The sequence below is a fragment of the Paramormyrops kingsleyae genome, chromosome 9 (assembly GCF_048594095.1).
Source record: "Paramormyrops kingsleyae isolate MSU_618 chromosome 9, PKINGS_0.4, whole genome shotgun sequence".
NCBI classification, from domain to species: Eukaryota; Metazoa; Chordata; class Actinopteri; order Osteoglossiformes; family Mormyridae; genus Paramormyrops; species Paramormyrops kingsleyae.
The window spans coordinates 16,716,653-16,779,034 of NC_132805.1; the positions used below are offsets into that span (position 1 = coordinate 16,716,653).

General features: G+C 40.2%; 1 protein-coding gene and 1 long non-coding RNA gene across 9 annotated transcripts in view; both read left to right on the forward strand.

Moving 5' to 3' along the window:
• LOC111836276 (uncharacterized) overlaps positions 1 to 1,072 on the forward strand; it is a 10,322-nt gene extending 9,250 nt beyond the window's left edge. Inside the window, exons 4-5 of the long non-coding RNA XR_011992798.1 lie at positions 1 to 81; positions 958 to 1,072. The exon at positions 1 to 81 is cut by the window's left edge and continues 67 nt beyond it. This is a non-coding gene — a long non-coding RNA (uncharacterized lncRNA). The remainder of the gene's footprint in view (positions 82 to 957) is intronic.
• A 7,146-nt stretch (positions 1,073 to 8,218) lies between these two features.
• On the forward strand, positions 8,219 to 57,816 carry nphs1 (NPHS1 adhesion molecule, nephrin). 8 transcript variants are annotated; one of them, XM_072716460.1, is made up of 32 exons: positions 8,221 to 8,496; positions 9,779 to 9,921; positions 10,276 to 10,350; positions 11,220 to 11,414; positions 13,828 to 13,950; positions 32,477 to 32,599; positions 32,990 to 33,074; positions 35,780 to 35,883; positions 36,317 to 36,438; positions 37,474 to 37,645; positions 39,218 to 39,375; positions 39,864 to 40,005; positions 40,645 to 40,769; positions 41,282 to 41,450; positions 42,790 to 42,919; positions 43,183 to 43,355; positions 43,572 to 43,712; positions 47,961 to 48,101; positions 48,705 to 48,826; positions 49,143 to 49,302; positions 49,380 to 49,536; positions 49,833 to 49,984; positions 51,763 to 51,874; positions 51,980 to 52,161; positions 53,363 to 53,410; positions 53,528 to 53,650; positions 54,136 to 54,181; positions 54,900 to 55,023; positions 55,240 to 55,321; positions 55,401 to 55,561; positions 56,406 to 56,420; positions 56,539 to 57,816. In XM_072716460.1, exons 3-32 carry the CDS (start codon positions 10,302 to 10,304, stop codon positions 56,668 to 56,670), a joined length of 3,768 nt encoding a protein of 1,255 aa, XP_072572561.1. In that variant the 5' UTR covers positions 8,221 to 8,496; positions 9,779 to 9,921; positions 10,276 to 10,301; the 3' UTR covers positions 56,671 to 57,816. The 8 variants fall into 8 exon arrangements, 6 of the variants coding, with proteins under 6 accessions (XP_072572561.1, XP_072572560.1, XP_072572562.1 ...); XM_072716459.1 differs by lacking the exon at positions 9,779 to 9,921 and having other exon boundaries at positions 8,222 to 8,496; XM_072716461.1 differs by lacking the exon at positions 9,779 to 9,921 and having other exon boundaries at positions 8,222 to 8,496; positions 32,993 to 33,074.
• Positions 57,817 to 62,382: the final 4,566 nt, after the last annotated feature.

Below are 62,382 nucleotides of genomic sequence, written 5' to 3' on the forward strand. Positions count from 1 at the left end.
GAAAGCAACTGCTCTGAAGTCCTTAAGGCTCCCCGGAGCACCCCGTTTTTGGTCCCTGGAACATATAGGATGTCTTCCTGGGTAGGAGAACCGTCTGCAGGCTCAGGGATAGGGAGAACAGGTCCTGAAGCACCCTGGGGCTGATTCCATCAGACCCTGCAGCCAGTCAGGGAGGTGGGATGAGGATGAGACCTTGGGTATATATGGTCTTCATTGAACTACCCAGATTCAAGCTGCCTTGTATACAAAATTCAGAAAAGATTCCATTATTCCAATATCCATTATTTGAAAATATTTAGAAATTAAGTGGTTGTGTAACAGGTAATAGTCTTCACAGCAGGTAGCCCCCCCACTCCAGGCTTGCATAAACGCACCATTCATGATCATGCAAGCCACGTGTGAGCCTCTCAAGAATGTTGCCAGAAACTTCTCGCATTGATTTGCTCTCTGCATCCCTCCTGCTTGAAGGCATCCACTTCTCAATCTTATTATCCACTCAACCTGTTTTTTTTCCACTGTATTATTTGATTTTCCTTTCTTCTTTATATTTTTGGTCTCTCTTCTTCATTAATTAAATATTAGCCAACCTCTTTTAATAGCCCTTAAGGGCGTTCATTACTGTGCAAAATAGTTAAGCATGTGGAAAGTGTTTGATATCCCTCCCCATACCCCCGACCTGCTCTCTTTTTGCTTTTGGTTTTTCCACTAGATTTTTTTCTCTGCAGATTACTGCTACTAACTGTTATCTTCTCATAGCATCTACAGCCATGATACAAATATCCTAGATACATAATATTAAAAAAATAAAAGACTCTAGCAGCATAATGGGAAATATCTTTGAACTGATCCTGAAACCTATGGCAGGGACTTGTGGAATCTGCACTGTTTCTGAAATGCAGTTTTTGGTTACATGACAATTGCTTATTATTAATACTACTCATTTCATTTATTTGGCAGAAAGCAGCATCAGCCAGTCTCTGGAGCAAGTGGGGGTTGTGGACTGGTGATCCTATTACAGGCACACTGTCCCCCAAGAAAAGGTTATACTACTACTACAACTACTATTACTACTACTACTTCTAATAATAATAATAATAATAATAGTCTTCACTTTTGTACAACATGTACATTATGGATTCAAACACAGAATGTGGATTACAACAAAACCAGGATTAATTCTGTGTCTGTTTACTGTGGCGTAACAAGAGAGGGGCCTTACATTTCAGTCAGATTTAGATTGCATTGTTCTTTGGGAGGAAGCACAATTTAAGGGTTAGTCTTCCATTTCATTATATACTGAAACATACTGTATGTCATGCACTAGTATTATGGTGAAAAAAATCAGGGTTAGGGTTAGATTAAGATCCATGTCAGTATTATTTACATGTCAGGAATGGGAAGGACCTTTTGGATTATCAGTGCACATGACTGCGATATTAGAGGACTTAAATAAAAAGCCAGTGAGACTTGCATGATTTTCATATGACAGATTTTTTTCTATTAAATGCATTGCTCAGAAAAAGCTCCATCCTTCCGGTTATCTTCCATAAGAGCTTTTGGCCATAGTAAGCTTTTCCCAAGCAGCCCAGGACACCAAGGCAGAGAACCGTCTCGAATCACTTGCACCTACCCATACAAACATTATGGGCAACTTAGCAATGCCATATTACTGAATCGCGTGGTTTTAGACAGGGGGAAATAAACATAATATTCACCAAGAGACAACATGTACAGTCCACACTCACAGCTTGCTTGGAAACAGCATTTAGTAGGGAAGGTGTTCCCTTACAGGTTTACTGTGATTGTCATAATGGCACTCTTCACATTAACAGTGAATTGTCTTTATGTACAATTTTGCAGCTTAATCGGTTGGCCTTATTTGAAAACATTAGCATAAGACTTGATTCATGGCAGACATTTGCATGGCGTGCTTTATGACTTTTAGAAGTGCCACCATTAATTGCTCTGGTACTTACTGTATTACTTTTTTCTTTTTTGCATTAATGGTTGAATTAAAACATTGGAGAAAAGTACAGTTTCATGTCTAATATGAGAAAGCACCAAACAAGCATAAGGTAAACAGCCATATTGAAACAGGAATATTGTGTGGAAGGGGAATTTTGGGTGACAGTTTACTTGAAGTTGTCATCTATAATGTATTATAAATACCTTTATAATGCATTATAATGGTCATTATTAAGGATTATTCTCTCTCATTCATCTCATCGCTTATTAAGGATGTTTTGTACTGTATTAGGAAGGTGGATTACAGATGACAGCTTCATAAAACATTGATAATGCATAATAAATATGGATATAATATATTATAGCTTTTTCTAAATCATTATAGCCATGTTTATAATGCTTTATGAAGGCATTATAATGTGTTGTGAATGTGCACATAGACATGGCATTCATAGAAAGTGTTACAAAATTTTGTTGAATTTTATAAGAAAAATGTCAATTGAATTCTTTTGGGAGTCATTATTAGGGGACCATTAGAAATATTTGTGTACATTATTGCATTAAATCCTGTACTCAGCAGCATCATAACCATGACCCTAAGAATATTTGCCAGATTGTGAGACCGCTGCAGACAGAAGTACCCTGATTGAAATGCCAGTCCGGCACCCGTCTGACTTCTCTTAATATACAGTATGTGCTCACACACTGCTTATTTGCCCCCCTATCAATTAGCCCTCAAACTGAGCGTCTGCCATTGGCATCCCGCCTCCCCCTCTTCCACCTCTCAGGTTCTTGCTTGTTGCCAGTGTCTGTGAGCTCTCATTCAGCAGCACTAATGACCACAGCTGCCATTGCGAAAAGCCACGCTGCCCCCTTCCTCCATAGTGCAAATACACATGCACCACTGCTCTCCTGCAGCCCCCCCTCCCCGATCAGGGCCCTGCAGTTGCTCCAGCTCTGTGTTCTGCATAGCTTGTGCATGTGGCGCAGCCCACAGAGTCATTTAAATTACCATGATTGCTTTATTTCTTTTGGAGTATGCAGGCACTTAGAGGTGAGGCAAATGTTTGTTTCTTCAGTTTAAATTTTTGAAAATGATGGCTTTGTGTGCAGCCCTGTCTCTTTATTATAATAGCGCCCATAATGAATGGTGCCATTAGACCAGTGAGCTCATGACTGCACAATTCCAGAACAACACTGATTGTCTATTGAAGTTTTCCTCACTTGATTTTTGTCATACTTTTTATTATACAGTCTCCAGTTGTTATTTTTGTAATTCAAAGACACCAGTCACATAGGACTGGATTGCAGCTGTTGTATCTTGTTTACTCAGGGCTTCATAGAAGGGCCTTCCAATAATTTTACTAAAAACCACCTGAACATTACCCACAATTAGCCCAACATTGTTCAACATTGATCAAAAACCTCTTTATAGCTGGATTACATGGACAGTATATGTCAAAAATACTTAACTAGCGTGATTATTTCAATTCCCCTGTATGACTAAGAGAAAAATCATGTTTAGATGATTATTTCAAATCTGTCATGTTAGATATAAAGTCTCACTCACATCTGTGTCAGAAAAGATCATGTTATAAGACAAGGTGCATCATCAGTGTAGCTGAGATGTATTTATTCACAAAATCGCTTCCAGTTGGCAGTTACGCTGGAAGTCTTTTCAGCATAGGAGCCCCCACTCTTAACTCTTGTTGTTCTGATTTAAATACACTAATAGCATCCTTGCATTTAATTCCATATTGAGGTATCTGACTTTATTTTATACTACAGAATGCAAAGGCTGGTTAATTAGAAGCCTGGTGATTTATTAACTCACACATGCTTTGTCTGCATGGAGAGTAGTGTTATTTAATGATTAGGCCATGCTTACACAAAAGCCAGGAGGTGGGGTGTTAACGTGTGTCTGGGGTTGGATTAGTACTGGTTAACTAGACTGGTTTGTGCCAAAACACCAGGCTTCCTCAGCTACCCCCTTTTGTTTGAGACTTTTGGCATTTTTAGTTTTTTGATTGCAGTCCCAGATGTTTGTGGAGACCTGAAAAATAGTTCTCACAGTGTCAAAATAACTGGTTTTTATTACATTGTGGGGGACAATTCGGGATTCTGGAGAACTGGAGAATTCTTAAATCTCACTCTAATCTCTATGGATACAACACCCCCCCGCCCCCCACCACCTAATATTGTTTGCATTAGTGGAGTGCAGAGGTCAAAGAGTGGCACGTATTTTAGCAAAGGGAGCATGGTTCATTAAGCCTTTGGTGCAGGGTTCATTAAAAGTAAGGATTACACATTACAGGCGACTTTGTTGAGTAGCCCTTCCTTTTGCCACCCCCCACCTCTTCCATATGCATGCCAACATCTCCCTGAACCCAATCCCTTTATGAGAAGACAAAAGGACCCATCTGTTTGGCCTCTTAACTTTCCCTTGCTCTCCAGTCTGCAGTGAGGGGTTCTGCAGGTGTAAGACGCTGCTGCATTGCGGGGGGGGGGGCTTTAGGAAAATAGCTCCAGCACACCAGAAGCACAAATATATCCATTTTACATGGTTTCTAGTGGAAGTAATGGCACATATTTAAAAAAAACGATTAAGGCTGAAAAACAGGTAGAACTACTCATCGTTCCAGATGGATGTCATTGGAAACAGAACAGTCATATGAACGACACTTTGGACAAAACAAAATACACCATGCAGTGATTGTTTTGTTGATTTTAAAGTGTGATGCCTAGATTGCATTAGCATATTGATCCTCATGATGCGTTGTGCAATCTGCATGGCCTGCCTGAAGGATTTAGCCTGTGCCATCCCTGATATGTTAATTAAAATTGATTTCAGGCAATGGTCTTAAAGCAGGTTAGGTAAGGTTTAGTAATTATGTGTGTTATGATTGGTGGAGGTGAATGGGGTTCAGCGATGAGATGAATGAGAGAGAATAATCAAGTATGAATACTAGAAACAGATAACACCTCATTGGGATTGTTATTAAACTATTATTTCACAATTTTATCATTTGTTTTAGGCTTTGTTAGTTTCTTTAGTTATTGTTCAGGCTTGTTTCTTTAATATGTTCAGCATAGCCATACCTGCTTGTCCTATGCAGAATCGTTGGGGTCCGGAGCCTATCCAGGAAGCTACAGGTGCAAGGCTATAACCTAGGATAGGGTGCCAACTCATTACATGGCTGTGTTTAAACCTGTGCAACACAAAACACCCATCCATATTGCAATCAACTGTCCAAGAGAAGGTCACAGTAAAGTCTGGAGCCCATACCAGTCAGCATAAGGCACAAGGCTGGGGTACACCCTAGATGGGATGCCAGGCCATCACATGTGTCCTGAGGCCACATGGTCTGGGAGGAGCTGGAGGTAATCCTTGCAATGGTCGGAGAACATGCAAATGTCATACATGCAGAGTGGAGGTGGGATTCAAACCCACAACTACTGAGCTACCATGTTGCCTTGACATCAAATAAAACTGTTATACATAATAGAATTAACATTCAAGCTCTTGTCCAATTAATAGAATTGATATACAAACTTTAAAGGCTTAAAGGTAAAAAAACACAATGATCATTTACAATGCCATTTCATCTAACTAGCAGATTTAATGGAATGAACAGTATATCTCCAAGATATTAATTTTATATTATTCCAGTTCCTACATACTGTAGTAATATTTATACATAGTAACTCATTCAGCGTTAACTTTCACTCAATTATAGACATGGATATTTAGTTATACAACTGACAAATATTTTTTTCAAGGACACCACAAAAGGAAAATGACAACACTCTATTTCATAGCACTCCAAGCTTGATCTGTTTTGCAAAAGAATAAGCTATTTCAGCATCTCAATAGATTTTAATTACCTTAATAGAATAGAGATGCTTCACTCATTACCATGGGAAAATTGTTTTCACCTAACTTATCTTGCTCCCATGAGACATACAGACACATATATGGGTGGCAGCAAGTCTGGGGGTCCTAGCATAGGGTTAGCCAGCATTCAGCCCAACCCCTGGGGCAATTGGGGTTAAGGACCATATTCAAGGGCCTATTGGTGGCAGCAGTCTGCCTCCCATGGCATTTGAACTGCCTACCTACTAATTATGTGCTTCCTAACCCCCAGCACCACACACCGCCCCCAAAACACAGATCCAAATGTAATAAATAGCTGTTACTTAATGATGAATTAAATATAACAGATTTGGGATTAAACCTTGCAATCTGGTCTCCCCAGCTGACAGCCCCCTTATCCTAATAAGTTATCTGTGTCAGATGAGTTCTGGTGCCCAAACCTGTCTTATCTCAGATCAACCTTCTCGCTTCTGCTACACAATCCCTACATTATTGGGGGACATTATCTACCCTTAAGCATAGGAGAGTTCCTCGAGTCATCCAGGGGTTATAAACATTCTAGCAAGTTACTTTTTTCAGTTTTGTTCTCCTTTAAGTAATATCACTTATAATTTGCATGATCTAGATGTTGTTAATTAGCACTAGTGTTTGATATGAGTTTTGGGAAGAACGCATTGTGCTATTTTTATTTTGACTTTTTGTAGAACATTAGCTCAAAGCCTTGTACATAAGACAATATATAATATAATGTGACTCAAGAATGACAGATTAAAAGGTTTATATCAGGTGCCACACACAGTACCCTAAAATTCCACTGACTGCAATAGCTGCAGGCTTAATTGTTAGGATTGTTGGAGTTCTTTAAGGTCATTGGGGCTTTTTACATTAAACACAGTCCATTAAGTCACTTGGAATATAGGAATTAAATCCTCCATTGGAGCTCATCACAAAACGAATGAGTACACAGCTCATGTATTAAGCTACTAACCCAGGCAATCCATTTTAATTTCATCATTTTTTGCCTCAATATGCCCAACCTATACTGTCAAATTCCTGACACTAATCTAAACTCTGCAAAGCAAATCTCTCCTCCTACACATCCTTCCCAAGTCGACAGCTGGTTCTGACCTGCACTTCCCTTTCTGCTTCCTTCCTCCAAGACATAATGGTGTCTTTTACCAACTGAGTTCCCCTAGATCACGTTTCCATTTTCTTTTTTGTCCAGTTACAGTGGATGCTTGCCTGGCACTGCATTCATGTAGCCATTTTGTCCATTCAGACCATTGTTATTCTTTTTTCACTCTGCCTATGTGTATCATTATCTCATTTCTTTACTTCCCCTTCTCCTTCTTTCCATCTTGTATTATTGCTTTTCTACCTAAATTTCCCCTCCCTTTTGTATACTTCAGTTTTTCATTGAAATGTTAGTCTGGAAGCGGTGGTTCCTTTTTCCTTTTGCTCTGAGCTGCTGACAGTACTGCTGATGAACTCACTGATCCATCCGCATATCCACCCACACTGCCACCTCCCCTGGCCCCAAACAGCATAAATGAACCTCTTAGCCCTGCTGCTGTGCTTAATGATAGTCAGGAGTCCAGCTAGAACAACAATGTCCAGCTGTTAGCAGCTGTTCCTCCCACCTCTCACAGCCCCTCTCTATTATGTATCACTATCTCTGGGGGTCTAAAGTGTTAAACCAAAAAATTGTGCAATCGTTCCTTTGTAAAATAGTAACACGTATATCTTCTGTATTGGATTATTATTTATTGTGCACTATATCTTATTTTTGTGCTGTCTCAAATACAGTTAAGGCATTCATTCAGTCAGGATTTCTTGTTGAATAAAATGATTTGGTGGTCAGTAAAATCAGGCAATCAGAAACCGCACAGTGGCATTGCTAGTTAAACCCTGAAAGTATCCTACTGAGTGTGATTTGCAGAAAATGCGTGATACAAATAAGTCTACCTCCTACCTGTATTAAAAATGTTATTGAAATTCTGGCAACAATGTATCTGCAGCCTTGTCACAGCAGACGATGAGTCCAGGGTGGATTTCATGCACATTTCTGCAATTACTGTTCAGTTAGAGGCATAGAATAAGAAAAAAAGTTGAGTACTCTATGAAAATGAAGGAGTCCGCTGTGAAAATGAAGTCTGCCCTTTGAAGTGGTACAGATTCCCCTAGGAGTATTCAATACATAAAACAAAATGAAGAGAGCACTTCTTGTTCAATTTATTATTTATGAAAATAAATGTTAAGCTAAAGGCTGTAGCAGCAACTATGCTGCGTATGTTTTGAAGGGCAGTGGATCTCAGACTTCATATTCCCATCAAAAAAATTGACCTCACTGAACTACATACTGCGGTCTGACAAAGAAACAAGTCAGAGGATAAGAGTTGCATTTTCTGGGTTTTTCATTTTGGTTAGATTTGAATAATAACAAAGAAAAAAGTTAATAAAATAGCTTCTCCATTCCTGCACTGATGTGTTTTAAGGAGGAAGGGAGTTTTTTCATTGTCAGCTGTTTTCTGTTGTCATGTCCTCAATGTCCATTTGATATATTTTACTAGAGGGAGAGAGAGAGCAGGATTCCACTTACTTCCCCAAGAGAAGCAGCGCTGTGGAGAACAGGGGCTCCTCAACAGACCTGCACCCAGGTATGGCCTCCTTTCTGTTATACACATCAAAAAATGCTCTTTTTTCAAAGGTGGTATTGACAGTATGGATTGTGGGTTGGTGCAGTAGCTGTTCTCCTTCACGTACACATACACAGTTGAATTTCAGGGGCACAGTGATTTTAAATTACTTTGACCAAGTGTTGATGATTTAGCCCCTCTTGGATTTTGGGACATTCATGCTAGAAGTTAAGCTTAATGTTGTGCCATACCATTGCCATACCTGAGAAAATGCCAAATTTCATGGTGGCATGCCTTCAGGCTTATGGAGATTCCCAGAATAATATTTGGAATTCTCTTTTGTTTTAACTTTTTATTTGTGAAGAGCAAAAATTTTTGTACTAAGGTATGCAGATTCATCACGGATACCAATCAAGTGACATGAAACAAGTAGATAGTTGCATAATTAAACATCTGGGTGGAACAAGCCTCTGTGGGTGATTTTTCAACACTGTTTGGCAGAACCTGAAAACAAACTTTCCTTTTGTTAAGCAAAACAAGTGTACAGAAGATAATTATCTTATTTTTTATGGTTCTGAAGAGTTATAAGATGAAGATGTACACACTCTTTTCATAGTTGGGAGCAGTTAAAATCATTTTCTGCATGTTTTGTGATTTCGTGGTATTTCAATGCAAACTAAGCCTAGGACTTAGTGTATTTAGCCATTTGATGTTATACTAAGGGAATCTATTAAGATTCACCTAATATGGCATTTTTAAATGACTCCACTTTTAATTGTCCTAGTAAGGGCAAAGGGACCCTTTCAAATATTGAGCCCAGATTAATATTCAAAATATTTTGAAAGAGGACTGAGTAAAAATTTAGCTTAAGATAAAAGTTTTTATCTTATGCCTGAACTCACAATTTTAAATTATAACATAAGGAAAGACAAATATGGATCGTTCAGCAGTAAACAGATAAACCCCTGAGACAAGTGGAAGAGAAGGATGCTGTTCTACGTACATAGACATTTGTGTCATTTTTCTACTGCTATTCTGATTATTATGTTTCACATAATAGTTTTGTTTGAATGTGGGTTCATTTTTACTATCAAGCTACTTGGGTGTGTTTCTATGTGTTTATGGGCCTCTCACCACATATACAGTATGTTTGTATGTTCATGTTAAATCCTAGGGGTATGCTACCAGCAAAAACATCTTCTAACAGAAAAAATAAACAAAATAAAAATCTAATTAATTCTCTGCTCTGAAGTGATGATATTTTTCAAGTAATTAAGGATCCGATTTTTCTTTCGCTCTTTAGGTCACAGAGGTCAGAGAAGGCTCAGCTTTTCTCATTAAGAATAAAAAAGTGCTGAGTCATCCCACTTGTAGGCTTCTTTACACAGATTTCACCTACCACTTACACCATCAGAAGCTTGCAGCACGAGTCTTTAGATTTCAGAGGTGAGCGCTTTGCTATCATGCAGGCAAACTTCAGTCAGTATGTTCAAAGTGTCCATTCTGTAGAACAAATATTTGAGCATAGCAGCATACACATAAAAAAAAAGAAATCAAAGCCCATTATAAGCTGCATCTAATCAGTTGAAGGTCATTGCCAAAAGAATTGCCACATTTAATTTATTTAATGTACTGAGAAACAGCCTTAGTTTCAATTGAGAAAATCATATATTGATTCCAGTCCAGTAATCTTAAACCACCTAATCTTCTTTGTTTCTGACCTGTTAGAGATACTATAGAGCTGTGACTTGGATGTTCTTAATATCCATGCACTCTGTGACAGATTGTTTTACGTTCCAGGTCTGTGACTGATTAATCGTTCAGGCATGTTGCACGTTTGCTGGTCCTTCTTTCTCTCTTTCATTCACTTGTCAGGTAAGATAAAATAAATCAACCAATCAATACTGTGGTGAATGAAAAGTTAGCATCGGCAACAACACAAAGCAACTTAATATTTCATTGACCTAGCACATGTTGGTTGATTAATTTATATTGTACGTGTTGGTAGATTAAGTTTCTTAATCATGATTAATCACATATTCAGTCACGTTGCAATTTGTTGAAAATACATTTAGTTTTTATATACAGCATTATATTCAACAAATGTGCACTTATGGATCAAACACATGGCCAGAATAATTGTTAATGAGACACCATAATCTGCACATAGTTTTCAGACCAAAATTTATGTGCAATTTACATTTTTAAAAATGAAAAATGGAATAAGCGGCAGAATTGACAATAATGTTTCTATGTTTATGTTTTTTTTTAATCTACTCATGAATACCTTTAAGTTTTATGTGCTCTCTGTTCCCAATGGTGGAGTCAAATTCAGCATGAGCAATAAAAAGCAAAGGACTTCATTTTGTCATTAAAGGATCTTCATTGTTTTCTTGTTGTTTATAACTTTATAAACTGATGTAAATCAACAGCATATAATAAGTGTTCTCATGCATGCGCTGTGTAAATTGGGCTTCTAGTCTGAAATAAACTATGTGGTACAAAAAACTTGATAAATGCATTGTCCTGACCCCAATCAGGGCTCTGCTGTAGGCTGTACGTTAGCACAATTGAAAAATAATAACGTGTTATTCTTTTTAAAATTAATTGCACATGTTAACATGTTAACACTGACAGCCTGCTGCTGTGCGGATGTAATTTGCCTATTAAGATAATGTACCATTTCAGTGCTGTATACACTGATTGTTTACCTGCTGCCCTACACTGACACCATGCTCCCACAGCGGTGTGCTCTCAGCAAGCCTTCAGGACTCAGCCCAAGAATATAACCCTGAAAGTGGGGGCCGCAGTGGTGCTGAAGTGTGCCGTGTTGAGGCCCTCAGGTGTAGTGCAGTGGGTCAAGGACGGACTTCTTTTGGGGCCCCAGCGCAGTCTTCCTGGCTTCCCCAGATACAGCATGATTGGCAACAAGGAGAAAGGTGAGAAACTGGAGGAAAGGAAAGCTGGCAAATGAATGACACCGAGTTCCTGACACATTGCTGAACCCCTTAAAATCTCTGCTCATTATGTAGCATTTAATCTTGTGATTTTTATTTTATGCATATTCACCAGCCACATTATTAGGAATTATTTTCTAATACTGGGTAGGACCCCATTCAGAACAACCTGAATTCTTTGTGACATGCACTCAACACAGTTCTTAGAGCAGTGGTTGCCAACACTTCACCTGTGAGCTACTAGTACCTCACATGGAGCCAATGAGTAGCTCCCCATAACATTTCAGAAATAGGCTAAATTATGTTAAATTCATATTTTTCTCAATTTAGCTTATACATGTGGACACTGGTACATTACAAGGAATTCCACCTTGAATCTGGTTGATTTAGTTTCATCGTTTGCCACCTCCCTGGTTGATATAACCATGTAGCTAAGAAGGAATAGAAGTGGCTCTCACTGTAAATAAGGTTCAAGACCCCCACCTTTGAGATTCTGGTCCATTTGACATTGTGTCACATTATTCCTGCAGATTTATTCGCTGCACATTGATGCTGTAAAATCTCATGTTCCACCACATCCCAAAGATGCTTTATTCCATTCAGATCTGTTGACTTGGGAGACCACTGAAGTGCACTAAATTCATTGTCATGTTCATGGAAGCAGTTAGAGATGACTTTCTGATATGGCACATTATCCTTCTGGAAGCAGTTATTAGAAGAGGAGTAAATTGTGGCCATAAAGGGATGCACATGGTCAGCAACAATACTCAGATAACCTATGGCATTTAAGCAATGCTTGGTTGATATTAGAATGCCCAATATGTGCCAAGAAAACATTGCCTACATCATTACACCACCATTACCAGCCTGAAACAAGGAAAGCTGGGTCTATGGATTCATGTTTGTTTATGCCAGAGTACAACTCTTATATTTGCATGTTATAGCAGAAATCGAGATTAATTGGACAAGTTGATATTTTTTCCAGTCTTCAAGTTCCAGTGAGCGTGTACTTAACTGACAGGATGTAGTCTTCTACTATTGTAGCCCATTCACCTCATGGTCTGACATGATGTGTTTTCAGAGATTTTCTGCTCACAACTGTGGTAGAGGGTGGTTATTTCAGACAGTGTACCCTTCCTGTCAGCTTGAACTTGTGTGGCCATTCTCCTCTAACCTCTCTTCTCACAAACAAGGCATTTCCGCTAACAGAACTGCTGTTCTCTGGATGTTGTTTGTTTATTGCACCATTCTGTGTAATCCCTAGAGCACGAAAATCCCCGGAGATCAGCAGGTTCTGAAATACTCAGACCACCCTGTCTGGCACCAACAACCATGCCACAGTCAAATCACTTAGATCACATTTTCCCCCATTCTGATTTGTAATTTGGCCATTAACTGAAGCACTTAACTGATGTCTGCATGACTTTATGTGTTACACAGCTGCCACATGATCAGCTGATTAGATATTGGCATGAACATCCAGGTATACAGGTGTTCAAAATAAAGTGGCCACCACTATATTCCTGTATTCCAGATTTTGTGAGTAAGATACTAATGACATTTGATATGTAAAACTGAGAATAGTGCTGATAGTAGTGATGAGCTAATTATGTCATGAATTAAAGAATTGTAGAAAGGCATCTGTTCTGCTAATTGGTCATGTAAATTTCTGTGACAGAAGTTGGCTATGCTCCTGATTCTCAGACTGTTCTTTCATGATACCTCCTAGTGTACAGGTTCTGGGGAGCACAGGAATTAAAGGATATATAGTTAGGCAGGGTAAAAAAAAAGCTTGGATTGCATGATTACTGTACTTATTGCTTGTATCCAGGGAAGTTAATCTAGATATTACCATAATCCAGATTTACAGTACCATATATTCACTTCTATAGTAGAAGCAAGGGTTGAATGAACATTGAATAAATGAACATTACATTTATACAGTGCTTTAAAGACATCCAAAACACTTTACAGAACCAATGGGGAGCCACTTCAACCACCACCACTGTGTAGCACCCACCTGGATGATGCCACAGCAGCCATTCTGCACCAGTATGCTCACCACACAGTAGCTAAGATGGGGAAGGAGCAGGACAGAATTCACCAGTTAGACATAGGGGATGATTAGGTGGCCAGAATTGAAAAGGCCACAGTGGGCAAAGTAGTTAAGGCATTGGAGTACCAACCCCACTCTTTCAAAAGATGCTCAGGGATCTTTTATGACCTCAGAGAGGCAGAACCTCGGTTTAATGTCTCATCAGAAGGATGACACCATTTTAACAGCATAGCGTCCCCATTACTGCACTGGGACATTGAAAACTATATAGACCACAGAATGGGCTAACCTTTTGGCCACAACAACACCTCTTTCTGTCTTCCTCCCCATCTACTTTAGGAGAGTACCATCTTCAGATTGAAAAGGTTGCCTTGGAAGACGATTCCCCCTATGAATGCCAAGTAGGCCCGTCTGAAAGCAGCGGACCAATCATCTCTCATATTGTGTGCATCACTGTACTGAGTAAGCAAAACCAACTCTCCTGCATCTAATAAGTTAAAGGTGTGATCCATAATGTTGAGGTTAAAGTTTTAAATGTATATGAAGGCATTTCTTAAAACAATTCAATAATACAAATGTGGGGCAATATAATTTGAGTTTGACCAGCAAAATATTTCATTTTTGTAGGGTTGTGACATGAAATTAATATATTAAAATAGTGAACAAATGGCTACAGACTGAAGCCACTACCATGCTGTTGACTCGGAGATCTTCTGGTAAATGGCAAATGGCAAACGGCAGGTGTTTGACTCCTTTTTCCCAGTCAGTGATAGAGTCCTGTCCAGAGACCCTTCATAACCCCTGGCTGCACCATATGCCCTGTGGTCAGAATCACATAGACATAACCCTGTAGATTATATTGCTGGAAAAATGATTTGCTAGTACATATTTTGTTGTCAGACTGAATATAACATTGCCTTGGCCACTCCCTGCTGATCTGACCTAATAAGGAAAAAAATAATCAAAAGAGCAAGGGAGTAAATGGGAAGTCTTGCATAAAATTTTTGTAGCCGTGTGACTGGTTGTCACCTTTTGTTAAACATCATACTCCGATATTCTCTGCTTCTTTCCGCCTCATTCCTCACTTTCTTGTGGGAGAGAGTCCATATGCAGGAAGCCCTTTAAAAATGCCCTTTTAAAGATGCTGCACTTCGTTAACTTCTCTTTCTCTCGCCTGCATTTCCGTAGTCTGTGTACATATGAGGGGGGGTCAGTTGCCATAGCAACACGGATGGGTCTTTGTCTGCTTTCCCAAGGAGAACACAACGGTCTTTCCTGACATCACGAGAGACAGAGGAATAAAACCGAGGGAGAGTAACAGAAGCTCTTTCTCATCCTCCTCCTCGGCCCCTCCTCTCCTTGCTCTCCGCCTGGCTGCGTGCTAACCTATTATCCAGCCACTCGAACAGCAGGACTCAGTCCCACATCTATCACTGACAGGGCCGAGGGAGAGTCACTGTTCCACACAGTCAGGGACATTATGATAGATAAAGAGAGCCTGCGTATATAGCACTGTAGCACCTGTAGCTAGATCATGCTTATAAGTAGACATAAGGGCCAGAAAGACTGGCCCAACTGATTTCACGGTGCAAAGGAAGGGATTTCGGATGTGCAGAGTTACACGCATTGTTTGCATTTCCTGGCGTTGCAGTGAATATAAGGGGATTTCTCAGCAGTAAATATCTCGGAGGGTCATGGTTTTTGCCTAGTTGAACCACTATAAATTTTATTAACCATTATGGCTTTCCAAATAAGCCAGGGGTTTCAAACTCCTGTCCTGGGGTGGGGGGCAGCGTCCTGTGTGGCTTAGTTCTTGAATGATTCAGCTCAAGAGCTGTGTGGTAATTAGCAAGTTGAATCAGGTGTGTTAAACGAGGGTAAGCCAAAAACTGTGCAGGGTTCCTGCCCTCCAAGACTGGAGTTTGACACCCCTGCTATAAGCAGATAGGTTAAGTATTTGGAATGTAAATATTTACAGTTTATTTATTGCATTTATCCCTGTACTTTTTTTTTTTTGAGAAGACAGAGTTAGTTCCTGGAGCAATTGGGGTTAAGGGTCTTGCTCAGTATCCCAATGCTAACATTACACTGCAGACCATGGGATTTCAGAAGGCGCCCTTCTGCTCACAGACACAGCATCCTAGCCTGCCAAACTTCAAAAATCTTTGTCTTTCAAACTCTTAATACTGGGCCACAGAGAGTCTGGAGACTATCCCAGGAAGCATAGTGCACAAAGCAGGGAGACACCCTGAACAGGATGCCAGTCTGTTGTACATACTGTACATTGTCACACACTATGGACGGTTTACAGACACCTACTGACTGTATGCCTTGAGACAACAGAAGAAGAAAACTTACCCTTGGATGAAAATGCAAATTCCAGACAAACACATAGGATTCCCAAACTTGGAGGTTTGACCGTCACTTATTAGCTACATTCATCCTTCTGTACCTCTAATAATTGTTCTTCCTTAAAGCAGGAGCAGAATCAAGCAAAGGTTGGGCAAATATGGTTACTACTTGTCTCCTCTCTGAGGAGTCCACAGCCATTGGTTTTGAAGGCCTTCAGTGTGCCCAGATGGTTTTCAATGCTTTCCATTGTCATACCACTTACAGTGCCAAAAAATTACATTAAATTCACCTCTATTTTTTTCTGTATAAATGTAATGAAAAAATAATTCCTCCACATAGTCTGAAGAAAAAAAGTCAACATAAGCTCCAAACTGGATTCTTCCATCAATATGAGATGCATTATGCCCTGCTAATTCAAGATACATCACCTGAGGCATAAAGTAGCCACGAGGGAGGAAAAATGTCAATAACCTTACTCTGTAAGCCAACAAAGAGAAATGCGGAGAGATTCCTATAAGAGAGGCATTACTCCTACATTTTCTGTAATCCTGCAGAGCTTTAAACGAGGATTATTGCTCTAGCCAGATCAAGCGCGCCCTCACAGTCCATCAAAGCAATCATTTGATGGATACTCTCTTTTGGCTAGTTTCAACAAAAATTTGTACTAAGATCTGTTCAGAATTATTCTGGAATCATCAAAGTCATAGATTATTCTAGTTTTTTTCATGAATTAAACAATTTTCAACACTATGAGTTACATCCATAATGACAAGAGATTATATAAAGACAAAATGATCAGAATATATTTAATTCCAAATTTAAATTCATGAGAAATTTCTGAGTGTAGGCTTGTCTGAAATAAGGACCCATCTAATTAAACAACATTTTCACTTTTTTCAGCGTCACACCGCAATATGTAATCATTTAGCTTAAATAACATATATAATTAGAAATAATAAGTATTTTTGGGGACCTCATAAATATTTGATTAATATAAAAGCTATAGGAAGTTGTAGGAGTTACATCACATAAGGAAACTCTCTGAGAATCCTAACTGGAGAATCCTAGTGTGAAAGCAATAAAACCAAGCTGCAGCCCATTGGAAGGGAAACTCCTTATTGGCACGATAATCAAAATGAGATACCCTATAGCCACTGAGCTGTCGCTTCAGTCACGACTCTCTTTACTAAAGCAGAAACTGTCATCTAAGGTCGACAAAGAGTAGTTAAGCTATTGAGAGTTGATGATGTCCAAATGGGAGATGGGAGATGAGTACAGCTGTATTTCATTGGCAAACACCTGCCCCCTCCCCTGTTCTGCACTGGGGAAATACAGGAATCAGAGAAAGGTGCCTTATTCACTGGCTCTCTGCTTCCCACCTGAGCCCTCAGATGCTGACGCCAGAGTATAAGCGTGTGTGTCTTTGTTCATCCATATGCCAGTGTATTCTTGTCTGAGTGTTTCTTGGTTTTTTGCACTTTGTGTATCTGCATTTGTTTTTTTCCCCTCATACTCTCTGAAATGTGCTTAATTGTGGCCTTCTATGCATTAATATTATATATTCTTTTCAACAAATGTGTCCATTTGACGAGTGATGTGGCTGCATATATGTGGTGTATGTGTTGTTGCTGAAGTGTGTTGATTAAACAGCAGCTGCTCTGGCTATTTGCTTTTTAACTTCCATCTGTATTTACACATCACATCAGTTGTTTTTCATCGCTTATGGGCTGTTTGTGTTTACAAATATCCTCTCTCTCTCTCCTCAGCCCTACCCACCCACTCCTCTGTGTTTGTCTGATGAACCCACTGCTGCATTTCACTGTCTGTCTGTCACCTGAATGGCTGCTGTAGGGTTTGGGTGTCTAAGTCCATGAGGTGAGGGGCTCAGGTGGGATTATACGCCTCTCCCACGGCTCACCAGAACACCTCTTATTTGTGGGCCTCTGCTTGCCAACCTGAGTAGCTGTACAGCCCGCACTGTTATTCTGCAGAGCTCAACTACAATGAGTGTGTGTGTGTGTGGGGGGGGGGGGTGAGAAGAGAGAGGAGGCAGGATGGAAGGAGCCTGAGACAGACTGAGAAATGGAGAGGTTGGTACAAACGCAGGGTAACATTTTTAAGAAAATGGTTGGGGAGATAGGGGGTGGGGAGATGAATGAAAGGGGGCAAAGAGAGTAGGGTTATTTAAGTTAGTGGTACACCAAGACAAAAAGGAAAAAAAATTGAAAAGAAGCAGGATGCTTTTGAAAGGGGAGAAGTGCAACTGTATCATTATTTCTTATTTTGGTGAATTTTTGTGGTTTTGGCAGACTTCCTCTGTGCCAAGTGATGCAGTCCATAATATATAATATTGTCTGGAGACATGCAGCTGATGACTCCATTGAAAATGCACTGGCTGTCAATAACTGCATGACAAAGTTAATGGTTTAAGAAGAAATGCTTCCTATTATATCTGCCTTGGGTTCTGCAGTGACAATCCAGAGAGATCCAATTGCTTCCTCTAAATCAGTTTTAAGCCTGAGCTGCATCATTTTCATCTCTGTGAAGAAATAACTAACACTGCTGGCTGAGTATGACAACATCTCCCCCTAGTGGTACTCGTAGAGTATCGGGCTTAGTGAAAGCAATGTTTAAGACTTTATAGCACTGTTTCCAAGAACATTTGTGGAAACCCACCAAACAAAAGGAATTCACAAATGGTAATGAACCGAAAAACTCTGAAAGGTATAGAATAAACAAAGAAATTCCCAGGTTAGTCTTTTAGATACACTGAGTCTTTCAACAAAAGATCATCAGCCCACATCCTGTAAAGCCTAGCCAAGTCAGAGTTGAGTGTATGGTTCACTAGTGTCTGCTGAAGTCTGTAAATCTGAAAGCATTTTCCGGATTGGCAAAAGCAAATACATGCTTCAAGTTAAGTCAGCCCATCACCAAAGAAGTCCTTGAGTACTCCAGTCAAAGAAAAACTGCCAAGCCAAGTAGATGCAGGACAGTACTGTGTAGCCCCGACGTGCAGCACTCACAGAAGAATGGCTTTAATGACCGAACACAGACTGAGACTGAGGGAGCAAGATCACATACCTCTCTAACACACATGTGATTGTCTGTAGGTGTTTTTTTTGAGCGGGGGGGTGCAGACCTGGAAGTTTTCAGAAGGCTGTTGCCATCCCAAGTCAAGTCTACTCAAGTCCAAGTTAACTACAGTAGATGTAACAACACAGAGACAAATCTAATGAGTAAAATATGACTTTACTGCTTTTATTTTTATGTTTTGTACAATAAATTTTGATTTATTGTGATCAATTGTAGTGGAAGCAGTACTACATTATAGCTGGTATTCCACATTGCTATACAAACAACTTCTATAATTATTTTGGTTTGGTGACAGAAACACGAATGTGAAGTCTGCCACAATCTGCACAGGCATTAATGGTAGGGATTATCAAACCTTCCGATTCGATATTATATCTATCTTTGTTTATGGTTTTGATTAGTAGCGCTGGAAGTAGGGTGCTGAGGGTACTTCAGTACTCAGCCCACCTGGTTGTTGGTAGTAATGCAGTGTCAGATTACTGTTCAGCAACGTGCCCATGCCTATAATTTTCATAAAAGAAAAACATAGTTATGTTAATTATCTCACAATGGGTCAAAGATGACTTTATGATTATATCTTGAACAATTTGGATATCAGAGCATCGATGAAGGAGTTCATTAACACCACAAAGGAAATAAAGTCATTCTTTAGGTCACTGTGACCATCCATACAAACTATTCTTGTGATATTAGATGAGCTCTGTGGTTGTTTAAAAACAAACCTGCTGCCCCATAGCACAAGTAGTTTTGTAATTTCAAAATATGATGGTTTGCAGTTGTTAACTGTTATGTTGTAGCAATCAATAGCTTTCTGATTCTAAGCGTAGCGCCATTTTTGTTGTTTGTTCCCTTAGATGACACAAAACCATCAAGACAATTTTTTTAAATATTTTTTTAATGCGTTGTACTTTTTTAATGTGTTGTGTTTTCTTAGTGTGTTGCGGTTTTCACAATGGAAGTGCTCCACGCCACAGGGAGGGATATTCGACCAGATGATCAAGGTTGTGTACAAGATGGACCATTAGGGCTGGGTGGCATACCGATATATTTTTAAAATAAGATATAGGATGACACAATCCTGTTTATATCGATTTGTTGTGTAATAAAATTAGGGCTCTGTTAAAGATTCTCAGAGACAAAAATACTTCTTGGTTCTAAGCAACGTGAAAGGTTCGGTCATGATGTTGCACAGAACGCAAAAATCACAGCTACAATCAACCCAGGGTGCAATTCACAAAAGCTCTGTTTGGCACCTTACATAGTTGGAGCCATTCTGTTGCATGGTTCCAACTATGTAAGTTGCTAACGTAGTTAGTGTCACATCCATCCCACTCCGCCTGTCTGATTGCCACGTTTCCTCTCAGCCATGGCTCTAAACAAGCCAAGCATGGGGCTCTTTAGTCTTACCTCTTGCCCTCCTGTTAACCCGTCACAGCTGCCATGTGTTTGCCCCATTTTTAGTCAGGTATATTAGTGTCTCCCAGTCTTGGCCTCCCTGTTCAGCCATAGTAGCTTATGCGTACCCATCCTGTTTACCCAGTGCTTGAAGTGGGAAAAAATAAGTGCAGGAACTCTAATTTTCCAACATTTGACATTTGTGCGGTGAAAAAAAAAAAAAAGTCTTTAGGATGTGTTGGTTCAAAAACTATTTTAATTTAATCATTCTTCCAAGCAATAACCTATAGGCATAGGCTACTTTTTTCTGATTCACAAATGGAATACTGAAAAACCATTAAAACAACATGAACCAGACCAGTGTGATACTTGTAGGCCTAACAATAGACTAGGGCTAAAGCTGATGTGATTGGTTGACACTCAGTGGATGCATATGATAGGGCATTGTCGTGGCTCGTGGGTAATGTAGTCTTTTATCGGTCTTGTGATATTGTCTATTCTCGGGCCACTGTCGCTGCGTCAGATCAGTTTCAGTAAGTACCAGAATGCAGAAAAAAGTAGCGGAACCCAAAAGACGAAAATACAGAAGTTCCAGAACTGCGTTCCGCTGCGTTCCGGCCCACTTGAAGCACTGTGTTTACCTCAATAAACACCCCCTATGGGGGGGGGGGGGGAGTTTGAACGTTTTGATGCCATGACAAGTTAGTAGCTATGCTTTTGGGAGATGTACCTCCATTCAGTTTGCAACTCACTGGGATTTTCATGGAGGGAAAAGGCCAGGAATATTGTTGTCTCACATGTGGTGAGATCTATTTTTTAGATGTGTTTTACATGTTTTTACATGTGTGTTAACCCGTAGAACCCGATAAACGGAAAATGCGTTGATTTTTCACACCCATTAATCTCAGGCTTGTAACTTTGGATAGGTATAACGCACAGACACAAATCACATATATAAGAACATAAGAAATTTTGGGCCATTTGGCCCATCAAGCTCGTTTGGGGAGAACTTAACTAATAGCTCAGAGTTGTTAAAATCTTATCTAGCTCTGATTTAAAGGAACCCATGGTTTTAGCTTCCACTACACTAGCAGGAAGACTATTCCATACTCTAACTACACGCTGTGTAAAGAAGTGCTTCCTCAAATTTGTTTTAAAATGTTCTCCTGGTTGGAATCGAGAGAAATTACTCGATCCAGTAACATTGTGTGCTAAAGTATACCAGAGTAATCCTGCCGCAATGGCAGGATATACAGTATATATAAACATGTCTGTACATATAAACACACATGTCCTACTAAAACAGAACCAAGAAAAAAATTAAATAAAATCAATTTCCAAATACCATGTGGGTTATATCCTCCCCCCACTCAAAAAATATGACATCCCTGTCATATTATCCTGTCCAGAACTGCAATAATTCCAAAATTTGCTTATGCAAGGAGATTAAGCACTCATGAATTACCATGCTATTAACTGGCAAGTTAACAATCTGAGGTCTACAACCTATGTAGGAGCCCACTTGGTAGTCACTTAGGTAAGCTGGGGGGATCCGTCTCCTTTGAGGCCTACCTTGTGCTGGGGTAGAACTCCCATTAGTTTCTCCATCGAACTCATAACTAGATAAAAATTCAGGAGCTTCTGGATTTAAGGAAGTTTCGATAAATGGCTCACTACCTCCCAGTGATCTTGACTCGTTCTGCATCACAGACTGTTTTTCTGCATCTGACATGAGTGTACACTCTAGCCCAGACTCATCATTGCCTCGTGTGGAAATCTGAGTAATCGGAACATGCCCTGTGTCTGACAAGAACCCTATCGCCAACATCTAAGGGCATAGCCGTTACTTTAGAATCCCACCGTTTTTTGTTCAGATTCTGACGTTTTTCTGCATTCTTTGAGGCTAAGTTATACGCATACTTAAGTCTGCTTTTAAGGTCACGCACATAGTGCGAGTGTGTTTTAGAATCATGACCACGGGGACTAATCCCAAAACATAAGTCAATTGGAAGTCGGGGTTGTTGTCCGAACATTAGAAGGAACGGTGCCTCACCCGTAACATCATTCTTTGTGCAATTATAGGCATGCACCAACGGCCTTACATACTTCCTCCATTCTTAAGAACATAAGAACATAAGAAATTTACAAACGAGAGGAGGCCATTCGGCCCATCAAGCTCGTTTGGGGAGAACTTAGCTAATATCTCAGAGTTGTTAAAATCTTATCTAGCTCTGATTTAAAGGAACCCATGGTTTTAGCTTCCACTACAATAGCAGGAAGACTATTCCATACTCTGACTACACGCTGTGTAAAGAAGTGCTTCCTCAAATTTGTTTTAAAATGTTCTCCCGCTAATTTCCACTTATGGCCACGAGTTCTAGTATTTAGACTAATATTGAAATAGTCATTTGGCTGAACAGCATCCAGACCCGTTAGAATCTTATAGACCTGAATCATATCCCCCCTTAGTCTCCTTTGCTCAAGGCTGAACAGATTCAGTTCCGCTAACCTCTCCTCGTAAGACATTCCTCTAAGACCAGGAATCATTCTCGTAGCTCTTCGTTGCACCTTTTCTAAGGCAGCAATGTCCTTCTTGAGGTATGGTGACCAAACCTGCACACAGTATTCTAGGTGGGGTCTTACCAAGGAATTATATAAGTGTAACATCACCTCCCTTGACTTAAACTCCACACATCTAGAGATATAACCCAACATTCTGTTCGCCTTTTTTATTGCTTCCCCACATTGGCGAGAGTGGGACATGGAAGCATCAACATACATACCGAGATCTTTCTCGTAATCAGCTACCTTTATTTCAGTGGAACCCATAAAATATCTGTACTGTATATTTCTGCTCCCTGCATGGATTACCTTACATTTATCTGTGTTAAATTTCATCTGCCAAGTATCAGCCCATTCGCTAATTAAATCCAGATCCCGTTGAAGCCTCTCTGCTGCTTGATTAGTATCTGCTACCCCGCCCACCTTAGTGTCGTCTGCAAATTTAACCAGTTTACTGTATGTATTCGTGTCAATATCATTAATGTAAATTAGGAACAATAGTGGTCCTAAAATTGAACCCTGCGGTACCCCACTATAAACGGAGGCCCACTGTGACATAGTGCCTCTAATAACTACTCGCTGCTTCCTATCAGTTAGCCAGTTTTTGATCCAAGCTGCCACAGTTCCTAAAATTCCTGCAGCTTTAAGCTTTAACAAGAGCCGTTTGTGGGGGACAACATCAAAGGCTTTCTGGAAATCTAAGTAAATCACATCATAGGCCTTTTTGTGATCAATTTCACTTGTAGCTTCCTCAAAGAACTCAAGCAGATTCGTTAAGCAGGATCTACCTCTCCTAAATCCATGTTGGCTATCCTTTATAATGTTATTTGCATCTAGGTAATCTACCATTTTCACTTGAATTATAGCTTCCATTATTTTTCCAGTAATGCTAGTTAAACTGATTGGCCTATAGTTTGCTGGATTACTTCTATCCCCTTTTTTGAATATGGGTGTTATATTAGCATGCTTCCAATCTGATGGTACCACACCCGCAGATAACGATTTCTGGAATATTAAAGTCAAAGGTTGGCTAATAATATCCCTCATCTCTTTCAAGACTAAAGTCTTCTTTTTTCTTTTCCTCCAAAGTCCCTAACAAATCAAGTAGAGTCCGGTTAAACCTTTCTACTGGGTTGCCCCTGGGGTGGTAAGGTGTAGTGCGTGATTTAACAATGCCTGCTAACTTACACAATTCTGCTATCACCTCTGCCTCAAAGCACGCCCCCTGGTCACTATGTAAACGGCATGGAAATCCATAATGGCAAATGAAATTCTCCCACAGTACTGCAGCCACCGTTCTAGCCGTTTGATCTCGGGTTGGGTATGCTTGGGCGTACTTGGTGAAATGGTCAGTTATGACTAAGATATGCCTAGTGTCTTTTGTATCAGGTTCCAATGACAAGAAATCCATACACAGAAGTTCAAGAGGGCTTCTGACATTGATATTCACGAGTTTAGCTGCCTTTTGAACTTTGCTTTTGCGTCTTACACATCGCTCACACGCCCTACACTTTGCTTCTATATACCGCATCATTTTAGGCCAATAAAATCTGGCCCTTGCCAACTCCACTGTCCTCTCAATGCCCATATGCCCCACTTCATCATGCACACCCCTAAATGCTCTCTCTCTTTGACTCTGAGGCACAACCAGCTGATGAGAATCCTCACCTATATGATTGCGCACTCTGCGATATAACACCCCGTCTATGAGTTCTAACCTGGATCTCTCCCTCAGAAACAAAAGTACATCTGGTTGCTCACACGTTTTATCCAATACATGGGAATCCAGAGTCAAAAGCTGTACGAGTGCCAGACTAGCATCTTCTCCCTGCAACTTCTGCCAATCTTTGCTGGAAAACCCAAGCAATGTAGGCTGTCCAGGCCATAATACTGGCTCCTCCAGGTCCTCCGGAACCGCACTGTCATCACAGAGCAGTGTCTCTACAGCCGGGATGAAATTCTCTGCTATCGTCTCGTCTCCACCTTCAGACACCACAAGAGCCCTAACCATGTGACTCGCACATAAAGTGCTCACTGCATTGCTATCCAAAACGTTACACTCATCAGGGACTAGCTTAGCACGATCAAGCATGCTGGCTATTCTCTTATCTATCTCGTCCACCTCCTCCTCCAAAGGTGGTGTGTGCGGCCGCCGTGAGAGACCATCAGCATCCCCATTGCGCGTGCCCGATTTATAGTGGATGTCAAATTTATATGCAGATAGAGCAGCAAGCCATCTATGACTGGTGGCGTCCAATTTGGCGCTGGTCAATACATAAGTTAATGGATTATTATCCGTCAACACTTTGAAGATGGCACCATACAAGTAATCGTGGAATTTTTCGCAGACCGCCCACTTAAGCGCGAGAAATTCCAACTTGTGAGCCGGATAATTTCTTTCTGACTTAGAAAGTCCACGACTAGCATACGCCACTACTCTGGTCTGGCCATCTTGGATCTGATAAAGCACCGCACCCAAACCTGTGGTGCTGGCATCAGTGTGCAGAATATAAGGAAGCCGCCAATCTGTGAAACCCAGTATGGGGGCTGCTGTGAGCTTCTCAATAACAAGCTCAAAAGCCTTCTGACACTCCTCAGTCCAGCATTCACCTAAAAATTGTGACTTAGAGCGGGGAGCATACTTACTGCCACTACGACGGGTAGAGAACTCTCCTTTCAGCAGCTCATTCAAAGGACTGACAATGCGTGAGTAGTCATGTACAAATCTATGGTAATAACCTGAAAACCCCAGGAAAGACCTAAGGTCTCTGACCGTCCGTGGCTGAGGCCACTCCCTAATGGCAGATACTTTATCAGGATCAGGTTGAATACCGTGCTCTGAAATAACATGACCAAGGTATTTTACCGAGGTCTGGAAAAATTTACATTTGGATGGAGATAATTTGAGGCCAAAATCTGTGATACGTTTTAGAACTCTCATTAGCCTCTCCTCATGCTCCTCCAATGTACTCGAAAAAATTATCAAGTCATCCAGAAACGCAATTACCTCCTGGAGATTTATGCCTGCCATTACTTTCTCCATAGTCCTCTGAAAAGAAGCTGGAGAGTTTGTTAGCCCTTGAGGTAACTTACGAAACTGCCAGTTTCCAAAAGGGGTGGTGAACGCGGTTTTATGTCTATCTGAAGGTTCCACATCCAGTTGGTAGTACCCACTTTTGAGGTCCAAGACACTAAACCATTTAGACCCTGACAGCAAAGTAAACGTTTCCTCAATACGAGGTAGTGGGTATGCATCCTTCTTGGTGAAACCATTCAGCTTCCGGTAATCTACCACCATCCTAAGATCTCCATTCTTCTTTCGGACTAGCACTACAGGTGAGGCGTAAGGGCTAGTAGATTCTTCTATCACTCCTGCCGTTAATAGGTCATGCAAATGTTTCCGTAAGTCATTAAAATCAGCAGGGGAAACCCGTCTGGTTCGTTCCTTAAAGGGAAGGTGAGGTTCTAGCTCAATGTGATGAGTGACACCAGTCATGTGTCCGATATCTAGATCATGCCTAGCAAATGCGTTTGACACCTCTTTTCGAATCCTGTTCTCTATGTGGCCTCTCAATTCAACTGGTATAGGACTATCTCCAAAATCCAAATTCACCACATCAGTTTTAGAGCTGACATCCTCATGAGAGGAGACCAGATGCAAATGCGCACCTTGTAGCGCCGCAGTTCGTGATTCCGCATCAGTAATGGATGAGACAGGTACCACCCAGTCAAGCAGAGAACATTCCGCAATGACAGCCTTTGGCCGCAAAGTTATATCGTGCTGGGACACATTTTTAACCACTAGTTTAAGTGCATTACAAGACCTATCATTCATATCTACTATCTGATCATACACCACAAACCCACCTGGAATAGGGCTTTCCTCCAAACCACTCACAAGGGCCCGGCATGCAACTACTCCATGCTTCATATGACACATGCCTTTCAGGACCTTCGACTCCCCATTCTTTACACATACTGGAAGCTTTCCACTCAGTGTCACCCTCAAAACATTATTTTTCTTAGCCTGCTCTTTATACTTGGACTGTCTACTATACTCTGAATAGACCATGGCCCAGTTAGTATGAATGGGCAGAGACATTAAGAAGCGCTGGCCCCCCTTCTTTCTACAATCCTGAATCAACTGACGCAAAATATTTGTGCCTACAAGAAAGGGTACCTTCTCACTATACAGTAAGTCTGATCAGGACTCACTAACACTAAGGCACTAAACCGTCGGCCTGTTCCACATGTGGTTTGTGAGAAGTTCACTTCCACCTCAATATAACCTAAGTATGGCACACTTTGCCCAGCTGCTCCCTCAATGTGTAGTAAATCATCAATAGAGAACAGCTCTCTATGGGATAAATACTGGCAGTAGAAAGAATGGCACAAAATACTCACTTGTGATCCTGTGTCCATTAAACAAGGACACTGGATACTATCCAACCAAGATACTCCTTCACATGACTCCCCTACAAGGCCGTCGGGAATCCTTGCAATATCCCCTCTGCTGGGAGGATGATTGCTGGGGCAATGATCTGACAGAGTGGAACTGGCTAAGGTATGAGCTCCTGCCTGTTCCATGGCAGGAGCTCTCAATAGTTTAAAGGCGGCTTTGAGACTAAATTTGCCTGATCTTGAGTACCTTGGTGACGTTCACACAATCTCACCTGTACCAACTCCGCATTAGTTGAGTTAGAACAATTAGGCAGGATATGGGAATCCTCCCCACAATTGTAACAGAACCTCCTTGGTCTACTCTTAATTGTTTCAATCGCTGCTCTGACTGGGGTAGTTCCAATAACTCTAGTGGGCTTCAGCCCAACCTCCCTTTTCTTTTCATTCCGATGTTCTACTGCAGCAGTAGTTCTCCTAAGCTCTGCCTCTAAATACTGGATCTTTGCCTCCAATCTCTCTTTAAATGAATTTTCTGTATCAGCTAAGTCACTGTTGACCACTTCAGACTTAATCGCTGCCTGGGTTTTAACGTGTGCCCTAACCGAGCCATTACCTAAATGACGCCTCTTTCTCATCTCTTTCAAACGAACTTCCTCCTCATATGCCCTGATTCTATACAACAACTCTGAGAATGAGGGAGGCCCCTGAAAGGGATTGTCACAATTTTCTTTCAAGCGCAAGGCAGCCAATAACTGATCCTCCCAGCAACCTCGTATAAATTGCTTCATTAACTGCGTCTCAGCATCCTGCTTGGCTACTCCCCTTCTCTCCACAACCACCTGCAGAAGAGCTTGGAGGCGGCGCAAATAGTCTGATGCCTTTTCACCATGGTTCTGGTGAGTTTCAATAAACTGAATATATAATTCATCTCCTCGTGTAACACTACCATATGCTCTATCTAACTCCTGGATATAAGCACTAGGAGTCTCACTGGGTTCAATTCTGAAAGCTACCTCCAGTGCTGGGGAGAGCAGGCTGTCTAAGATTGTCCGACATTGTATTGCTTCAGAAATACTACGGTCGTTCAATACCTGATAAGCACGCAGTCTCCAGGTATTAAAATCTGCTTCAGACTGCGGTTTCGGATAGTTCCCAGAGAACAGACGCAGCTCACGCATCGTGGGAGCACATGCACGTGCTTCACTTTTCACTATATGGTCAACAACAACCCGATGGGCTTCTGCAGATATGGGTATGGTCAGTAAACCATCATTAGTGGTGGCCCCAATAGGGCCATCCACATTATCACCAATTCCACCTGGTAATTGGGGGCTGAGGGGCGATTTAGCTTTAACCCCAGGGGCTGGCGTGGATGCCATGGGAACCGGGTTACTAGGCCTTTCCCCATAGATACAACTTAAAGCTCCCTGCTCTACTGAGGTAGTGCTGATACCATATGCATTAGCTAACTCAGACATCTGTTCCTTAAAAGCGACTGTCATGTCATTGATAGCATGTGCAAGGGGCACTATTCCCTTACCAAGTGGGCTCCCACTTACCAATTCCTGTTGATATTTGTCTACCTGAAACACTTCCCAGCGAGATCCATCCTCCGCAAAATGCTCCTCATCTAGTAGCATTGGAGTCACCCCAAAACTAAACTGGCAAAGAGCAGTATTAGGTTCATTTTCAAGTAAAACAATTTTCTCAACGTCATCAAGCGATGCGAAAGCCTCCTGCACCTTTGCAAGGGTGATACATTCACTGGGTCCCTTAAGCACTACTGTCCGTTCAGGATCATACCCATACACCTTACAGACATCTATGGCTATCTACAGTAACAAAATAAATTATATGCTATAAAGTAAGACACATCGAGTCCCTGTTCGGGCGTCACTTTCTGTAACCCCTAATTCTATTGAACCAAAATATATATATAAAACAGGGGTAGGGTACCAGGTCCTTCAATCTTGTTATATAGTCTGAGTCCAATCACTGGGGTTTTGAAAGAAATGTGATGTGGACACGATATGCCTTACTTCAAAGCCATTTTATATAACATTTCAACTAGCCAGTCAATTTAACATAAAATCCCAGTATATAAACCAATAACAAAAGTGTATATTATTTCAATAGAGTCCAAAGAAAAAAAAATTATTTGATAAATCAAAAATATACATATATATTTATAATCTTCACTGGGCATCCAAGTGTGAAATATAAAGAAAAAAAATTCTGGCCAGCTCCTCATTGTCCCGTCCGAGAAAAAAATAAAAAAATGGAGACTGGCGCTCTTGGTGTCCTTCGGCAAGAAGGGAGAGGCGAAATGGCGACGTAGTTGTTTTTCCTCGGCCGCTTGTCCTGGCAAAGGAGACTGGCAAGAGAGGCAGATTTTGATAGCGAGATATTATAGGCGCCACAAATGTCAGCAGCAATGCTCAGCTCTGTCTATACCCCGCTCGCTCAAGGCGACTTGTAAAACAGTTTGCCAACCTACGCAGAGCGTAATGATGCAGAGCATACGTTACATAAGAACATAAGAAATTTACAAACGAGAGGAGGCCATTCGGCCCATCAAGCTCGTTTGGGGAGAACTTAGCTAATAGCTCAGAGTTGTTAAAATCTTATCTAGCTCTGATTTAAAGGAACCCATGGTTTTAGCTTCCACTACAATAGCAGGAAGACTATTCCATACTCTGACTACACGCTGTGTAAAGAAATGCTTCCTCAAATTTGTTTTAAAATGTTCTCCCGCTAATTTCCACTTATGGCCACGAGTTCTAGTATTTAGACTAATATTGAAATAGTCATTTGGCTGAACAGCATCCAGACCCGTTAGAATCTTATAGACCTGAATCATATCCCCCCTTAGTCTCCTTTGCTCAAGGCTGAACAGATTCAGTTCCGCTAACCTCTCCTCATAAGACATTCCTCTAAGACCAGGAATCATTCTCGTAGCTCTTTGTTGCACCTTTTCCAAGGCAGCAATGTCCTTCTTGAGGTATGGTGACCAAACCTGCACACAGTATTCTAGGTGGGGTCTTACCAAGGAATTATATAAGTGTAACATCACCTCCCTTGACTTAAACTCCACACATCTAGAGATATAACCCAACATTCTGTTCGCCTTTTTTATTGCTTCCCCACATTGGCGAGAGTGGGACATGGAAGCATCAACATACATACCGAGATCTTTCTCGTAATCAGCTACCTTTATTTCAGTGGAACCCATAAAATATCTGTACTGTATATTTCTGCTCCCTGCATGGATTACCTTACATTTATCTGTGTTAAATTTCATCTGCCAAGTATCAGCCCATTCGCTAATTAAATCCAGATCCCGTTGAAGCCTCTCTGCTGCTAGATTAGTATCTGCTACCCCGCCCACCTTAGTGTCGTCTGCAAATTTAACCAGTTTACTGTATGTATTCGTGTCAATATCATTAATGTAAATTAGGAACAATAGTGGTCCTAAAATTGAACCCTGCGGTACCCCACTATAAACGGATGCCCACTGTGACATAGTGCCTCTAATAACTACTCGCTGCTTCCTATCAGTTAGCCAGTTTTTGATCCAAGCTGCCACAGTTCCTAAAATTCCTGCAGCTTTAAGCTTTAACAAGAGCCATTTGTGGGGGACAACATCAAAGGCTTTCTGGAAATCTAATCTGAGTTGTTGCGATAGTACCAAAAATATGCCTCCTTCACTTAAAACAAGTGCAATTGCCAGGTAAGCTAAAAAAAAAATAACTAGACAAAAAAAAAATGGGCAAAATTTGTTTAAAGAATATAAAAGTACACACATAGTTACATATATAAAAAAAAATGTCTGTACATATAAACACACATGTCCTACTAAAACAGAACCAAGAAAAAAATAAAATAAAATCAATTTCCAAATACCATGTGGGTTACATGTAGGTATGTCACAAAAAATAGCACCAGAAGAAAGGGCTTGATAAGACCTTTCCAATGAGACCAAGAACTTCTTTCTGTGATGAATGGCAAGAAAGTTATAGGATATTTTGTAACGCCAATTAAGGCTTATTAACGTCCACTTATTAACAGATCCAAAAAAGTGAACTGCTGATCGATAAATTTTGCTCAAAATATGCCTAAATACAATAAACTAACTAAGAAATATAATTATCATAGTTTGAAGAATAATTCTGCTTACCTTTATTGTCCCAACGAAGGTTTTAATGAGTGAAATTTTCGGTAAGATCGGGAGGAAATTTCGAAGTTATCAGAAAGTCAGATGACCGTGTTTTGAATGGAAATCCCCGGCTGAAGGTGTGTTTTACGTTATCAGAACGGGTTACCCTAATAGACACAAAAATAACACAACAAAAAGGCAAAAACTATTGGGATACCCTGGTGCTCTGGGGAATGGCGACCAAATTGAAAACGAGGCTGCCTGCCAAAGCCCCTATGGCGCAGAACTGGTGATAGTGACATACCTACATATAGACGCTTTATTTATTCCAAATACAAATCTCAAAATAAAGACAAAAATCAATCTAAGCCTATATCTCTGGAATAGGTTAAATAAAGCAGCCATGATATGAAACGATTCGTTCAACTATATGTTCACCAACATACTCATTTTTTGTCCGTTTATGACAATGCTCTCAGAATATAACGTTTAGGTTTTTTTCTGTTCATAAACAACCTAAATGTAAAACCATTTAACAAGCAGGTCCGGTAACTGTTCTCTGAATTTGTAGCATGTTGACACTAACCAGCTGTCGTAGAGATTGAAGCACGAAATCGAGAGTTGAATGCTGCCCCCTCTGGCACGGAGTACTTCCATCTTGAAAACCGCAATACATTAAGAAAGCACTAAACATTAAAAATGAAATTTGTTAATGCTTTTGTCTTGACGTTTGTGTTTTGTTAATGTTGATGTGCTTCGCCTCGCTCACCAAGGGGAACAAAACATTTTTAGAAGTTTTTCCAGATAGCCTGCACCCCTAATCCCCACGACGTGTTAGAATTAACTGTATGTAGTACTCTGGAACACACGCGAATACTTCATTCGATTATTACAACGGTGCTTACGGGCCCCCTCTGGTGGCCATCGCTGCACCTTACTAGGGATCTTGCCTTTGGCCATGCAATAAGAGGCCTTGTTTACAGAAATTTGAGAGATCTATCTTAAGCTGAGTTTTGTACCTTACTACAGTTCCCCCATCCAAGCTCATCATTGAGGTTAACACAGAGGAACCTTGGATAGCAGGACAGGAGTATATTGTTACCTGCACTGCCAAGGATGCCAAGCCAGCTGCTGATGTCACCCTGTTCAAGGGTACGTGCCTGTCCCACTCAACCGTAATCCCATATATTCCACTGTTTTATATTCTTACACTGTTTCTGTCATGGATGTAACGACATCATGGTTTCAGATTAGCGAAAGTGAGCTAATTTTAATGGCATTGCTGAACGTTTACAAAATAGTCTTTTCCAAACATTACACACTGTTCTAGTCTCTGATGTCTTCCAGTGCCATTTGTTTTCATTTTCATTTAATTTTCAAAGATTAAAGCAACATTACTTTGCTTAAGCAGGTATCCAAATTTCAAATAAATGAATGATCCATTCAAAGTAAGAGGTTAACGCAATATTATTAATTCTTGGAAAAATTAGCATAGAGGAGTATATGTAGTACATGTCATTTTTCTTTCTGTGTCTCTCCAAGCAGATGGAGTGGAGATGACTGGAGCAGATTCTGTCACCATGTCTGGCTCAGAGAATAAGTTGGAGAATACAGAGGCCATGGTGAAGTGTGTGGGCGTTTCATTGCTTCATGCTACAGCTTCCTAACTGCATATTTTTGTGGAAATTTAGCAGGGTATATTCAAGATGCTTTTCCCTTAAGTCATGCACAGTTAGCAGTTTGTAACACCAAGGCAAAGTGCATTAAAGTGCAGGAGGAAATTTTTCAGAGCTTGCATAAGCTAGAATAAAATAACTGACTTAGAGTGAATCTACAAGGGAAAATTAAAGCTGAATTCCATGTATTTTATGATGTCTGACTTGTCTTCGTAAGTGGAGCTTATGAAATAGGTCGATAATTAATTTAATCAATTTATTATTAAAGAGGCCTTATTATCCTCATTTTCTCTGTTCATATTTTTATTTTTAGGGTCTACTACAATAGATTTACATGCTTTGATGTTCCAAAAACACATCATTTTTCTTATACTGTACATCTCTATTCACTCTGTCTATAACTCTGTCTGAAACACTCTGGTAGAGCTTTAAGCCCCACCCCTAATGAGCCCATTGTGCTCTGATTGATCAGCTTGTTTGATTGGTTAGCTTGCCCTAAATGTTCCGCCCTTGTTGGGAAAAGTTGCTTAGCAGACTGTAGGTTTCTGAGAGTGTGCCAAGCTTACAGATAGGCAGCCAATAAGGATTATGATATGATTTTTCCTCACCGTGTCACGTAAGTAAGGGCTGGAATTCTAACGAGGCGTTTCAAGCAGATTAGAGAAGAGTGGTTTCTGTGGTGAGAGGTACACCCTTTGGTGATTACTTTGGGCTTTAAGACTTTGTAGATCATGTACATGCACATAAGGCTATATAGGTTATATAACACACTAAAGGAAAGGGAAAAAACAGAAAAGCATAATAGGGCCCCCTTAAATGTCAATTAAAATTACCCATTTAATTGATTAATTGCTAATTTTTTTATTCAAATAATTTAATTAATTCAATTTTACTGAAGATCACATTTCAGTAGGTGACATAATGGATTGAAGTATCGAGTAGTTATTAGAGGCACAATGTCACAGTGGGCCTCCGTTCATAGTGGGGTACCGCAGGGTTCAATTTTAGGACCTCTGTTGTTCCTAATTTACATTAATGATATTGACACAAATACATACAGTAAACTGGTTAAATTTGCAGACGACACCAAGGTGGGCGGTGTAGCAGATACTGATCTAGCAGCAGAGAGGCTTCAACGGGATCTGGATTTAATTAGCGAATGGGCTGATACATGGCAGATGAAATTTAACACAGATAAATGCAAGGTAATCCATGCAGGGAGCAGAAATATAAAGTACAGATATTTTATGGGTTCCACTGAAATAAAGGTAGCTGATTACGAGAAAGATCTCGGTATGTATGTTGATGCTTCCATGTCCCCCTCTCGCCAGTGTGGGGAAGCAATAAAAAAGGCGAACAGAATGTTGGGTTATATCTCTAGATGTGTGGAGTTTAAGTCAAGGGAGGTGATGTTACACTTATATAATTCCTTGGTAAGACCCCACCTAGAATACTGTGTGCAGGTTTGGTCACCATACCTCAAGAAGGACATTGCTGCCTTGGAAAAGGTGCAACGAAGAGCTACGAGAATGATTCCTGGTCTTAGAGGAATGTCTTATGAGGAGAGGTTAGCGGAACTGAATCTGTTTAGCCTTGAGCAAAGGAGACTAAGGGGGGATATGATTCAGGTCTATAAGATTCTAACGGGTCTGGATGCTGTTCAGCCAAATGACTATTTCAATATTAGTCTAAATACTAGAACTCGTGGCCATAAGTGGAAATTAGCGGGAGAACATTTTAAAACAAATTTGAGGAAGCACTTCTTTACACAGCGTGTAGTTAGAGTATGGAATAGTCTTCCTGCTAGTGTAGTGGAAGCTAAAACCCTGGGTTCCTTTAAATCAGAGCTAGATAAGATTTTAACAACTCTGAGCTATTAGTTAAGTTCTCCCCAAACAAGCTTGATGGGCCGAATGGCTTCCTCTCGTTTGTAAATTTCTTATGTTCTTATTGGGGTTTGAATCATACCGCTGTGGTTTTCCTGCCCCAGTCTCACTTGTTCATAGTGTTGTGGTGTGTGTAACTGTGTGCCCTGTGATGGATGGGCATCCAGGAAGTCCCACACCCAGTGCTCTGACCTTGCTGGGATAGGCCCTACACTCACCATGACTCTGCATTTAATTGGTTATGGAAGAAGGGTGGATAGTGATATAATAACCAAATCTAAGATGTACTTTCTTATCAGACCTTTATTGATATATGCTTGGGAACAGGGCCGGCCCTGGGTGTTCTGGCGCCCTAGGCGAGATTCTGCTAATTTATATTTAAAATATTTCAGTAGCACAGGGTATCTAGCTCCTAGCTAGCTAGCTAGCATCTGTTTCACAAGAAAAGCAGTGAAAAATTAAAACTAGTGTAAATAACCGCAATGTCATGGAATGTAACTACCGGCAATTTTTCTGATTTTTTTCACTCACTCTTTTGCTCCCTTTAATCACATGGCACCCCTAAGCGATTGCCCCTGTCACCGATTGAGCAGGCTGGCCCTGCTTAGGATATAACCTTTCACCATGAGGGATAGCAAAATATCCTCATGGTAAAATATCTAGCCTTTATCAACTTTATAGTGAAATGTTGTGAGCAATGGAGATGACCTGTGGCAAGGCTCTTTAAGGCTATTAAATGAGGCTGGTTTGACTAAGGATCCTGCTTCCAGGTTTGTTGCCCAGAGCTCAGACAACGGACGGCAGGTGGTGTGTCGAGTGAAGCATCCCGTCTTATCACATTCCCTGGAGACCTCCATCATCATGAATGTATACTGTAAGGATTTTCTCTCACTCCACCTCTTCTTGCATGCCTAGAGCAGGACTGGGGCACTTAGCAATCCTCTTAATCTGGCATGCTGAGTATAACATCTGATGCCTTTCTAGTCTGTTACACTGGCCTCAGTATTGTGATGCCTCCTTGACTGATTGCAGCAATAAAATAGCCACCACACTGTAAAGTGTTTTATTGTACATATTTTATTCATTGGCTGGGATTTGTCTTGCATTATTCTTCAGATATTTGTCATTTGTTCATATGGGGCTTCAGGCAGGGGGCGAGTCTCTTGGTGTTTCAATTAAAAGCTTGCCAAGAGTCATATTAAATGTATGCAATTTAGTGATGGCATCCTGACATATTAAGTTATGTTCAGGACTATTCATGTTGGTTTTTCATTCTGTTTTTCCTGTAATTTTCATCTGCCTCTCAGTCCCCCCTCAGCCTCCAGTGTTAGAGGGACTGGACACAGAAACAGTGCCAGCTGGGACCAGTCTTAAACTGGTGTGCATTTCCCATGGAGGAAACCCACTAGCCATGCTGCACTGGACGAAGGTCAGCAAGAAGGAGCGTGCCATGACTTGTCGAATTGTCTGAGGGCATGAATTGTCATGCGGTGAAGCATCTCTTTCATGGTTCACAGGCGTTAGGCTGCTGGTAATGTTTCAATAACAATGATAGTATTTGAGCAGGATTAGGATTTTGAAGACATTTAGTTACCTCTGGAGATTAGTTCAGTATATCAAGATTCAGAAAGGCATAGGTTATTAACTCTTTGGAGTGACCCATTGCAGGGGGCATTCCTTCCCTCTTTGGAATAATTACCTTATAACTTCAGATGTAAAAGTCACAGACACATGCCTGATACCTAAAATCAAAGCTGACCCCTTTACAATCGATTATTGGAAGCTCAATAACCAAAATGAATAACTGTGTATAATTTATGGAGATTCGAATATAACAAAAACAGCTGGAAAAATACAAAAATCTGTCTTTGTGTCTTGGATTTTTGCAAATATTTTAAAGAAGTACATGATGGATTAAGTCCAATTTTCAATATGTGGTTCCCTAACTTGTTTTCTACATGTGTGCCCAATTTCATGTCATTTGATGTAGCCGAACAGGTTTTACAGAGGAAAGAACAAATGGTGCGACTGGGAGCCTTTCATATCCAAAACCTATCTGAAGCCAATCCAAAATGGCCACAGTGTAACAAGCAGTGTTTTTTGGGATAGCGTCTTTCTTTCTAAATGCATTACCACTTATGGGTCATAAGAAACATTTTGTCACACAACATCACCACACATCTGGAGGAAAATCTATATTTTATTCACATGACTTGTGCCAAATATATCCAAAACCTATCCAAGACCTATCCAAAACCTATCCAAACTGGCCACAGTGTAACTAGCAGTGTTTTTTGGGATAGCGTCTTTCTTTCTAAATGCACTACCACTTACGGGTCAGATTAAATGAACTGAGATGAGATTTGCAGTTTTGTCTGAAGTTACAGTCGTGAACTTTGCTCCTCACTCTTTCTCTCTGGCTTTGTGTTCCTCCCAATACTGACCCTCAATCATCCCCACCCAGAATGGGGAAGTATTATCCACCAGCTGGGAAGTCGACACGTTCTCTCGCAAGGCTAGCAGCATCCTAACGCTGCAGGTGAAACCGGAGGATAACCACGCCGAGCTCAGCTGTGAGAGTGTCAACCAGGTGTCCCCACAGCCTTTTGTGCTGCTCCGCAGACTTATTGTCCTGTGTGAGTCCACTGCCTACCTTCTCCTATTGGAACCATACATGGTTGCATGGTTAATGCATTGCATGGCCACTTTTTTCCTAGGGTCTACACATATGTCTATATATATATATATATTCACACACACACACACACACACACACACGCACACACACACACACACACACACACACAGAGTGGTACCTCGGTTCTCAAACTAAAAAGTTTGAGTTTTGATCGAATTTTTCCCATAAGAAACAATGGAAAACCAATTAATTGGTTCCCGGTCCCCCAAAATTACACCTAAATATGTTTTTTTTTTTTTTTTTTTTTTAGCATTTAAACACAAAATGAACAGGATAAAACAAGAAGAGCATTTTTTTCTTAATGGCTTCCAAAACGATAAAGATCTTATCCCAACATTACCCCTGTCCTGCCCCGATCGTCTGTTCTTTCCGTGTGCCACGCCCCCTCGTTAACCTCGTGTGGAATCCCCGTGTGATGTTTCTGGTTGTTGTCATTAGTCCTCTGTATTAAGTCCGCGTTTCAGTTTGCCCAGTCCGGTCATTGGGTGTGTTCGACTTGCTTACAGCGCTGACTTAAAGCAACGCATTCTGATCCTGACGCAATGCATTACGGTTCGAGGCATTGCGACCTCTCACCCGGCTGCACAAACTGGAACTGCCTCCGTGACGACACACCTTTGCCCTTATTGGCTGAAGAGTTTACTTTGTATCCCAGGCATTTCCAATGCGTAATCTGCTATTTCTCCCGAATATCACGTAAAGCAGTGAGAACTGGTTTTCAGTTAATTTACCTGGTAAAATAAAGTTTAAATAAATGACATAAATGCTCTAATAGTACACGTAAGTTAGTGGTTTATTTATTGTTAGTTACTGTAATGTTGCGCTGCTTTATTCGGTTAATCGCCCAGTCTGTGAAGAAGGCATTCAAGTAAGAATTGCATTGTAGTATGACTTATTTCCTTGCGCGTACAATTTATATTAGGTCAGCATTCACAGTTCGACTTCTGATATTCAGACCGAGTTCTAGGTCAAACTGGTTTGTTCGACTTTCAAGAAATTCGAGTTCTAGTAAGTTCGAGAACCGAGGTACCACTGTGTGTGTGTATATATATATATATATATGTGTGTGTGTGTGTGTACAGACGCTCCTCCACTTACGAATGAGATACGTTCCAAACGGCCGTTCGTAATTTGAAATGTTCGTAAGTCGTTTTAAAGGTATATGCAAGTACAAATAACTAGGATGCTGCGTGGCGGGAGTATCGGCCAGAAGTTGTACTAAGTGGAATTGGCACACAGAAAAAAAAAATTGATGTTGCGGACAGGAAACGAGAGCTCAATGAACATAATTTGGACTTACAGTCATCTTCGTTTGTATGTCTGAAAGTTCGTAAGTCGAAAGTTCGTAAGTGGAGGAGCATCTGAATTTGGTTTTGTGTACAACAGATACTCTGCTTGTGCCATTGTGATATAGTGTGTTTGGGGAACACTAAGTTACCCAATGTGCATGTCTTTACCTCTAAGGCACTCTAACCGCACACTTTGGCTTCTCCTCTCCTTCTGCTCACAGTTGAGCCAGCAGAGGTGAAGGTACTGGGATCTTCCAAGGCAATAGCTGGCAAAACAGTGACCTTGTCCTGCTACACAACGTCCAGTAACCCGGCAGTTAATATCCGCTGGTGGCTGGGCTTTCGCGAGCTCAATCAGACTGTGGTCACGTACACTGAGGTGAGCTGTTTTTGTCTACACTATACAACGATCCTTAACAAGATCAAAACACTCTTTCTACTCAGATAGCTGCATGTACAGTCCATAGAGGGACAGGGAGTGGGGTGTGGTAAAAAAATAAAATAAAATAAAAATATATATATCTTTTAGTGCCCATGATGTAAACTAATTTGCACAAACAATTTAACTGTATGTCATTTATTTTTACACAAAAAGGAAAGTTATTTTAGAATACCTGCAAATACTTTCATAGAACAACACAATGTCAGTCTCTGAGATATGAGGCAACATTCTGTGTCCCACACCTTAATGTACTCTAAAAATAAGATGATTACAGTTTAAAAAGATATAGATATCTTCCATAAAGCTTTATTTGTTCGATTACTGTGGCAGGTGCTTTTCCACACCAGTAGGTGGTGCTGTGTTTAGGTAACATGCTAACCCAGTAGTCAGGCCTAAAGCTTCCTTACCTGGTGTCCCAATTCAAGGGAAGTAATGGGGGCATGGTGACCATGTCCAACCTGACCCACACGGTCTCCCAAGAGGAAAACGGGCTGCCGCTTACCTGTGAAGCCTTCAACAGAGGGACCCGCTACTCCAAAATACTTTCCACCCCCCTGCAAGTGTTCTGTAAGCCTGGGACTCTCATCTTCCCATAGGCAAACAAGTGCATGCAATGAATGTACCAGCAGTCCATGATAAATGGGAAACTATGATTCATCACATTATAAAAGTCAAATATGTTACATTGAGAAGAGTCGATAGCTCCTACATGGAACCCTGTGCTTCCTGAGAGGAGGTCCAGGCTCACACTGATGCTGAATTGGATAAGCAGTTACAGTAGATGGGCAGATGGATTTATTATACATACAAAACAATGGAAGTAATTCCACATGTGTATTCTCATCTTTGTGATCTGAAATTTACACATTTTCTTAAATTCGTGTTTATTCAATGCTTAGCTATGAATAACAGAAATCTGTAGGCACATCCTATAGCCAATAATCATAGCTCAACAGAATTTTCCAGTTGAACTGTTCAATATTCAGATGTGTATTATAAGTTTTTTGCATTTGTCTCTGTTAATCTCATTTTATACCTGTTTTCTGTTTTTTAGTTCCTGCTTTAGTTCTTAAAATTTTCCTTTCACTTCCCTCTCCACCACCCCTAGTCCCTAATTCTCTTTTTATCTTTTTACATCCTCTTTCATGTTCCATTTTGTCTGTGTTGGTGACCTTTTGCTCTGAGTCTTTGCTATGTATCTCTCAGACCCTCCTCAGAAGGTTTGGATTGAAGGTCCTCCTGATGGAGTCCCTCTGCACTCAAGGACTACAGTCAGATTCATGTGTTTTTCCACTGGTGGAAACCCCCCTGGCCGCTTGACTTGGCTCAAGGTTCGAGAGTAAACATTGAACATTGCCAAACTGCCTGTTGTGAATTGAGGATTTTGCATCTGTGAATTTATTTCAACATTCATGCTTGAGTGTTTGGATTGCATTTTGAAAGAGACTTAGCACTGGTAAAAATTTGCATGGATTATGCTACCTTTAGTTTGGAATGCTATTTCTGATTTATTTGAATAACCTCCTGAGACCCCAGCCATTCATTTATGTCCATTGCAGTGGACATTTTGTTTTTGCATATATCTTTTCACTAATGTAAGGAAACAAATTTATTCCTTTTGTATACTAAAGAGGACATGCTGTGAAATTAAAAATAAAAATAAATTTGAAAAAGATGTCTTATTTCCTCCAAAGACATAGAAAATCACAATTAACCTAAAACTGAAGGACACTTTTTTCCTTGGGTCTCAGGAGGATAAACTCTAGTCTTAGTTTACAAATGCTGGAAGTCTTACACCAGATCTTATAGAGGTACCATAATAATCTCATTGTCAATCTGTCAGGATGGTAAAGCCATCCGGGACCCCGAGAAGCCAGTGATGTCAGAGAAGGGCGTGTCCCGCGAGCTGATTCTTGTTCTTCAGCCCAGTGACAACATGGCCACCTACCGCTGTGACGCCACCAATGACGCAACAAAAGTTCTTTCAGTCGAGACAAAGCTGCACATACTTTGTAAGAACATGTCAAAGATTGTTTAAATTTCTGTATGCAAATATGAGTTGGGATTCAAAGTACTAGCACGACATTTACTGTTGGCATTTACTATGTCACGTTTTTCAGCTGCATGGTTTTTGTGTTCTATGAGGTATGTACAGTATGTGAAATATTAATGGAAAGACTAAAAAAACGGCATAATAAACAATGAGGTGTGTTTTCTAATGAAAATAATCAACTGCAATTTGGTGTAATGTGCTAAGTTGGATATTTTATTTTCAATTTAATAATTTTTGTATAACCACTAACCACATACGTTGAAGTGGTTTATCACGCTTATGCCATGGTTAATGAGCAAAAAAACAAATAATAAAATAAACTTGTCATGGGTAATTCTTCAGAAAAATATATATATATTTCAGTTTATAGCATTTAATCTTCCAATGTGCTCTTGAAAGTCTAGTCCCTATAAGTACAGAACGTATGGTATGGCAACTGACTGGAAGCTGAAAATAAGAACATGAGAAATTTACAAACGAGAGGAAGCCATTCGGCCCATCAAGCTCGTTTGGGGAGAACTTAACTAATAGCTCAGAGTTGTTAAAATCTTATCTAGCTCTGATTTAAAGGAACCCAGGGTTTTAGCTTCCACTACTCTAGCAGGAAGACTATTCCATACTCTAACTACACGCTGTGTAAAGAAGTGCTTCCTCAAATTTGTTTTAAAATGTTCTCCCGCTAATTTCCATCTGTTAAATCTGTTAAGTTACCATAGAAATATCAACAGACAGACACTGAAAACCAATGAAAATTATGCTGAAAGAATAACTGCTTATTTATGAGTAAAAATCATGTAGGTTTTTATATTAACATATCTAATACATCATGAAAACGCATTAATATAGAACTGCTACTAGGCTACCGGAACTACCTGTGTAAAATCAGCACCGCGTGACATCTCTGGATCAATAAGAAAAAAATATTTACCAAAGCCGTGGTATAAATCTCAATATTTTACTAGTTACCGGAAGGTTCAGAAAGAACTTTTTTGTGCACTGTTTTGTGCCCCTAATGAACTGTATTAATTAGCATTCTATCATCTTACCTCCAGAGCTCTGGGTGCTTGTAACAATGTGTGCGAAGCTTGTATGTTTTCCCTGTGGGTTTTCTTCCACAGACAGTTTAGGTGAACTGGTGTTTCTACAATGACCTGGCATCCCATCTAGAGCAGTCTGTGCATTGTGCCTTGAGCTTCCATAACTCTGCACTGGATAAGTAGTTATGAAAAAATGCTGGAAGGATTATTTGTCTGAAGAAATTGACTTTTTGCCTATAACCGCTGTGTCTGTGCTTCCAGTCCCAGCCATCAGTGTGAAGATTGTATCCAAACAGAAAGAGGTGCGCAGTGGGCAGGAGCTGACCTTGGAATGCATCACAGGCAGCAGCAACCCCAAGGCAAACATCTCTTGGAACCTTGGACCTCAGAAGTAAGAAATATTTTTGGGCAGGAAATCACAATTGTTTTTATTTAAAGAACTGCTGAAGAACAGTAATTGGATTAGTTCTAATGTACTCTGTATCAGATTCCATTATAAAACAAGGTGTACCTAGTGTAATTTGGTATCTGTTACCATATGCTAATACTAATAGTTTGAAAACTGTTCGGGTGCTGCTGACATTATAATGAAGTCTGCAGTAGTGCTGAAGTTTGGAGGAGCAATTTGATTATAATATCTATTTGTCTCACAAGGCTGAATGGGGTGGACCAGGCCCTCACCAAGGCTGAATATGGGGGTGTATCTGTACGCAGTGTACTGTCGCTTCTACTCTACTCCCACCATAACGGCTTAAGGGTCACCTGTCAGGCCTTCAGCGTCCTTTTGTCTGAAGAGGTTAACACGTTCTACAAGCTCACTGTGCTTTGTGAGTGCCTTGTAACTGTGACTGTGTGGTTTTGAGTTGCTGCATATATGTGCACCGATCTATGACTGAACAATTCTGTGTGAGTTTGTGGCAGTACATAGCTTTGTTACTTTGTGCATTGACTTGTATTTTATTGTAATGTCACTGTATGATTAGTTGCGCAAGTTGGTCTTTAGTTTATTGTAAAATAATTTCTTGTGTCTTTGTGTTTTTCAGACCCCCCTGAATTTGACCCAAACCAGCCTATACTATTCCAAGCAAAGGAGGATGATGCAATACACCTGCCACTGATGGTCTCTGCCAATCCACATGATATTGACTGTGTCTGGACCTTTCTGAGCAAGGAGCTGCTGAAAGGTAGGAAGTAGGGGTGTAACAAGATCTTATGTCATGAGATCTCGCGATATTACAACATGACGAGATTTCTCGTCGGAGTGAAAAGCGGTCTCGAGAAGGCGCTGCAAATCAGGTGCTGTAGGCATGCCGGCGTCTGAAGAAATTACCATAGTAGATTCCCCAGACACCTTTAATCCTTTTGTGTGGCAGCATTTTGGGTATCCGGTGGAAAAAATAAACGGCGAAAGGGTGACAGACAAAATATGAACCATCTGTAAGCACTGTAGGAAAATAATGCCGTACACAGCGGCTAACACTACTACTATGCAAAGCCATTTTCAGCACCATCATAGCTCTTTACTTAAATCCACTGCACCAGTGAAGAAAACATTAAAAAAGTTTTATGTATTTTATTTATGTTGTTTTATTTATATTCTATTTTATGTTCAATTGAGAAGTCAAATAAGAGAGAAGCCTGTCATTTGAGTTTGTTGTGATATACACTCACCTAAAGGATTATTAGGAACACCTGTTCAATTTCTCATTAATGCAATTATCTAATCAACCAATCACATGGCAGTTGCTTCAATGCATTTAGGGGTGTGGTCCTGGTCAAGACAATCTCCTGAACTCCAAACTGAATGTCAGAATGGGAAAGAAAGGTGATTTAAGCAATTTTGAGCGTGGCATGGTTGTTGGTGCCAGACGGGCCGGTCTGAGTATTTCACAATCTGCTCAGTTACTGGGATTTTCACACACAACCATTTCTAGGGTTTACAAAGAATGGTGTGCAAAGGGAAAAACATCCAGTATGCGGCAGTCCTGTGGGCAAAAATGCCTTGTTGATGCTAGAGGTCAGAGGAGAATGGGCTGACTGATTCAAGCTGATAGAAGAGCAACTTTGACTGAAATAAAAACTCGTTACAACCGAGGTATGCAGCAAAGCATTTGTGAAGCCTCAACACGCACAACCTTGAGGCGGATGGGCTACAACAGCAGAAGACCCCACCGGGTACCACTCATCTCCACTACAAACAGGAAAAAGAGGCTACAATTTGCACGAGCTCACCAAAATTGGACAGTTGAAGACTGGAAAAATGTTGCCTGGTTTGATGAGTCTCGATTTCTCTTGAGACATTCAAATGGTAGAGTCAGAATTTGGCGTAAACAGAATGAGAACATGGATCCATCATGCCTTGTTACCACTGTGCAGGCTGGTGGTGGTGGTGTAATGGTGTGGGGGATGTTTTCTTGGCACACTTTAGGCCCCTTAGTGCCAATTGGGCATCGTTTAAATGCCACGGCCTACCTGAGCATTGTTTCTGACCATGTCCATCCCTTTATGACCACCATGTACCCATCCTCTGATGGCTACTTCCAGCAGGATAATGCACCATGTCACAAAGCTCGAATCATTTCAAATTGGTTTCTTGAACATGACAATGAGTTCACTGTACTAAAATGGCCCCCACAGTCACCTGAGCTCAACCCAATAGAGCATCTTTGGGATGTGGTGGAACGGGAGCTTCGTGCCCTGGATGTGCATCCCACAAATCTCCATCAACTGCAAGATGCTATCCTATCAATATGGGCCAACATTTCTAAAGAATGCTTTCAGCACCTTGTTGAATCAATGCCACGTACTGTAGAATTAAGGCAGTTCTGAAGGCGAAAGGGGGTCAAACACCATATTAGTATGGTGTTTGTTCTGTTCTTTACTGCATATGACGATGGTGATTATTTAACACATTTCACCATACAGCTGCATTATTTAGCATTTTTTTTCTTTACAATTAATCAAATAAAAGGCTGCTTTCCAGTAATATATTTCCTCTTTGAAGTTTTCCTTAAAATGTTGTTAAAATATCGTCTCCTCTCGTTCTTGTCAACCCAATATTGTGTCTCGTCTCCTCTCGTGGGCTGAGTATATCATTACACTCCTAGTAGGAAACATCTCTGATCTATCAACAGAACATATCAAAAGACAACCATCTGCCAGATGGAGTCCTCATTTCATTTTAATGTATGCAGCCTAAATGAAAATTCCAGTCCTTTCAATATAACACAATGGATCCATGATTCCATTATTGTACTAACAATCATTTTAACTTGGCAAGAAACAAATTCAGGTATTCATTAAATACAGGAGGCAGTTGTACAAAGAAACCGCGATATAAACTTTCATGATCTCATGCTGCATTTCTGGCACAGCGATATGCCAACCCCAACTCGCTGGCACTGCTGCAGGTGCATCCTGTTGAGTTCTCATTATAAATGAAATCTTACAAAACTCATCTTACATTTCACAATTAAGATGATAACTCATGTAAATCATAAAATTATTATTCTATTTAACTCAAACTCAATCACAGAGGAGGCTGAATTTAAGAACTGGGTTGAATTTGACAGCCAAACCAGCTCAAAATTTATTGAAATGCAGTCTTAAATTGACCATGTGTAGCCAGATTTATTATAATGAATTATCCATCCATTTCTCAACCCACTTATCCTTCTTGGTTATGGGGGGTCTGGCACACTCACACACCATTCACACCTATGGGCAATTTAGTAATTCCAATCAGCCTCAGCATGTCTTTGGGGGGAAACCAGAGTACCTGGAAAAAACCCCATGACGAAACAGGGAGAACATACAAACTCCACACACGTAAGCCAGACGGAGACTTGAACTCAGGTCCCAGAGGCATAAGGCAACAGTGCTAACCATTGCACCACCATGGTGCCCCGTTATGATAAAATATTCATACAAAAATATGAACTTAACTTCTCCCAAGACACCTTTTCCTAGCGCACACCAGGTACTGCACCAGGGGTGCTTTCCCTTTCCATTTACTTCTGGTCGAGTGCCAGTACCAAACGTTCCAGTATCTAAAGTGCCTAACCAAGTAGGGTACTTTTCTAGTATTTCAGTACTTTGGGGTGGGACTTGAAATGCTGGGCAAATGATGAGACCCAAGCTGGTCGGAAGAACAAATACATCAAGATCAGGATAGCATGACAAGAAATAAGGTATTTTGTATATTACAGCTACCAGGACAGCATTGTATTAAAAAAATTTCAAATATTGAAATGTGAGTTTGTTGTAATAAATACTGGTGTATTTATAAAGCAGAAAATGATTTCAACATAAATTTCTCACAAACTCATCTAGGAATGATTTAAGCAACAATATGAAAATGATTATGATTATGATTGTCTCGGAGAATGCATGTAGCACTTTTGCAAAAGCAGCGGGGATAAACTTTAGACTGATTTTAAAAGAGATACTACATAATCCAGAAAAGGAATAATCATTAAAATGACAAAACTTGCTAAGTTTTTTTACCTATGACAGAGTAAAATGTTTTGGCCAAACTCCCAGTGCTATAATGTCCATACAGTATGAAAGTAAGAAAAAGTCTGATCTTAATCTAGCTGACTAGTAATGTAAGAATTGCAGGTGCATTTGATGTTGGTATAAATATCACCCATCACCCAACCCTATAATATACTACAGATATTTTTCAAATTCAGTACAGTACTCCAGCTCGTTTTGTGATGTCATTCAGTGCCCCCAGTTTTTATGCCAGTAGAAAAACCACATGTTGAAGTACCGTCCTTTTGGTACTTTCTTGGAAGTACCAAAAGTACGGTAGCCGGTGAGGTGGAAAAGCACCCTAAGAGGCAGGAGGGGGAGCTAGCTTGTGGCCTTGATTGACGTGCTAACACGCCACCTATTGCTGTGCAGTCTGGGATTTGTAGTACCAGTGATGGGTGTTTTGGTCCAGTCATGATTGAGTGATCACACCTAGGCTAGTGTCAGTAGAGAAACCCACTTTAGTGTTTCAAATTGTTGGTGATTAAAACCAAGAAACTGTCTTAACCGTCTTTTCTTACTTACCCCCCCAAAAAAATGAATGAATAGATAGATAGATAGATAGATAGATAGATAGATAGATAGATAGATAGATAGATAGATAGATAGATAGATAGATAGATAGATAGATAGATAGATAGATAGATAGATAGATAGATAGATAGATAGATAGATAGATAGAAAAAACTGAAGCATACTGAACCATGGTTCAAGAATTTAGGTCTGAACTGAACCACAGATTGTGAGAATCGTTAGACCCCTACTTACTGTATTGCCCATACTCCCACCTACACCTGTTGTTAAAGGAGTGTCTGGTCTCTCAGTCATTTATGGGGCCAGTTCCTGATGCACATTAACAAGGATGTTGCTGGAATTGTCACTATCCTTATATCCAGGGAAAGACAAAAATCATCGCTATCACTGGAGAGAGGGCCTGGAGATCTGGAATGTGACTAGGAAGGATGCTGGACAGTACAATATCAACTGTAACAATACAGAGGGACAGAGCAACATCACCCTCACCTTGGATGTCCAGTGTAAGGCATGCATAAAAAGATGGAGTGGGCATGCTGTGTGGCTCTGGGAGTTAATGGCTGAGATTCGAAGGTCATTGGTTCAAATCAAATGACCGATGGAGTTATTCCAGCTTTGGGCCCTTGATCAAGGCCCTTAACCCCAGTGCTGCATGCTTGCTGACCCAGTACTCTGACCCCAAAACTTGCACTCACCTGTATATGTTTGTGTGTCTAATGGAGGGAAAGATGGGGACATGCATAAACTACCCAATTTCCACATGGGAATGAATAATGTGCCACTATGAATTTCCTCTTTGCCATGTGCCATGTGCCCCATAAAATACCCTCATGATGAGTGCTGCACATTCATTTCAGAATGTTCCGAATACCATGCAGGGTAAATTTTGCGTGTGTTTATAATGTAGAACATTTTATGAAGCACATATGAGGTTATTTAGATTGTTGAAGCTTGTCAAATGTTTAAGACAAATATTTGGGGACCTAGGTAGCTTTAGATCCTCCAATGCACCACTGTGTGCAGCACCCTTTCCCAAATGTATACCTGTATTTCAACACTCTAGGCAGATAGTTATTCTTTATATTTGTAATTGACTTTGTTCCTAGATGCCCCCAGTGTGAGGATAGTGACTGATCCAGTCTATGTGGATTTGGGCCAGACAGCTAACCTGGTGTGCAAGGCTGATGCCAACCCCCTGATCTTGGGCATGTTCTCCTGGGAGTGGCTGGTGAGATTTTCTGTCATTCCAAGCATCCCATCTTTTTCACTGATGGTATTTTAAACTCCCTCCTGTTTATCACCCATTCTTCTACCAACAGAAGCATGCGACCTTTCATTGCCCTGACAATTCCTCATTCTCCCATTTTCTTTCTTCTTTGCTCAAAGGAAGAAGAATAGTTTTCATTAAAACAGTGTTACTAAAGGGAGTGTTTGTCAATGCCGTCTTGGATTATGTAATTCTCTCACTTTTAAGCACAAAGTTCATTGGAGCTGTGTTCTCCAGCTGACTCAGTATTATCAGAATCTTGCTCTGTGTATTTCAGGGAGAGGAAGAAGAAGAACTTGGTTTGCAGGATGAAGATGAAGACACTGGTTGGCTCACCATTGCCGAGGTTACCCGTTCCCATAGCGGACGCTATAAGTGCACAGTAGACAATGGCATTGGACCCTCTGCAAGTGCAGAGGTCCAGCTTGTTGTGCGCTGTGAGTAATTTAACATCCAGAGGTAATTAATACATTACCATGATGTGGTGCTCTACAGCTTTTTCCTATTCCTGTAGTTAAGCCTGAGATCCAGAAGGGGGTGCAGTGGAGCAAAGTAGCAAGTCGGGGCGATGGCAGCAGCAATGCTGAGGTCATCTGCCAGGCTGAGGGGATACCGAAAGTCCATTTATCTTGGGCCAAAAATAATGTGGCTATGGATTTTGCTGACCCAAGGTATGGTGACAACTATTTGTAATCCACCCACTTATTTAGTATATCCCATTTAAGAATTTGGTTTAATGTCAATGCAAATCGATATTTTTCTGCAAATCAGTAATGGATCCACTGCTTTCACATTTTGCATGTCAAATACACATTTTGGCATCATTGGGTTTTATTATAATGAGTTATAATGGCTAAGAAAAAGTAGTGGATATTTAAAATGAATTTAGGTGAATGGCAAGGATCAGTGGTTGAGTTGTGGGCACAGGTGAGATGTCACCCCAAACTGTGCTACCCTTATGTGGCAGGTATGAAGAGCGTACTGTTAGGGAAGGCTGGGTTTACACCAGCACGGTCACCATAATCAATGTCAGCACAGCACTGGACTACGCTGTATTCACCTGCACTGCCCGCAATGCCCTGGGAGAGGACCAGCTGGCCGTCCAGCTCCTCAGCACCAGTAAGTGGGGAGAAGAGAATCTAGTCAGTCATTATTCTCCAGAAATTCTTTACTACTTTTTATAATGTTCTAATGTGTGTGATGAAGTTTTATGACAATAATGCATCATATTTGAAGTTAATAGTGAGGGAGACAAGGGGATATTGATAAAGGGTGACTGGAGAGGAGACAGGACAGGAATATACTCAGATAAACAAAAGGACAAAGGAGGGGTGTAAATGAATTAAAGAAGTGTATATGGGAATGGAGATGATGGTAGGAAAGGGGAAATAGGATCAAATTTAAAAAACACAGAAGAAATATTGGGCATAAACATGTAAAGCAAGGCATATAGTGGTAAGAATGAAGCAAACATAATCATTCTAATGTTATTTTTGTCCTCACTTAGCCACAGTGTTGTGAGATTACAATTAAGGGAGAGGCCAAAGCTCAATGTGGAAAAAAGTCCATTTCCATGACAACACCTGAAATGTTCCTTGTTTGGCATTCACAGCTGCAATAGTCTGCCTGTAAATTAAACCATGGAAAGAGCATGTGAAAAGAAGATGACATGATTATGGAAGCCTATTTCTCCTGATATTGTTGCTCTCTAACCCAAAGAAGCATACAAAAATAAAACATGGAATTCAGCATTAGTTGTGAACTACTGATACGTAAAACAAAGTGACCTAGATATCATAGCAGATAAGTGAGATGGAGTGGAGACCAGGTGTCCATCACTGGGAACCTTTCTACATTCGACATTCTAGAATATTTCTTGTTCTAACATTTCCAGACAGCAAGGTTGTGAAGAACTTCCCTGTTCACTGGCCTGGCCGCTCTGCCTTCTGGCTGTGAAATTAATATCCGTCCACATCCACAATGGCCTCCCAGACACATTTAATCTTTACCTTAGAAACTATGAGGTGCAATTCAGTATCCTCACTATTTTTTATTGCTACAAATATTCATAATTAATTGGTTACATTTATATATAATTATATATGCTCCATATCGTTATAGGGTTGAAATAAAAATTCTTATTTGCCATCATGGTGGTAATGAATGATTTGAAGGTGCAGGCCCATGAAGTAATACAATTAATTCTGAACTGTGTAGCTTTTTATTTTTGTTGTATTTTTTCTGCCTACCTCACAAATTGACCTTGAAATGATGAGGTGTACGCTCTGATGCAAATGTTGATATTTTTTATTCGGCTAGCTTCTTTTTACAGAGTTTGGTATTTGTTTACACAGATGGATTGTTACAGTTGGAACTCAGTGAGTTCCCACAATACTAATGTAAAGGAATTGCCAAACATATAAGTATAACTCATAACTAAGTGATGGTCCTTAATAGACTTGGGCTCTGTATGTCTATGTCTATGTCTACAGGGCTGACCCAACCATTTTGGGGGCCTTAAGCAAAATTTAATTAACCTACTTGTCATGTGTCATCTTATTTCTTAGGGGGGCACCCAGTGCACCACTGGGCCCTAAGCAGCTGCTTAACTATCTCATGCCTTGGGACGGCCCTGAATATCTATGTATATGTCTATGTGTTTACATCAATGTCTCCTTTTGTATTGTAAATTTTCACTCATTATTTCTGATCATTTTAGAAAAGTTGAATTTTTGCTATTTTGTTGCCATATTTTGCTACATGTTGCCAATCATGTATGCAAATGAAAAATGTACTACTATTATTGTAAGACTGTGACAGATAATTGATACAATTTGATTTCTGTCTTTTATGTTTACACTTTTATTCCAAAATGTTTTTCTATTTTTCTCTCACAGGTCACCCTGACCCTCCATCAGAATTAAAATTAGTCAGCGTCACCCACAGCACAGTTACGCTGGAATGGAACAAAAGCTTTGACGGTGGATTAGAGCAGAAATTCCGTGTCAGGTGGATCCATTAAGTTTATTAAGGCTGTAATCAAAATGAATTATCTATGATTTGCAATTTTACAGAATGATGCTCTTTCTCAAAACATTGGGTTATCCATGGCAGGTATCGCTGGCCCGGTTCTGTCAGCTTCCTGTATGTGGACGTCTTTCCACCATGGGCTACCACATTCACAGTCAGTGGCCTGTCTCCTCAGACAGCATACAGCTTCTCAGTCAATGCCCTCAATGCCATGGGGGAGAGTGGATATGCTGATAATGATGCAGTTCTCACAGTCATCACTAGGGGTCAGTGATTTATGGAACACAGTGGTTCCTCAGTTCTCGAACTCATTAGAACTCAAATTTCTTAAAAGTCGAACCAACCATTTTGGAAAAAAATTACCTAGTACTCGATCTGAATCTCAGAAGTCAAACCATGAACGGCAACCTAAGATAACTTGTACGCGCGGGGAAATGAGTCACGCGGCACATCTCTCAGCGGAAACAAAGGGTAAAGCGTCAGTCTCAGCCTTGCGTTCGCTGTGATAGCATCGTGCATGTTTACACAAGCTGAATACTTATATTTAGACAGTAAAAATACATTTAGACAATGACAGACAGTAACAGTAATTATTATTATATAATAAAATACATTTTAAAATACATATTTCTTATAAATTACTTTAATATGAATAATAAACCATTAATACATTTAATTATAATAATATTGTCGTGCCAAGCGGGGACGGAATGGAGACAAAGGCGCAGGCGTCAGGGTATCGGGGAATACGGGGTTTAATTACAGGTAAGGCAGGCAAAACGCAGACGGACAATACAATGACCGGACTGGGGAAACAAACTGAAACGCGGACTAAATACAGAGGACTCATGACAACAACCAGAAACAGCTGATCACATGGGGATTCCACACGGGGTTAACAAGGGGGCGTGGCACACGGAAGGAGCGGACGATCGGAGCAGGATACATTGTTTTTTTTAACTTTACACATTGGATACATTTATTTTCTTACTTTACAAATTACCGTTTTGATAAATGTCCTTAGATGTGTTTAGTACAGTATGTGCTCTTCTTGTTTTATCCGGTTCATTTTGTGTTTAAATGCTAAAAAAAGCATATTTAGGTATAATTTTTTGGAGCCGGGAACCAATTAATTTGTTTTCCATTATTTCTTATGGGGAAAATTCGATCAGAACCCAAACTTTTTAGGATTCGATCCGGAGTTCTGAACGGATTAAGTTCAAGTTCTGAGGTACCACTGTATTTTATTCTTGAGCCGTCCTTTAATACTCTGTACAATACGATATTTTGTATAAAACAATAAAACCAAAAAAGTGATAAATTAAAAAAAAACTAATAATAAATGAATGCAGTGTCTTTATTCTAGAATTCCTGAAAGTGTATACAGCTGAAAACTGCAGCTGTTGTGAATACTGTTCTGGTTCAGTTTCCAATGTTCAATTGTCTGTGCTCTCTTCATCTCAACAGAACAGCAGCCTTCAGATGAACTGTCCAACATAGAAGAAGGAACTGTAGGTAATATTTGGAAAAAGAAAACAAATGTCCTTCAGTGTTTTTGCAGAATTTCAATGACAGCTTTCCAGCCTGTAAATAGCAGTATATCTTGCTAATAGGAATCTTTGTTAACCTCAGAGTCCCAGAGAATGCCGCTCCATTGGGTGATAATACTGACAGTACTGGGTGGAGTCTTGTTGGTCTTCAACTCATTGGGCTGCTATGTAGGTCTGAGGAAGAGAAGGGGGCATTCCCTCGCAGGTACTGTCTGTGACATGACATTTATTCCTGATCTGGTGCCAGATACAGTTTCAGAAGCTGTCTGTGAAGCTCAGCTTTAAAGGGAGGGGAGATATGTCTTAACCCTAAGGAGTCTGTTATTTGCACTCCCGTTTTTCCCCCTCTGATCTTCTTGCTCTTCTCACTGCTCCAGTAACTCCACTTGCATGGCCTTGCATGCCCCCTTGTTTTTTGTGCAATTGTCTTTTCTGGCTCTCTGTAATTTCAGTCATTTTTGCTTGTCTTACACCCACCCCATCTATCTTCCCCCAGTTTCCTCTCCTTAAAACCGTCATGTCTTCATTCCCTCCATGTACTTCTCATCTTGCTTCTTTTTGTCTCTGTTGCTCTCCTTTCTGGATTGCTGCATTGCTCTGTTTCCTGCTTTGTCTCCCATGTCCTTTTTAGTTTGCACTTCTTCCTCCTGTCCTTCTATTGTCTTATTCCTCTTTTTCTCTTCTTCCCAGAGGACAAAAGTAATTGCTCTGAAGGATATATGAGAACAGGAGTGGGGTGAGTTAACCTAGCTTACTTTCTGAACCAGCAAGCCTTTGCTGGTAAACAAAGTTTGGAAATTACTTTTAAATATCAGAGTCACATTTGATTTAGTACAGATAGTAAAGCTGAAAGAAAAGTGCATGTATTTTAAAAATATATTATTCTCATTTGTTAGGCTGTTAACTTTAATGACATAGTAAGATCAGCTAGGGATCACTTTAAAATAATACTGGGTCAGAAACCCATTGTTACGGGTGTGCAGTCAATCAATAGTTTGTAAGAATCAGGGGTCTTTTGATAACACAGGGCATGAGGGTATTCACATGCCAGAAAAGTGTTGTTGTGAGTATAATGAGCAGCAACAGTTGTAGAAATGTTGGTAGATCTTTGCATTAACTGCACCTTCATAAGGCATTCATTATGCATTCATAGAACATTTATAAGCGACACGTAAGTACACTTTGCATGTCTAAACCATTGCATTCATACTGCTTTCACTGAACAAGACATGACAGCTGTAATGTATATTAATAACGAACACTATAATCACATAATGTTTGTTGTTAATGTATGTTTAAGATGTCATATTTTGCTCACTGAAAGTGCTATGCACTTTGTTCTTCGTATTCACTGAATGTTCTACAAATACAAAAAAAAGGCATTAGGAAAGTGCAGTTAATGTGAGGCATTACTGAACTTTCTAGTGAATTTATCACTGTCTTGCTCCATGTAGGTCCATGCTGGCCGAGTTGAATCGATATGAGGGAGGGGAGCTGATCAACGCAGCTGCCCAGCGCACCTTACTGGTGGACAGTGGCTCGGAACCTGGGAGCACAGTATATGAGACCTATGGAGATGTGAGCAACCTTGGATAGAAAAGGGGAAGAGAAAGAGTAGCAGGGATAATGGTACTAACTGAGTGGGTGGGCATGTTATTCCGAACATTTAGCTATTTTTTGAACATGCAGTTACAAGAGCTAATTTCATGGGCCAATGAAAACTTTAAACTGCAAAATTTCAGGAATACCCAGTTCAAAATACACTAATCATGATGGGAATCTTGTTATCATCAGGACCGCAGCCATAAGTTCTACTTTCCCATCACCGATTTTCAGCCTTCGCTGTACTCACATCCTGAGAGACCAGAGATGCACAGTAAGAAATGATTTTTGGTTATTCAGAAATGTTTAACATAAAGAAATATACTTATCATTTACTATGATTTCCTTCCAAGGTGCCAGGTACTCTGTGGGAGCAGAAAGTCATAACTATGAGGAAGTGAGGGACTGGAGAATGTATGAAGATTTGGGCAAAGTGTCCCTCCCCCCACCTCATTTATTATCCCCACCCTTCATGACAGACCATCACAGGTCTTGGCAGGAGACCAACCTCCAGGTAGGGCTGGGCAATTAATCAAATTTTAATTTCAGTTATGATTTTGGCTTTCAATGAAAATCAATAAAACAATTATTGTGTCACATTTTGTTCACAATGAAGCTCCCCCTTTGACTTGTGTTATAAAGCGCACATATGGCATCAAATCAGACTCACTACAACCAGACTTTGGATTTATTTACTTGAATTTGAATAGTAACCTGAACTTGGATTTCATTACCTGAATACCAGAATGTGAATCTGAATATGTTTACCTGAATTTGAATTAAAGACACCGAATTTGAATTCATTATTTGACTGGTAACCTGTCCTGTGGGTGATAAGATCTACACTTTACAACCCAAAGTTGAATCGCTATTACCACAAAAGCAACATAAATTCAGATAATAAATCCTACTTGTCCTATTCAGGGTCACAGGGGGTCCAGAGCTAATCCCAGAGGCTACAGGCCCAACCCAGGATAGGGTCCCATCCCATTGCCAGACACATTCACACATACGTATGGGTAATTTGGTAACTTCAATCAGCCTCAGTATGTTTTTGGACTGTAGTACCTGGAAGAAACCCCACAGGGAGAACAGGCAAGCTCCACAAATATGGAATCCTGGCAGAGAACAGAAGGTGGGAGGTGAAAGTGCTAAATTCAAACTCAGTTCCATTAATTCAAGCTCAGGTAAACATTCAAATTCAGGTTCTGAAATTCAAGTTTCAAAGAAATCTACTGTTAAAAGGACACTTTTTTTTACAAGATCGATAAATGCATGATATTTCCCAAGTCAATGAGTAATGTTAAATAATGCTGATCTCAGTATTGACCATGATTATGATTTTTGCCATTATCTAGCAGCCCTACCTCCAGGTGAGTGAGATTACACACTAGCAGGTCTGTTTGACTTTGCCGTGACTTTACATTTTCCCTTGTAGAGGGATGTCTTTATTATGTTTTGATATCCTCTCACTCCTCCCATGCTTCACAGGAGACTTATCAGAGAAGGAAAGACACAGCTGATTTGGAGACACAAGACGGAGCATATAATTCAGTAGTGGAGCATCACCTACATAACTATGACTATGAGCTGCCATTTGAACTCAGGGGGGAGTTAGTTTGAGATGATATTTGATTTGACTGTAAACATCAAAACACCTGCAGGCAAAAGTAATGTATGAGTAAATAAACACTGTCACAGATTATTTTTCATCAAATCAATATTAGGATAGAATTTTTTTGTTTTTGACTTTATGATTGTTGTTTTTTTATTACATTCTAACAACTCAGCATTGACTGTATGATTTCAGATGTGGGGTGGTGTGTGGTTGGGAAGTCCCATGGTTAAAAGAGGGATTTCACTACTGGACCCTTAAGCAAGCCCTATAGCCACAATTATACCAGGAACTGGTATAATTGTGTTGCGTTAGACAAAAGTGTCTGCTAATTAAATAAATGTAAATAAAATGTATTGGGCCCACAATTCACAACAGTTATGTAACCCCTTTAAATACACATTATTCACATAATTAAAATGTAACATTTTTTCTATATACTATCATCTTGTTTATAGCGGTATCCCTGTAGCTTCACACCTACCTGCCTGTCAGTTGAAATATCAAAATCCCAGCTTTCTTTGTGATGTTTGCATGTATTCTTCTTGTTCATACATGAATTTCCTCCAAGAACCCTCCATGTAGTCCCTGGATATGCAGTTATGTTTTCCCTGCCTTGTGCCCTGTGCTTCTTGAGTTAGGCATCAGGCCTTTACTGGATAATCGGAATGCAGGAATACAAGATATTCCTGCATTCAAAAGCTGAATAATCTTCATACTGTGAGGGCTTCAACCACACAAAATGTTCTGCTCTTTCTCCCTGTTGGACTGCTTTGTTAATAAGTGTGTTTATATGCATCAATGAGGCGTTTACGTCAAGCTCTCCTGACACATGCCTGCAGTCAGCGGGTGGGGGGGGTACAAATTTAATGACTGGATGAGCTTGATGAAGGCCCAGTGTTTACTGATGGCAGTAATTTTGTTAATGTAGGGGACTAACCTTTAAAATGCTTCACAGAAGAATTGCATCACTTTGGGATATATTAGCAATAAAATGCAGAAACAATGCAATCTGGGCACTATTTACTAGGGCTGGTTCGAATACCATTTTTTGAGCTTCGAGTATTCGGTAGTGATCAACATCGAATATTCGAAGCTTCGGTGGGAGGGGGCTGAAAATATTCTTATCTCTAATAAAGGCAGGAATCTCTGTGTGTGTGTCTGTCTGTTGCATTTTTATGTCGAGAACCGTTCGTCCAACTGCTGCGGACGCAAGGGAGTGCAAAGTCGCATTTTTGTGTAATATGGATACAGGCAAGTCGCGACACTTTCAGAATGATTAAAATTTTAATAAATGACAGAACAGCACGAGCCGAAAGCCGGGCGCTACATGCGGCCCGGGCAGGGTTTATATTATTTAAGAACGAACACTGCACTATAATACAAAACAATAACAGGTCTGTTAGAGCAATACTTTAAATAAGGTAGCCCAACATTTATCAATTAACGAAGTTCAACGAATTTAATACATAAAGAACACGGCAGCAGCATACTTTCAATAAAATCACACATTTTAATTAACGAACAGTTTAAATAAAATTAAATGAATTCCCTTATAGAATAAAAACAGAAAACAACTTGTGCTGTAGTGGTAGGCCAGTTTCAAATCGCATATTTGATACACTGCCTTTATTTTATCTTCAGTCAATTTAAAGTGCTCCCACACAACTGAGGTCTTCGGCATTTTTGTCTTCTCTCAGAGATAAAGTAAATCCATGGGCGTAAATCCCGGGGGGGACGGAGGGGACATGTCCCCCCCTATCCGAGGGTTGTCCCCCCAAAAAAAATTATAAAAAAAAACATCGCACTATCTATTGTGAAAAATATATGTATGTATACCTAAAATAATTCTGTAAGTAGAAAAAAAAACAAACGCAAAAAATGCATTTAGAAACAGTTAAGTTCCCCCTCCCCTTCCTCACAGTGGTTTGGCCAACTGCCTGCTTTCCCGAGAAGGGTCCAGCTGCAGACATATCGTGCATTCCATTTGCCTCGGATTCCGATTTTCGGAATCCGAGATTACGTCACATCCGGTAAAAACTCGGAAAAACCGAGTTGGATACGTTCCATTTGCCAAAGAAGTAGCAATACCATCGACCCATATGAAAAAGCAAGATTTTTTGCTTAGCCGGACAACTTGTCGGATTTAAGGTACCTCAGTTTAAATGGCCTTTATTTTCGTTCACTTACAATTAGCCCGAACTACCTTAAATCCGACAAATAATCCGACTAATCATGAAATCCAATTCTAGACCGGTTAATTGGTAGCCATTGTTAGCCATATCACTTGATAACACATTACGCGCGGTGCTTCACGTATAAAACTCCGTAGCAACACGTCCACAGATAAGTTGGACGGTATAGTGTGTGCGACCGATTTAATGAGCCAGAAATGAGAAGTAGTGCTTAAACAGGATAAAACTACAACTTTCCCTTCTGTTGATAAAGGGCGCAGCCATCTTCGATTCTGAACTCGGGATCCTCTGCGTTATCCGAGATCATTCTCGGATCTCCGAGAAACGGGAGCGCGCATGTCGTCACTTCCGGCTTTGAAACTCGGAATCCAACTCGGAATCCGAGTTCCCAGGGCAAATGGAACGCACCAATAGATATCTATAGAATGACTCGGGCCCAATCCCAAACTGGTCCCTACACACTCCGCCTCACCACTCCGCCTTCGTTTGCGCGTTCCCGAGACCCGTCGCCATGTTGAAGTGTGTCTCAAAGCAGCAAGGGCTAAGGGGGAGTGGTCGATTATGCCCTCCTTTAGCGAGTCAGCAACGATGGTGGCTCGCGCGATTCCACTACCACTTCCATATCCCACAATTCCTAGCGCACAGGAAACAGAGCAGCGCGATAATTTAATAATTGGATTCTAACAGCACTGTGAAATACATATAGAAAGTCTATGTTACATGTTATAATTCATCGCTGCAGAAAAAAAATTAGGAAAGCAGTTATTTATAGCTGGTCAGTACAGATAGATTTTATCGTGATCCGATTACGAGAGATTTTGTGTACTTTTCAAACTAGAAACCACGCGAAGAAACATTCGTACGCAAACTCGATCAACATCACACCAGCAATAACAATTTATGTTTCATATTTGCCTGTTTTTTCCTCTACTGATCTGGATCTGGTATTTGGTACAGAAGTAATGCGTAATGTTTTATGCGTGTAAACTTATTAAGTTTACACGCATGGTAGAAATTGTACAATCGTCAATATGACATGTGTACATACTTAAAATTGCTCAGTGCAATAAGACGACGTAGCCGTCGTCTTTTCGCATTAGATAAACTTTGTGCTTTTTTAAAATAACTGATATATGTCATTAAAGAAAATACAATACAGCTTCTTGATGGATCCATTTCGTCAAATCACTACGTAATGCATTTCCTCTTTCCGGTAAAGAAGACTGTAAAAAGGCGCTGCGAGGGCAAGTCTGTCTCAAATCTTTCTTGTGACAGTTTCCTTCAGTTTAAGTGCATAGGGCGTGTTGTGAGGGTGACTCGGCGGGAGTGTGACTCGAAATGAAGGCGGAGTGTCGAGGGTATAGTTTGGGATTGGGCCTAGATGTCTCGTCTGCGTTGCTGGCCAACGGAGTCGAACGTCCGCATATGGCGGCCATCTTACCACAGGCTGCTCGCTCACCCAAAATATTGTGTTGATAGTAAAACATGTAATTTTTAAATAGCCATAACGTGCTCAATTTTTAACCGATTTTCAAACGGTTTGATTTATTATAAACGTCAAATATGTAGTTATGACACTGAATACTTTTGAATAATTATCTTATGTTCTAAAAAATAGAATAATGTTCTAGAATAGGTAGACTAAGCCTACAAGATTTCCCTTAACAAATATACATCAAGAAACGCTGCATGTTAAAATCCCCACCCTGTACAGTGATGACTATAAACACAGCACAAAGAACTAAAGTCCATATTTCCAAATTGTTAATAAAAATATTTTTACACATAAAATGGTAGTAAATAGTTTGTTTAGACATTATAAAGGCACTTTTCAAAGATTTTTGAAGATTTATTAAAATCAATGTTTAGACAGAGGTGTTAGAGACATTTGATGGATTTTTTTACATTTTCATTAAAAATTTAACAAAATTTAAAAGTAACAAAGGTGTCCCAGTGGTGCTGGTTCTGGTCCTCATCCAGCTGGGCCTGATAAGAGTGGGTTAGCATTACTATAACTCATGATCAGTGGCGGCTGGTGAATGTGTCATTTTCACATACAAACGGAGCATTCTGGTGCATTCGGACAAAATAATAGATAAAAGTTAACATTCTCTCCCTGTGTCTGTATGTGTGTTTGTGAGAAAGTGAGAGAGAGAGACAGAGAGAGGGAATATGATTTTAAAATGGGTGTACGTTAAACAAAATATTCTAAACCTTGTGTCAACAACAATCTAGCAATACTATTATGTAATATGTACATACTTCCACTAAGTAACTAACGATTATCCTAAAAATAATTCATAATATTGTAACATCCTACAGGTGAAAGGTGATCCCTCGGGTTCTCGTTTCGAGACAACGGCGGTTACAGCAGCCATAGGCGGCACAAAAGTCTGGCATCTTGTCAGCAATTTCCTGTAGAAATCCTAATGTAAGACGTTTTAACAAACCAACCAGACAGTAAATCATGTGTAAATTCAGTTAAATCATGTTTATAATGTGTGTATTATATTGAAAAGAAAGCGTAATTCTGCCTCGCCCCAAATTACTGGATAGCTAGTAGCCTAGCTAGGCGTGATACACAACTAAACTGCACGATTAAGTCAGTTTTTTTTTTTTCGAGGAGAAAAGCTGCGATTTCAACATGTTCAAGCATCCAGAACTATAACCACGTTAATAATGTTTGTAAGAAAACACAGTTTGTAAATCCATCAAGATTTCAGCGAGATAAGAGTATTAACGTTTGTGCAAGTCACTTATCTTACCTCCGTTTACCTCAGATTCGAATGATCCCGCCAGAAAGCCAGCCTGTGGTAAGATGGCCGACCTGTGCGGACGCTCTAGACCTCGTCATAATACATCTAGTCATTCTATATATATATATCTATGGCTGCAGACGCCTGTAGAGTGGAGCTCCACCGGAAATACGTCACCTCCACAGGAAATACTGCGTAGGGGCGTAAAGTGGAGCTCCACAGGAAACACGTGACCAAACTGTGTGTTACAGCGGAATTTCAGTTGTAAAATTCTCAAAAAGTATGTTTTTGTTCATTTATACGCTAGAGAAATTATATATATATATATATATATATATACACATATATATATATATCTGGTCTGATGTAGTTTGTGGAATATATATATTGGTCATAAGATGAGCAGTTATAAACATGCCATACATACGCAATTGCTATTATGTTACTTTCCATACACATTACTAATATATATATTGGTCTTGCCTTAACTGTTATAAACATATACTATATACGATTGCTGGAACAGCGCAAATGCGTACGTATTTTATGTGCATTTGCGCTGATATGACAAGAAATTATTGTGCATTTTAACCTGTATATGCTAATTCGTACTTCATTTGCGGTATATAGGTTGAAATGCACGGTATTTTCTTGTCATATCAGCGCAAATGCACATAAAATACGTACGCATTTACACTGTCACAGCAATCGATTGCCGCATGTATCGCTTTTAAAGGTGAATGCGTACTTGCGTACCAGTTATATGCAG

Excerpts from the sequence above, each read along its gene's own strand:
- nphs1 (XM_072716460.1), top strand. The coding sequence starts at position 10,302 with ATGTTGCACGTTTGCTGGTCCTTCTTTCTCTCTTTCATTCACTTGTCA. Across the intron at positions 41,451-42,789 it reads GACAAAGCTGCACATACTTT|TCCCAGCCATCAGTGTGAAG; the intron begins GTAAGAACATGT and ends CTGTGCTTCCAG. Across the intron at positions 53,651-54,135 it reads AAGGGGGCATTCCCTCGCAG|AGGACAAAAGTAATTGCTCT; the intron begins GTACTGTCTGTG and ends TCTTCTTCCCAG.